General features: G+C 37.2%; 1 long non-coding RNA gene across 1 annotated transcript; it reads left to right on the forward strand.

Annotated features, from left to right (window-relative positions):
• Positions 1 to 27,067: 27,067 nt before the first annotated feature.
• LOC118762810 lies at positions 27,068 to 54,568 on the forward strand. Its single transcript, XR_004998558.1, has 4 exons — positions 27,068 to 27,175; positions 30,656 to 30,659; positions 36,245 to 36,256; positions 54,558 to 54,568. It is a non-coding gene; the product is annotated as an uncharacterized LOC118762810 (long non-coding RNA).
• Positions 54,569 to 57,500: the final 2,932 nt, after the last annotated feature.

Here is a 57,500-nt window from a genome sequence, read left to right on the forward strand (position 1 = left end):
TGCTGCTGCGAGTTAATTGTAGGTTTACATTTTATTACTTTGTTATTACCAGTGATTGTTAACACCTTGTTTTCTGTGTCGCTTCGACACATTGCCTGCTTTTGAGCAGGGTTGTTTTTATGCAAAATCCCTGAATTATTTTATTTCTCCTTTTTTGTGTAATATTATTTTTACACAACACAACAATGGATATCGAAAACAATGAAAACGCCCACCAAAAGGAAAGCCAAAACAACGTTTTAAAAAGTTTATACATGTTCCCCTCCCTCCCAAACCACGAAAGGAGAGAGAAGCAAAACACAACAGTAATGAACACTGAAAACCCACCAACCAAAACACAAGGCAACGACAAAATCAACTTCGTTTCCGTTGCCGGTGTCAACACGGAAAAAATAAAAGTCTATTGACAAAAGAAGGCACTAACATCAAATTAAACCCCCCCCCCCCATCCAGAGGGGTTAATACTATCCACCCAAAAGAAAATATTTATTTGAAGACAAAAAAAAATAATTGAATTGGCTTCCAAAGAAGCTATAGAAAAATGCTTCCATCCCATCTGGCAAAAAATCAAATTCATAGCAAGAGGAAAACGCTACAGTACAGTCGAGGTGAGGTTCGCCTCCGAGGAATAAACAAAAATACACCCAACAACACCCTTAAATTCGGCAGAACTGCTGTTACTGCCGCCTTCTCTCGGAAAGCGAACATCGCGAATCAGGATAGGTGAGATCCTACCAGAAATAGATGTAGTGTGGCTGGTGGCAGCCGTTTTGCTAAACATGGAGAATAGAATCAATATCCTCCAGCTACCAAGCTACACCAACAGAACTGGTGGGGCCAGGGCCTAGAACTTTATATACAGGCCACTCCAAAAGACCTTGAAGACAGACCAGACCAGGTAATTTTACCCGACGAAACCGCACTAAGAGTAATGGTGGCGGGGAGAAAACTTTGATGTTATAAATGGGCAAAAGGGTCATATAAGATCCGATTGCCCACAAGACCAACAACAAACGGTGCTCCCTCCACCCAACACCCTCACAGAAATCGAGACCCCAGATGAAGACAAAGACGCCAGCCAACACAACGCCGAAAAAATCCACAACCGAAACCCCAAGAGAGGAAATGAAAGAGACGCACAAGAGAGTGAAGCCAACCATAATGAATGGACAGTAACAAAAAAAAAAAGACGCAGAAGTAAAAATACAGCCCCCACATACATTAACATCATGACACCTTTACACCCACTATACACTAACCCCAAACACCCAACCCAGTACCTGCAAACAGTCATTAATATCATAGCAATTAACACAAACAACACCACTTTAGTCGAACTCGCACGCAGCAACCCACACCCCTATCAAACCCGAACATACCCGACAACATTTCATTCATTAATATAGATATCTCATACGTAGACCTAAAAACAACTACCCAAACAACATTGGATCCCTACAAAAATCTTTTACTAGACATCTATATTCTAAACTCAAGAGGAGTACCTCACAAGCTCAACAGAAGAGGAGGGTTTACCACGACCCCTCCTCAACGAATAAATATCGTAAGTAAATTAATTCATTGTTTTCGCACGAGCTCGGCAGCATAAATGTACGTTGCCTGGGATCAAACCGGAAGCAAAGTCGCTTCCTAAATGATCTCAAGTCACAGAACTATGCCACACAAGCAGGACAACCCAATAATTTCTGCTACTACACTACCCCTAACATCTGGCCGCCTAACTACCCAGACTGCAACCCCCTTGATTATCATGTGTAGGGCGCAGTTGAGTGAGGGACCAAAAGAACTCCTTGTAACACCAAGATGAACCGAAGGCAAGGATTATGGCAGCATTCACCCACTTAAGCAAGGAGACTGCCCAGAAGAGTTGCAAGCGATTCGAAGTAATCTAGAGGCCGTGGTTGACGATATGTTTATGTAATTTGGTAAATATATCTGTTAAAATGAGATATTAATGTTATTTTCATTTTTGCGTAATTTAGAAGCGAACTATCTTCAATTCAAGTTTTGATTGGGTAATCACTCATAGCCCATTATTTCAAAACAGTCTGTTGTTTAAATGTTTATTACTCATGTATATTGAGAAAAAGGTGAATTTTCTCTTGTGCAAGCATCTCAAAGCTTGTTCCTGTCTAGAATTTATTATATTACCCTTAGATGTAAAAATTTGGTAAAATTCCTCTAAACTATAGTCACATTTATTAATTCCAGGTCTGTATGGTTTTGCAGTGCTAATTAATTCTCAATTGATAGTATAGTCTTTATCTTTGATAAACCAGATTAATTTACTTCGACTTGTTTGGGATCTTTTATTTTTATCACTGAATGTATATATATTACCACTGGATATAATTATAGATTTCACTGGTCTGTTCCGTTGATAAAAAATCGTTCCAAATACACCATGACGTTTGAACCCTTTTGAACTTTTTTGAACTTTCTGTTTTTTCATATTCCTTACGTTGCTCCTTTGCCTCTCTTTCTCTCTTTTTCCTTTCCTTTTCATCTCTTCTTTTCTTCTTTTCTTTTTCTCTCTTTTTCTTTTCCTCACACCTTTTGAATTTTCTTCTCACGCCTTTTGAATTTTTTGAACTTTTGCACTCCGTATGTCATTACGTTGTCTTTCTGTCTCCTTTTCTTCTCTTTTTTCAAGCATGCCCGATTACAAATTTTTCCTCCTCCACCTTCACCACCGCCTAAAGAAGCACCTTCCCACACTTCCTTTCCGCTGCTTTTAACCTTCTATTAATCTTTCCCTACTAATTAAAAAAAAAAAAAACACTGTTCTCTAGCCACGTTTCGTTTCTCAGTCACTGCTTTCACTACCACCTCGTCCCCAAAGATTTCTGCCTCTATTTGAATCCACAATTTTCTAAAATTCTCTCTCTGTTTACTTCATCGTGTTCCTTTCTGTTGAAGATCGTAGGTTCGAAACGTAAAAGACTTTCTCACTCTCCCGAGCGTCAAGCTAATACACATGCTTGTTGTTTATACATCTGTCTTCGTCTTTTGTTTTTCTGTAAATTTCAACTATACACACACACACATACATGCCTGCATATATATTTGCGCGCGCGCGGCGCATGAATATATATATATATATATATATATATATATATATATATATATATATATATATATATATATATAATATATATATATATATATATATATATGCACATATATATATATATACGGAGTCGGGTACTTGTCAGTTTGAAGACTGCTGGTCTAAAGAGAACACTGTTTTCAAACAAATGCATCAAGTGAATGATTGATACCACCACGTACAACACAGAAGAAAACGTCTGTGCCATAGAGAAGAAATATTGTCTTTGCTTTCAACATACCAAAAATGATGAAGGCAGTGTATAGCATTTTGGTAGGGCTTATTGCCAATGTCAGTGAGAGCTATTTTTCAGAAGAGTTAATATCAATTACTTGAAATTCTATCTGACACCAATTTAATTTCCATCACAGATCGTACGCTTTCGTACGTGCGCGCGCATGTTCATACGTAAGATTATACACACACATGCAATAACATATCAGACATGGGCGTGGCCACACTGTTAATTCTAGTCAATCATTTCTAGTAAATAACTACTTCATTTACAATACAACAGGATGTTTTTTCACAGAGCTTCAGTATGTTAACACATCTTTCTTCTAATACTTTCTAATGCTTTGGAATAAATAGACACTCTAGAATGTCTACTGGATGTCGTATGTCCTTTTGTATCCTTTCCATTTTCTTGCCGTATAAATTAAGGGTAAACCACTTTTTACCCCCGCCCATATATGACACACTCAATTGCGAGATTGGCACGCAATAACCAGCACTTGCGTATGAATAATTGGGTACACTACCAGCAGCATATTGGATAGGCATTATCCCTTAGTTGGTTATATATATATAACTCTCTCATATATATATATATATATATATTATATATATATATATATATATATATATATATATATATATAATATATATATATATATATATATATATATAATATATATATATATGAGTGTAGGACAAAAGCCCCACAGATAAAGACCCTTGGACAAAAGCCCCACGGTTATATTTTTCCGCTATTTTGGGGGGTTTTTTTTTCACCTTTTACTTGTTTCAGTCATTAGATTGGCCATGCTGAGGCACCGTCTTGAATAATTTTTAGTTGAACGTATCGACGCGAGAATTAAAAAAATATTTTTACTTGTTGCTGCAGTTATCAGACTGCGGCCATGCTGGGGCACCGCCTAGAAGAATTTTTAGTCGCAGAAAAATCAGCATTTTAATGTTTAAAATTAAAGTCTTTTGTTTTCTTCTCTCAGCACTTACAAATTAATGAGAATGAGCTGACCTTTTGAACTTTCTCCGGCCGTTCAAGTCCTAACAGGATTCTAGCGCCGAAGGCTACTCATTCAAACGTACTTCTTATCGTTTTTATGTTTTTATGCATTTCTTGAAGTAAATGCCTTTCCTCTTGTTAGAATTCAGACAATATGTACATTGAATAGTAAAGAATCTTGTTTTCTTTTATTCTATTCTGCTTATTTATTGTCGATTGAATATATTTTGTTTACTTAAAAATTGGAAGTTTGGAAAATGAAAGTTTTTTTCTACAACCGCAATTTCCGTTTTTGTTTACGTGAAATTATAATTTTTTTGTTTTTTTTTTAAGATTTGGCTTTTATTTGTAGCATGGGGGAAATACCTTGTAGGCTTAACTTCATGTGCTGGTTGAAAATCACCTAACAATAGATTCTAGGGTCGATACATTCGACTAAATAAATAAAAATAGTTTTAGAAAATAAAAAAGCAGATTTGAAGAATAACCGAAAAATATAACTGTGGGGCTCTTCCGAGGAGCCTTTGTCTCGATCCCATATATATATATATACTCTTTTAACTCTCTCTCTCTCTCTCTCTCTTTTTTTTTTTTTTTACTTGTTTCAGTCATTTGACTGCGGCCATGCTGGAGCACTGCCTTTAATCGAGCAACTTGACTCCGGGACTTATTCTTTTGTAAGCCCAGTACTTGTTCTATCGGTCTCTTTTGCCGAACCGCTAAGTAACAGGGGCATAAATACACCAGCATCGGTTGTCAAGCAATGCTAGGGGGACGAACACAGACACACAAACACACACACGTATATATACGTATATATATATATATTGTTGTTATTATTATTATTATTATCATTATTGTTTTTTCGTATTTTTGTATTTTTATTCGTGTAACATCGTCTGTTTTCCGTCCTTGTTTTGTATACATTCGAGGCTTTCTTCCAAGGAATCTAATGCGTTTGGCTTAGATTTTCCTTTGGGGCTGGCCAGGTCGGAGCAATCTCAAGATTAATCAGCCGAAATTGCGAAGATGATCCGGTTCTTGACTGAAGATTGAAGGCTTCGAATGTTCCGTCCGTGTTTTTTGTATCGTCTTCTAAATGTTTCACGTTTTTGTCCCAGTTTGTATTTTTTTACATTTACATATATATATATATATATATATTATATATATATATATATATATATATATATATATATATATATATATATATACATATATATGACGGGCTTCTTTCAGTTTCCGTCTACCAAATCTACTCACAAGGCTTTGGTCGGCCCGAGGCTATTGTAGAAGACACTTGCCCAAGGTGCCACGCAGTGGGACTGAACCCGGAACCATGTGGTTGGTAAACAAGCTACTTACCAGACAGTCACTATACACACACACACACACACACACACACACACACACACACACACACACACACACATATATATATATATATATATATATATATATATATATATATATATATATACGATAATGGCTGTCCACTCGTGACCGAAGAAGCCCATCACTGACCATTTCCTTTACAAAATGTCAGCAATACCTGTGTATTAAGGTTATTGCACCAAGGTCGTCTTCACTCGGGTTCGTGTCCGCGGTTTCCACAGTTACCGTAGTGACCTCCTACTCGACCGGGCATCTGAAAGTCGCCCCACTAGCGATCATGCAACTTGAAATTCTCTGCGCAATAGGGTTTGCCCAACACCTCACAGATCCTCGCCGCCTTATTGACATGATCCAGAGACAAGCCAGTGCATGATATCCAATTCCAATATAGGTCGCATGCTCATACATACATACATACATACTTACATACATACATACATTCGAAGGTTGCTGAGAAGTTCCTGGTTTTGGGTAAAAGAAAACACAGGAAGGTCAGTTGATTATGATTTTATTCAACACATTCCCCTCTCAGATTCACACACTTATTGCAGCGGTTCTTCAGTATTTTTAAGCCTCGTAAAAGAACTTGGAAAGTTGAGCCTCCAACCACGCCTTTGCGACACCCTTAATGCCAGGAACTTTCCAGTACTCCCTCGTATATAATACGTACGCGCGCAAGTAAAACTGCAGAGCAAAACAAGGTGAAAAAATAGCGCTCGAGTACCAGAGGCAGAGTTATATACTATTTTATTAAAGCTGAGAATTCTTCACAAACTGTTACTCCGAGTTTCACGTGACCGTTCTTCAGACAATTGTGATCACAACTGTCGGATGAACAGTCACGTGAAGCTAAAAACAAAAAAAAAATAAAGGACTGAGACAAGTGGGGGAATAACAAACAAGGTGTATTAGTTTGACGCTCAGGAAAAATGGAAAAAGTCTTTGACATTTCGAGCCTATGCTCTTCTACAGAAAGGAATGAGTAGAAAAACAGCTGGAGAGAGAAAAAAAAACATGTCTGAGTTAACGTTTGCATACATTGAGTTGACCGGAAGAAAGGAATTGGTCGGAAACGAGGGTGGCAAGGAGGACAACAGCAACCTTGCCACCCTCATTTCCGACCAATTCCTTTCTTCCGGTCAACTCAATGTATGCAAACGTTAATTCAGACATGTTTTTTTTTTCTCTCTCCAGCTGTTTTCTCCTCATTCCTTTCTGTAGAAGAGCATAGGCTCGAAATGTCAAGTGTGCTTACGTAAGTATGTGTGTGTACATGAGGATAATGTGTGCTTGTGCATGCGCATGTGAACAAGCATATGTGTGACTATGAAGATTATGTGAATGTGTGTATGTGCATGTGTTGGAGCGTACATGTGTGTATGTATGTGAGTAAACAAGTATATGCGCGTGTATGGAGTGATGTGTTTGTGTGAGCTCTGTGTATTTATGCGTGCGCGTGTGTCGACGTATGTATATATGTAGAAGTGTGAGCCAGTCTCTTACGTATGTCTTTAGGAGGCTATCAGATGTATGTGCAAATGCATATGTGTAGCAGCCACTGTGCGTGCGTATATTTTGTGCAAGTATCGTGTGTGCGTGTATGTTCTTGTGTTGCTTTTAGGTGGATGTGTGTAAAAGGTAGTCGAGCATAAGTGTGTGTATGCGTGTGTGCATATGACATTGTTTGCGTGTGTATTATATGTGTATGCGCGAATATTGTCTGTGTTTGTGTCAGTATGTATGTGAGCGAATGTACGTGTCCCTGTTATCAGCTGGTATATGTATATGGCAGTGCTTTTCAAACTTTTTGCTGGAGCGGAACCCCAAGGAAGCATTCCACTGGCTCGAGGAACCCCTGTGCAATAATTTAATAGTCTTATGCACTCATATCTGCACTGGAGAATTAAAAATTACTGCCGATTTTAGCAGTTTTGTAACTTCTTGCGGAACCCCTGGACTGTACTGGCGGAACCCTGGTTTAAAACCACTGGTATATGGGGTTGTTGATAAATTGTGTGTGCGTGTGTATTTTGTGTTTGTGCATATGTGTGTGAGAGCACTTTTATGTATGTATGAAGCTATCTGATGTGTCAGGGGGCGAATGGATTCTATCTATGTAGCAGCTCGTCGAATGGATTCTATCTATAGCAAAAAAAAAAAATATACACCATGGCCACACTCTTTGTTACACTGTTCCGACCGAAAAATTACGTTAACGTTACAAGTGTTTGTCAACTACTCGGCTGCTTAGATGTCTTGCAAACAACTTGCACATGCAAGTGCTACCAGTTAAAAGCTCCGTATACCGGAAGCTAGCAAGTGTATGGGGTCATCAGGAGAGAATGCGCGCCGTTTCGGGGCCTACCTCTCGACGGCATCAATGCGCACCGGCCCCCCTCACTGATATGAGGCCCCGCTTGCTAGATCAGCTGGTTATGAAGAACTCAATATACTTCTAGCCATCGCTCATCGTCTCTTTTTAACCAAATCCAGTGGCTAGCCTTCTCCACTGTAGATTGGATATCAGTCATGGTGGTATTGACTTTACGATGAGTTAGGCCTAGCGATAACAACAGTCGTCTCACGCTGTGTCCAACAAACCCTCTACATCCGACTTCGATAGGAAAATGTTTGTGAACTACTCGGCTGCTTATAAGTTAAGTGTCGTTCATTTAAAAACTCATTATCGAAGCCGAGAGACGTAGATCCATTTAGTTTATGTGTGTGTAATGGGTTCAAAGTTTGGCTCAAGTCTAGCAATTTTAGAGGCTAAAGTAAGTCGATAGGATGAACCCAGTGCTTAACAACAGGCACTTATATTGCAGAGTTGCGCTGATTGATCTTTATGGTCGTTGTGGTCTTTGGTGTAAGATTATAATAGATTAGGTTGGCTCGCAAGTATTTTATAGTATATTTATTTAAGGAAAGGCTGAACTTTATATATATATATATATATATATATATATATATATATATATATATATATATATATATGTATATATATATATATATATCATATATATTATATATATATATATACTATATATATATATACACACACACACACACACCACACCACACACACACACATATATATAAGGAGAATCCACGAAAAAAAAACAAAAGACTAAGACAGGTGGTGTAGAAAGCAAACAGATGTATTAGTATAACGCTCGGGAATTGAAAAAGTATTTTACGTTTCGAGCCTATGCTCTTCCACAGAAAGGAACACAGAAAAAACAAGGAGAGAAAAAAATGTGTGTAGTGGCTACCACACACACACACACATATATATATATAATATATATATATATATATATATATATATATATATATATATGAGATTCAGTTGTTGAATCAGGTACTGAAGTTGAAGCACCAAGTCAGTCCGGTATTATCCGCACTGCTCGAAGGTGAATAAAATCAAAATAAGCAATAGTCGTACTGCATCTCTACTTGACATCCTGATGCTTATTTTGATTATATATATAGGAAGGAAAATGTATACAATATTATGAGAATCTACCGGTTTCTCATTTCGCTAATCATAACATTGAAATTGGTGAAAATATTGCAATTGCATATTTTCTTAAGAAGTATATCTAGTTCAAATTTACAGAAAACAAAAGACAAAGATAGGTGAGAGAACAACAAGCAGGTGTATTCGGGAAGAATGGAAAAGTCTTTGACGTTTCGAGAAAGAAATGAGAGGGGAAAAAAATGGATAGAAACGAAAAAGCGGACAGGTCCGGTACGCACATTAGTGGCAGGTTGAAAAAAGGAGAATAAGTTGTCCCTTCCGTCTGTAGACTGGGGTAGCACTTTGGGCAAATGCTAGCAACCCCTTTGCTAGGGAGACGGTGTGGGCGTTAACTAGCAAGTAAGCTGCTATTGCGGGGCAGCCTCATCGTCGATTATGCTCGGTGCATTCTTGTACACCACTTGCAGTCTGGTGGTGGTGGTGGTGGTAGGGGACGGTGCCAACTGCCTTACCGTCCAAGACAAATTGTTCTTGAACAGAACAGTCAACGTCGACCTAAGAAGGACAGCCGACGAGTGTGTGTGTGTAAGGATTTTTAGATACTGGTAAAGTGACGTAGGATATAGGGATCAACTTTAATAGTGCCTAAATGTTACAAGCATTAATGGCTTACTGCAAAGTCAGGAACGAGTTGGCCTTAAATGGAAATCGAGACGTGGATTTATAGATTGAATCCTGTCACTCGGATGATACTTCAAAGTTGTTTATATGGGGTAACTTTGCATTAAGGAGTGGAACATACAATTTCTTGCAATCCAGGCCGCCGCATGGTCCTAGCAGACAAAATGGAAAAGGCGTTGCCCCGAAGGATGGCGAGGGCAATGCACTGGAACAGCTACTGTGACTTATGGGGGTTCGAGTTTATACGATATCTTCTTACATTTTTGGCTTGTTTGTGATGAGAAGTGAAATAACGTATTTTTAACTGTGTTTACTCAGCCATTAGTTATCTTGGAGCAAAAGACAGAGTTGTGAGCCCGCCGAATCTTGAGGAAGCTCTGCCTCAGTTTGCTGGTCTGTAACGGGAAGTGGGTTATGTACTCCCTGGTTGCTCTCAACTGCTGCTCTTATATCTTCGCGGGGGATGCTTATCACAAGAGAAAAGTGCGAAAATTTCAAGAACATTTGGAGATGATGTTCAGACTTTGTGGCGGGATCTCCCGCAAGTTGATTGGTAGATAAACAGAACATGCACGTGATAATTACATGTTTCAATTGGGATTCACTCATAGCAGTAATCTGATAACTTTTGTGAATGGGTTTCCGAATACACTTGTTTTGGTTAACATGTAGTTTCTCGACGTAAAAAGTGAAAGTAAATTGTTAAAAAGATTGAAGTAAATCGTGATAGAAACCAGAAGCAGCCACAATCTTTTACCAACCACATGCACATCAGTTGAATTATAATTGCTAGAGTCAAATGGCTCTTCTCAAAAAAGGAACTGGCTCGTATAGTCCAAGTGAATTCACAGGAACACTACCACAGCTTTCAGTCGGTTTTTTCTCTACAGAAATCGTGCAGGATTATTGCATTGTTCACATGTAGCTATGTTGGTTATCATGCGTCGATATGCAAACCACCAAATTGCCTTTTCAGTGGTGCTTGAAAAGCGAAGTTGACCTCAGCTGAATTTGAACTCAGAATGTAAAGAACCCGAAGAAAGCATATTGTCCTCTGTGCTAAAGACTCTGTCAACTCGCCGCCTTTGTATATTAAATAGAAGTGAGGCAGCTGCTATGAAATACTTAACAGGAATCTAGTGAGAGAAATGTACTTAAGAGCCTTTTGGTGAAAAAGGATAGTCAATAAAGTAGATTGACTAACGATGGATATGGATATGTTGCTCATGAAATATAAACAATAGTCCCTGTGATTGATCTAAGCCTTACTCTCTCTCTCTCCTCTCTCACTCACTCCCTCCTTCCCATATCACATCAACACATCCGCCTCTTGTTTACATTTTAAAAAAAATAGTTTGATCATCTGCATATTTGTTTCTTACAAAGAGGTATGTGGTTCACTTATCACTTAACTTCTTTGCAATGAATTTAGATGGAGAGTAGTATAGAAAGTATCTACTTGACCATGTCATATTTGGCCTTTGATATCAGGCATTTAATATATATTTAATATAAAGACAGCAAACCGGCAGACTCATTAGTATGCCAGGATAAATTCGTAGCGGCATTTCGTCCGTCTTCACGTTCTGAGTTCAAATTCCGCTAAGGTCGACTTCGCACTGCATCCTTTCGGGGTCTACAAAATATGTACCAGTTGAGTACTTTGGTCGATCTAATCGACCGACCCGCCTCCGAAACTGCTGGCCTTGCGCCAAAATTTGAAACCAATATATATTTAATGTAAAGGCGGTGAGCTGGCAGAATCGTTAGCTCCCCGAACAAATGCTTAGCGGGATTTCGTCCGTCTTTCTGCTGAGGTCGACTTTGTGCTTCATCCTTTCGGGGTTGACAAAATATCTACCAGTTGAGTACTGTAGTCGATCTAATTGTCCTATCCTTATCCCCACCACACACACACGAAATTGCCAGAACTTGAAGCCAATATATATTTAATACATGTTGATGCTAATTTATTAAGCGTATCGTCCATTGTCAAATAGGAAAACTGTTCTAGATACTTTCCATTATTGACAGCTAATTTTTTTTATTTGTTAAAAGATTAGAAAATAAAGTATTACACTAATGAGACAAGGTGTTCATTGGCGGACTTTCTTTCGGAGTAGCTATCACTATCTCATTGAGAAAATTACCAGAAAAATTTACCGGAAAAGGGCATGGAATTGGATGGTAAAAGTGTTAAAAAAACCAAAAACAACCCCCCCCCCCCAAAAAAAAACAGAATGAAATAAAGACTCAATTCATGGCCCTTTTTCGGCACGAGATTCACTGATCAACTGTTACAGTCGTCTCACAAGTGTAATGGGGTGTTTGGGGCTTTTTCTTTTTACTAATCCGTTAGTAAATAGAAAATTGGCTGTCGATAATAAGAAAGTACCGTGTCATGTAATGATTTAGTTACATGTTAAAAATAAAGGGGTTTTTTTTTGACAGGTTATTGAATAACGCAAGATTTAACCAAATGAAACCAATAATTTTAAAGCTATTCTCCTGGTGCATTAGATCTGGTGTTAACATAGTCGTAGAGATGCATCAAATGGCAAATTGTTGATACACTAGCCTTAAGTTTGAAATATAAATCCACCACTACTAAACCGAACGGAAAAGGAGCTTGATGTGCTAGAAATAGTAACTAGATCTCCTTCATATGATACTTATTGACTTTGAAAAAAAAACGGGAAGATACATTAGAAAGCTCTTGACATAGAAAAAGACAGGATGGTCGTAGCTGAACGTCATTGATAACAGACTAGGTCTTTATCGTCGCTACGCTGCCGGTAAAAATATTTGCTAATCATGCATGTACCTTCATAAACAGTTCAAAGTGAAAGTCTGTATCGCGTTGTCTATAAATTAAAAGACAGAGAAACGCACACATACACATACACAAACAATAAAAAAGAATAACTATGTATCTATATATATAGTTTTTTTTAAAGTGTGTTGTTTTGACAGACTTGCGCTTAAAATTCCCGCGTTTTAAATCAAAACTTGTTAGTTATTATGGTGGCAACACTATCTATCTATCTATCTATCTATCTATCTATCTATCTATCTATCTAGCTAGCTAGCTAGCTACTGAGTGCGCACGTGTGATAGCTAGTTAGCTAGCTAGCTAACTAGCTATCACACGCGCGCACTCACTCTCTCACTGTTTCTCTCTCAACAACAAATTTTTCCCTCCCTTCTAAAAATACGCTGTGACATATAATTTGATTCCTTCCCTTCTTCCCCCCTCTAATAGATGTTGTGCAGAACAGAAAGACAAAAATTCGCTTCTCTTTTATAATATAAGATTTGCTCGAGTAAGAATGACCTGAAGCCAGGGTGGTACTAACGATGAAACATAGTAAAAATGTGGTTAAGGGATCAACGGAAGGGGACATCACAATTTTTTTTTTCCAAATCCAGATTTACCATGGTGCAAATGGTAAATTAAAGCAATTTTAAAAAGATCAGTTAAGTGTTGAAAAATGTGCATTTCCCCTATTATTTAAGTTATTTGTAAATAATTTGTTTTACATTGATTTTTGCTATTTAGTGTTAAATAAACAAGACTTCAAAAGCATGAAGTATCTAATGTACTGTAAAAACAAAAACAAAGAAATGCAAAAAAAAACCTGTATTTCTAAAACAACACCCCAGCCAATCGGTTTTGCTGCCGTTGTAGTACTGCCTATAGATGACCTTGAACTTCAATAGCCACATAACACCAGGTCAGTTGGCCATCGATTTGCACGTACTAGAATGAATGTATATTTAGTGTATTTGGTGATTTTTTTGAAGTTGAACAATGAAGGATTTGGAAGAGTAAAGTGTTCGAGCTGGCAGAATCGCGAGCACATCGAGCAAAGGCTTAGCGGCATTTCGTCCATCTTTACGTTCTGAGTTCAAATTCCACCGCGGTCGACTCTGCCTTTCATTCTTTCGGGGTTGATAAAATTAGTACCAGTTGAGCACTGGGGTCGATGTAATTGACTTACGCCTTCCCCCGAACTTACTGGCCTTCAGCAAAAAAGTCAAATTAAAGAAAACGTTTTTGAAGTCTGATATTGGCACCTTCAGATCTGTCAATGTCTTAAAAGGAGTGAAGCAAAGATATGTTCTTTCAGTTTTACTCTTCTGTATTGTAATCGCCGCAATACTTTCTATAAGTGAAAATGATTGCCCGTCTGGATTCTGAATCGGCGAACACTTCCTCTCTAATCACAACTATGCTGATGATGTTTCTGCAATAAACGAATCTTGTTTGGACTATCTTGCTAAACATGCTGCAGGGGCTGGACTTTTTATCAACATAACAAAAACAGAGTGCGTGACAACAGACAAATCCCTTGCAAGTGCTTGCTAAACTGTCCACGAAGTTTCCGAAGAAGTAGGCATGTGTAAAACTTCGTGTCACATGATTTTAAAAGCAAACTGGGCGGAGGTAAAGAATATGCATACCATCCGTTTTCGGCATAACCCTAACCCTAATCCCAAAACTAACCCGAAACCCTAACCCTAACCCTAAACACCGGGTGTATGTATTCTTTACCTTCGCTGAAAACTGAAGATGCATCGTGTTACTACAAAATGTGTACCGTGTCAACTCACTCAAACAGACTCAATCAGTTTGGAGGTGGTTCATCGTTCGAATGTTGATGAGAACTGTCTGAAAAGTTATAATATATGATGAAACGTGGGTGTACGGCAATGTTATCAAAACAAAAAGGTTGTTGTCGCAGTGAGTGGAATTGTCATCACCGCACCCTGCCGCTCAAATGTGAAGACGATATTGCTCATTTTTTAAAATTGGAAGCGTGTCTTTCATCATGAGTTTATTCCATGTGATCAAACGATTGATAGAGAGTCTGACTTGGATCGACAACATCTCACGCATCACTTCTTACCCGTAATTTTTGGCTCTTGCGGCTGTCTTTTTTCTTTTAACTCCCCCCCCCTCAGCCCCGGAGTTGAAATCAATTCTGGAAAATCTCCAATTTTAAAGGATAGAAAAAAGAATATGCAATGAGAGCAGTACACTGTTGAAAATACATTCCATGATGCGTTCCAGAACTGGAAGAAAAAAATAAGAAGAGAAAAAAGCGTTGGAACGGTGCATTAAGAATGAAGGGAAGCATTTTGAAATAGTTAAGTCTTAACTATTTCAAGTAAAATTGCAAGTAAAGCAATGGATTTTTATTTATTTATTCTTTTACACTCATGTTTCTTTTTGGACAAGTCTTGCAGCTGTGGGAGTCTGGTCTGGAAGAATACTGAATCTTTAATCTATTTCACATACAACACTCGATCCTGCCTTGTATAACTGACAAGGTAACAATATATAATCCTTTCTACAATAGGTACATGACCTGAAATTTTGTGGGAGGGAGTCTAGTCGATTAAATCGTCCCCAGTGCTTGACTGGTACTTAATTTATTGATACTGAAAGGATGAGGGGCAAAGTCGACCTCGGCGGAATTTTGAAATCAGAACATAAGCATTTTGTCTGACGCGGTAAAGATTCTGTCAGCTCACCCCCTTAAGAAATCTGTATATAATAATGTTTTGATGTCTTGTTAGTAGAAGAATGGCAAGATCGAGAGGGCGCCATTACTGGGTTATATCAGGGCACCAACCAGTTAGCCTTAACCCAGTACTACCTGCTAAGCAATAGCAACAATTACAACCACCTCGAGCCAACGAAGGAGCATCTATAGAGTTTCTGAACCTACTAGAAATACAAGTAAAATATCCTTCAAATAACACGCTACTGTCTTTAAAAAAGTATTTAGTCCTAGATGCACTATGCCCGAATAAAATACAATCTGCTCGCTGTTTGTATACCTTTGATCTGGAACCAAACAACTATAATTCTCTCCAAACTACTAACAACACCATAACATCTCTCAGCCTTCTATTATCACCAAAACCTCCTCCAAATACGAACATTACAACAGACAGAACTCCACACAATTAGTTGACATGAAACACCAGATGGTTTGGGGTTATGTTGTGCTGTGCAGTAGGAAAGTGTCGGGTTACATTGTGTTGGTTAGTCGAAAGGGTAGGTGTAGAATCTCTGCACCCTCCTTTTCAATTGTGTTTGGAAGTGAAAAAGCGCAGTGTTCGAAATGTCTGTCAATCAGGAATAAGAACAGGAGAAAATGAGGGTAATAGCTAAAAAACATTATGAGGAGAGGCTCAACCTGTACGCCAGTCCGGTGCCCTGGGAGCCATTGTGAGAATCGTGACTATCTGCTGAACTTCTTCCTAAAGAAAGAGAAAAAAAAAAGAATTTTGAGACGAAATCCATGTCCGGTGAAGGAAAGCAGATTTGCTCTGGTTGATCAAATTTGGGCTTGCAATCAGATGCAGGCAGATCTAACAGAACATCAACCATACCAGTCTGACAGTGGAACCTGTCCATCTCCTCTCACTTTGTAATTAAAGTTACTACAACCACTTCTATTGCTTGATGCTGTTCGTACTAAAGATGGAGTAGGGCTTGTTCTTCAGGTTATATTAGCAATGGTAGGAACAGAGCAACAGGGAGATGGTGGTGCTGCAAACGATGGTACTAATACTGTTAATTACTAGCAGCACCATACGGCGTTGAGATAAATATATAACTTACGCTAAAAATATGCTTACTAAAATCACACACCTTTAAGTTAGCTTGCATATATAATTATTCTAACACTGTGAGTAATGCTTCTATGAATTAATTGCAAATTAATTACGTCATGTTACAATGACTGCACTGTTATGCAAATTAGGGCAGACCAAATTAGTTTAAGCTGTGTTTGTATATGCTATAAATAGTTATAAGCTACTATTCTCTCTTTGTGGTTCAGAAAATGAATGACCGATTTCTGACAAAGTGTAAAATGCTGAAACTAGTCATCTCTGTTTCTTGATTCTCTTCGCTATAGTAGGACGATGGATTAGCAGAATCGTAAGAAGTCAGACAAAAAAGGCCTTGTAGTATTTCTTCCTGCCTTTTATATACTCAGTTCAAATGCCACCGAAGTTAGGTTTGCCTTTTATCTTTTCGGGGTCGATAAAAATAAAATATAGGCACACCACTATCTAGACACTGATGATGTTGAACTTCTAACCCGCACTAAGTTACGAGCAGGAACCTCAAATTTCTGCGATCTCCAGACCAGCTTACCTTGTACAGATATTAATTAACTTGTATCATTTATACTAATGTAGATGTACTTATATTTCCTTTAACTAGTTAAGTTAATTAACACACACACTAGTTCAATTCCACTCATTAATTAAATATCCGATTTTTCGGTCAAAGCTCTTTCGTTGCTTTTTCGCAATCTCCTCAGTGACTTCAACACACGAATTCACATAAAGAAATTTGAAAAGTAGATATATAAAAAAAAAACGAAGTATTTAAATTAATTTGATATTTTAATTTAAAATGTGTTGATCAAGGTGATCACTCTTTGATTCCGAAAAATCAGTAATCCAGAAAGCTTTAGAACCAAACATTCCGGAAAATTGATGCTGTACATGTACCAGTAAAATTCTAATCAATTTAACCGATTGTCGATCTGTGCCATGGTAAAGCAGAGCCCAAATCCCAGCCCAACAGAAGGAATCTGACAACAAAAGTAGAGACAAACTGATCAGAGAAAACTACCGTTACAGCTATCTGTATATAACACACAGTAACGCACAGACAATGCTACACAACACGCATAACATCCTATCATTCACTCACACACAACACACAATCGCTTTGAAAACGGCGGACACCATTAAAGGGATAATACAAAAGAAAATACATGTAATTTAACTACAGTATCTACTTTTCAACAGTGAAGATAAAAGTAAATGTTTACAAAAAGCAAACAAAAAAAAAACACCCACCCCAAAGCTTAGCTTTCGTCTGTAGCTAATACCGTTGTTACTTTTGCTGCTGTTCCTACCACGACGGTGACTGCTGATATTACTTCTACTACTACAACTGCTGCTGCTATGTTACTATTACTATTAATACTATGTGTGTTTCTATCACTACTCTATTCAAAATATTTTGTTTTATGTATTGTCACATTCACACTATCACCAACACACACTAGTACATTAACTCGTGCATACACGTATACACACATAGACACATGCATAAACAAGTAGATTTTGCTTTTGCAACACTCCCTTATGAATATATTAAAACACAACAAATATACAAAATACGTATAAATGTAGTTCTACGTATACGAAAAAATGGTATACTTATTACAAATAAATAGAATATATAATGATAAATGATATATAATGATAAATGATACATACATACGTACATACATAGAGATAGATAGAGAGATAGATAGATAGATAGATAGATAGATAGATAGATAGATAGATAGATAGATAGATATAGGTATTTGTAAATACATACTCATATATATCTATGTATTTATACATGCACATCTCTCTCTCGTTGCTCACACGTGACCATCGTCCATCTTTCTTTTCCCCACGTGACCATCTCTCTTCCTCACGCGGCCATCTCTCTTTTCTTCACGTGACCATCTTTCTTTTCTTGCACGACGTCCCAAGGACTGGACATCTCTGTCTCTCTTTCTCTCTCTCTCTCTCTTGCCTTTTCTCTTTACGAAGAAAATATTTCCCTTAGCGTTCACTATTTTCCCCTCGTTCTGGTCTAACGACTCTCCATGTTTGTTTTTGTTCGGTTTCCTTATACGTCTCTACTATCCTGTTTTTGTTCCTAAATTTGACCCTCCATAAATCCAAAATTTTACTTTGGAAGTTATGGGAGCAACTGTCTTCGAAGACTCATATTGTCGTCGAATGCCCGAAATGAGGAGTAGATAGACAGCCGACAACTGATGAAGGATCGTTCTTTGTGTTACTTGTCCTAGTTTCCATTTTCTCTCGTTGTTTGTGTATTCAACTCGTTTGTTTTCGTACTTCATGTTGTTCACCGAATGTTAACCGAATACTACGTTATTAGCTTCAAAGAGTCTCTCATATAGGTACTTGGTGCATAAAAGGATACACATAGATTGTAGAAGACGAAATTCGTCTGTCATGGGTGCCTGAACTCCCATACAACGTGAGTTCATTCTACTGAAAATCATCAGCGGAAAGCGTCCGGTCACTGCATGCCAGTCAAATCTTGCTGCTACGACATATAGAATATCAGCATTTTGTCAGTCATAAATGTCGATATCTATCTATCTATCTATCTATCTATCTATCTATCTATCTATCTATCTATCTATCTATCTATCTATCTATATATATATATATATATATATATATATATTATATAGTATGTACTTTTTTGTGTTATATATATGTTAGTATGTACACACACACACACACATACATACATACATACATACATAATACAGACATACATACACACACACACCACCACACACATATATTATATATATATATATATATATTGTATATATATATATATATATATACGCGAGAAAGAAGCAACAAGAATGGATAGGTTTTTTAGTACGATCGTTTCATACAAGGACAGGTTTTTATTAAAAGTTGCAAAGATTACAGCATATAAACGAGTCCCGTACTCATCAGCTAAAATACATGTGAGATCTCTAGACATCCTAGTGTTTGAGCTATACTCATGAAGTAATGTAGATAATTAACATAAACAGATTTCTAAAGTTCATTAAAGTTCTTTAAAGATGATGTACAGTCTTATCACAGAATTTTAAAAAAGTTTTGATAGCATCACAGAGAAGGTGACCTAATCCATATGAATTTCCATAGATATGATGAGGGATTATATACTCACAGAAGACAAATTTATCCATTGTTAATTACAACGAGGTGGGTCTCAATTCCTGCTTATTAGCTAATAAGCAGGAATTGAGACCCACTCGGTTGTAATTAACAATGGATAAATTTGTCTTCTGTGAGTATATAATCCCTCATCATATCTATGGAAATTCATATGGATTAGGTCCCTTCTCTGTGATGCTATCAAAACTTTTTTAAAATTCTGTGATAAGACTGTACATCATCTTTAAAGAACTTTAATGAACTTTAGAAATCTGTTATGTTAATTATCTACATTACTTCATGAGTATAGCCTCAAACACTAGGATGTCTAGAGATCTCACATGTATTTTAGCTGATGAGTACGGGACTCGTTTATATGCTGTAATCTTTGCAACTTTTAATAAAACCTGTCCTTGTATGAAACGATCGTACTAAAAACCTATCCATTCTTGTTGCTTCTTTCTCGCTTATAATCACCCCACATTACTGTATTGTTAAATCAGTATAGTTTTTTTTTTGGTGCATCTAAGTTAGGTACCATATTCAAGTAAATTCATTTAAATTAACTTGAATCTTTATTGCTCTTTATATATATATATATATATATATATATATATATATATATATATATATATATATATATATATATAATATCAGGCATTAAGAATGAAATGTCCGATTTTCTTATACACCAAGTCACCAGGGTTTAACAGTCGTGAACTCTAATGTTTTATCCTGACAGTTGTTTGTTTTACATCATCACATTTCGAAATGCAATTCATGGTGTCTGATTATATTGTGAGTTTTCTCTTGTAAATCAATTTTTGTGAGACGCGGGCGCTGATGAAAAAGGTCACCCCCACCTGGTAGACGCCCAGGAAGAAAACTCCAGTGAGAAACCTGCCCGGGAAGTAAACCCAAGTGCGGGTCCTCCTACCAGCACCAAAAGCCATGGACATGGAGATAGAACCAAAAAAGGAGGAAAAACTAAAACTAAAACTCAGGGAAAACCAAAAAACGAAACAGCCAAGGATAGAAGCAAACCTAACTATCCATATACCAAAAAGGATGGAAACAAGCAACGCACACGGGTGTGTAGGTTCTACCTGAGAGGTGCCTGCTGGCATGGAGAGGAAGGTGCAGGCTGCCGTTTTGCACATCCGGGACTCTGCCGCAGTAACCAACCACCGAAAGGAAAAGGGATGGACCACGCACCACCTGCCCCAAAGCGGAGGTACGCAGATGTGGTGCGTGCCACAAACCGCCAACGTGTTGTTGAAAGGGCAGCTGCTGAACAAGAATCTTTTTTGTGCATGGCACAAAAGATTGTACAGCAGCTAACCTGGCTCCATCAAACTCAAGCTCGCAGATGGGACTACCCACAGTTCACAAGACCACCACAGCAAATAGACCCAAGGTGGACACCACCGGCAACAGCATACACCTCACCTCGATACTCCTACTGAACATCAGAGGACTACTAACACACAGTAACAGGACAAAAGTCCCGTTCTTGAGAGACTTTGTTGCATGCAATCAAGCCTTATGCATAGCACTTACGGAAACACACCTGAAACCGGACATAACGGATGCGGAAGTACACATACCACAGTATGTTGTACTACGGACCGACAGAAAAGAAAGGAGTCATGGAGGAGTTGCTATGTACATCCGTGAGGACCTCACACCCCAGGTCCTTTTGTCATACTCAAACTCGGTGTGTGACACACTAATTGTACATGTAAGGCAACTTGGTGTAGTTGTGTGTGCTACATATCGCCCTCCAGATGCCCCGAGCCATATGGGCAAGTTTGAAGACTGCCTTATAAAAATAGAAGAAGTTCTAGTCACACTAGAACAGCACATAAGTGTACTTCTCATGGGAGACTTCAACCTGCCCAATGTCAGATGGCCCGAGGGCCTTTCTCTCCCAGGAATGACACGATGTGAACGGGGACAGGCGAGGTCCCTCCTGAACCTCATCAACACCCTGTACATGGAGCAAGTAATACTCCAACCAACCAGGGCAGGTAACACACTGGATCTCTGCTTCACAAATAATAGGATCTCATCCATAATGTGAAAGTGACACCGACACTACTCTCGGATCACAACATGGTAGAGCTGACCATGTACGGGCCAAAGGAAAGCATGGACATGCAGCCTACAAGAAACTCTCAGAATCTTTCCAGCTTGAACTTCAATAAGGCAAACTGGAAACAAATTGAGAAAGATATCCTCAAACAAAACTGTCCTGAATGTCTCTCCTCGCCGGACATCGACATGAAACTTCAACAATTCATGTCTGTAATGCAAGCCATATGCTACAAATGTGTCCCAGATAGAAAGGCCACTATACACAAGAACAAAATCCCCAGAGAGAGGAAAATTCTAATGAGACGGCGCATAAAAATCTCAAATCGCCTAAACAAACAAATTGAAAGCAGTGAAAAGTCCCGCCTGAAAATGAAACTGTTGGAAATTGAAAACTGTCTGCAACTCTCCCATGAAAAGGAAAGAGCAGACAAATAAGCCTGGGCTATAGACAACATAAAATCTAAACCCAGAGCTTTCTACAGGTATGCCAAAGAAACAGCTACGGTGCACTGTAGGATAGGGTCACTCCTTGAAAGGGATGGCACACTCACAGGAAATCCAATGAGGGTAAGTGAAATACTAAATGAGCAATTCAAGAGTGTTTTCACTCCACCCCTTGGGCATTTCCAAATCAGCAATCCAACTGACTTCTTTACCACTGCAGATATGGGGTCAGAGGCGGCGATGATTGATTATATCAATATAAAGGAAGACGATGTAATAAAGGCTATAGATGAGATGGAAACAAACTCAGCTACTGGCCCCGATGGATTCCCAGCAATCCTTCTAAAAGTATGTAAGAGGGTCCTAGCAAAGCCACTGCGGTCTCTCTTTCAGAGCTTCCTTGCAACTGGCAAACTTCCAAGAAAACTGAAGGAAGGTAAAATATGCCCTATTCATAAAGGAGGTAGCAGAGCGGAGGCCAAGAACTACAGACCTATCTCCCTAACCTCACACATCAGCAAGGTCATGGAACGAATAGTCAGAAGGAAACTAATCACCTTCCTTGAAGAAAATGATTTGCTGCCTGACACCCAACATGGTTTCCGACCAGGAAGAAGCTGCTTAACTCAGCTCCTACAACACTATGACTGGGTGCTGAAACAACTGCTCAACCACTCAAATGTGGAAGCCATATATCTCGACTTTGCAAAGGCCTTTGATAAAGTCGATCATGGAATGATATGTCACAAACTGCGTGATCTTGGTATAGTTGGAAAATTGGGAGAATGACTTCATGACTTTCTGAAGAATAGAAGTCAGGTGTTAACAGCCAATGGGGCCACTTCCATTAACACGCAAATAGTGAGCGGTGTTCCGCAGGGCACTGTTTTGGGACCACTACTGTTCATAATGGCCCTCTCAGACATGCCCTCAGCCACGCAGAGAGCCACGATCACAAGTTATGCAGATGATACAAAAGTCTCACAGGCAATACAGAACCCTGAAGACACTAAGCACCTGCAATGTGAGCTGGACGAAATATACAAGTGGGCTGAAAAGAATAGCATGCAGTTCAATGCTGAAAAGTTTCAAGCTTTACACTATCAGCATGCAAAACTGAATGCAATACCCAATGAATACACTGGACCCGGAGGGATTGCAATCCCAGAGGCACAATCAGTGCGTGACCTGGGTATTCACATGAGTGATGACGCGACCTTTCATGTACATGTTGCTAAACTGGCAATGAAATGTAGACGGCTGCCTGGCTGGATTCTTAGAACCTTTAGAACAAGAGAACAAGAAACCATGATGGTCCTCTGGAAGACACTTGTCCGAAGCCACTTTGACTATTGCTCTCAGCTATGGTCACCATCCAGTGTCAAGTTGATCACAGAACTTGAGGCGATCCAACGAAGCTACACGAAGAAGATAGCCTCTGTGCAGCATTTGAGCTACTGGGAAAGACTCAAGAGATTAAAGCTCTATTCCCTGGAGCGTAGGCGAGAAAGATATGCCATAATGTATACCTGGAAGATCCTGGAAGGACTTGTCCCAAACTTTGGCATCGAGAGTCACACAAATGCCAGAACCGGGCGCCACTGCGTAGTACCAAGGACTCCAAATTTGCCATCAAGATGTAGGACAAGATATTGTGATAGCCTGGGCTTCAGAGGCCCACAGCTCTTCAATATCCTCCCAAAGAACCTGAGGGACCTGCATGGTGTAGATGCGGATGTCTTTAAAGTAGGACTGGACCTCTTCCTGTCAGGTGTCCCGGATGAACCAACTTCACGGCAGGAGGTGCAGATGAGGGCAGCTGCATCGAACTCTCTCATGCATCAGATGGCGTTTGCTAAAAAGCATCCGTGAGGTAAAATCGTGTAGCAAACCAAATGGCGGTGCCCCAGCATGGCCACAGCTCATTAGCTGAAACTGGAAAAATCAAAATCAAATCAAAAAATCAACCCATGCTTAGATAAAAAAAAAATTCGTGTTGTTTATGAATATAAGTTCCGTAGTGGAACCAATGCATATCAGACGGTTCGAAACATCAATGAGATATTTGGTGAAGATGTGGTGAATGAGCGTACTGTACGTCGATGGTTTGAGAAGTTGCGGTCTGGTGACTTTACTCTTAAAAATCAGATAGAACTGAAACCAAGGTGGATAATGATGAGCTGGAAACTGGAGTGGAAGCGGATACACCTCAAACTACGCGTGAGTTTGCAGCAAGGTTGGATGTTTCGATTCCAACTATATTGGACCATCTGAAACAAATCGGCAAGGTAAAGAAGCTGGACAAGTGGGTACCACACAAACTGAACGATCATCAAATGACACGTCGTCTTGAAACTTGCTGTTCTTTGCTGTCATGGCATAAAACAAACCATTTTTACATCGTATTGTTACGCGTCATGAAAAATGGATTCTTTTCAACAATAGCAATCATTCTACACGGTAGTTGGATAGAGACGAAGTGCCAAAACACACCCCAAAAAAGAATATTCACCAAAAAATGATAATTGTGTCTGTTTGGTGGTCTAGCGCTGGTGTCTTCCACTACAGTTTCATGATACCTGGTAAGTCAATTACAGCAGATGCATACATCAACTAATTGGATGAAATGATGAGTGAACTTGCAATTAAACAACCGAGATTGGTCAATAGAGACAGGCCAATTCTCTTGCAAGATAGTGCTCAATTACATGTTGCACAAAGAACGCTACTCAAGTTACAAGAACTGAACTTGGAAGTATCCTGTCATCCACTATATTCACCAGACCTTGCATCAACTGATTATCACGTTTTCCGGGCATTAGACAACTTTTGGCAAGGAAAAAACTTCAAATGTAAAGAAGATGTAAAAACAGCCTTTCGTGATTTTATCACCTCTTGCTCTCCAGAATTCTTCGCTGCTGGCATAAATAAGCTACCGATAAAATGGCGAAATTGTGTTGATAATTTAGGTGTACACTTTGATTAACTGCATTGCTTTTTGTTGAGATAAAGTAAAATAAACTTATAGTTCAAAATCGGACATTTTCATCCTAATGACATACGTGTGTGTATATATTATATATATATATTATATATATATATATATATATATATATATATATATATATATATATAATATATATATATATATATATATATATATATATATATATATATACACACATACATACATACATACATACACACACACACACACACACACACACACAAACACACACACACACAGTGATACCTCGCAGCACGAGTTTAATTCATTCCATGACCGAGCTCGTTTTACGATTTACTCGTTTTACTAATCAATTTTCCCCATTGACATTAACTAAAATATAATTATTCCGCTCCAGCCCCTCCAAAACCATCCAAAATAATTTTTTAAAACAGGAAAGTTGTACTTACTAGTAAAGTGACAATTATAAAAAATAGAATGCAAAGAAATATGTAAACTGGTTTTATTAACTGAATTACCTTAAAGATGGGACAGTTTGTGCGCGAGGAAGACGATTGAGCGAAGAGGAGGATTACTATTTGGAAGGATAATCGCCTTCTATTGGGACTTCATGAAGAACAATTTCTGTCCTTTTCTCTCTCACTTCGCTTAATTTAGGCTTTTTGGACACACTTTCTCCACTTTTTACACTTCAGATCGCTTCATTAGAAATATATCAAGAGAAGTCTGCTTTTTCCTGCCTTTCAAAATGTTACGAAAAGGCGCCAGGGCAGTGTCATTAAATAAAGCAGCTGCACGACTTGTAGCTACTTTCTCGGGATGATATTTTTCAGAAAGAAACTGCCACTTTGCCAACACTGCCTTTATGTCACTTTCAGAGATAGCATTCCTGCTACACTGCCCTCTGCTATACTGCCAGGCCACACCGATGATTTTCAGGCAGTTTACAATGTTGTAGTGCTCCTTTCAAAACTCACGAAGGGTTAGATTTGTATTTCGGTGACTTCAAAGCATCGACGAAACAGGTGTTTGGTGTACACTTTCTTAAAATTAGAGATCAGCTGTTGGCCCATGGGCTGCAAGATAAGGGTGGTGTTACGTGAAAGGTAAATAACTTTTGTAAATTAAAATTTGTCCAGGATATCATTTTCGAGGTGCATAGGCGAGGATGAGGAGGGCCTTGAGAAGAAGATTGTTCTCCAGAAGATACTTTTTCATTGCTGGTCCCAAAGACAAGATTGGCCCACTCGGAGAAGAATTGCCTGGTGAGCCAGGCTTTAACGTTCGCCCTCCACATGACATGCAGCTTCTCCTTAAGGATTTTGCGTGGCTTGAACGCTCGTGAGTTTTCGGAATGATAGACAAGGAGCGGCCACAAAAGGGCGTGAGTTAGCCTATCTTTCATAGGCTTGTGGCCTGGTATTTTCTTCTCTGCAGTTGTGTAGGTCCTTCTGGGCATTTTAAAAAATAGGCCAGTTTCGTCACAGTTTAATACCTGTTGTGCGTTGTAACTTTCGGCTACGATGAGCTGACGGAATTCAGGCACGAAATTTTCAGCTGCCTTCTTGTCAGGAGTCGCTGCTTCTCCATACCTGGATACGCTATGAACACCAATCCTCTTCTTGAAATTATCAAACCAGCCGCGAATGGTCTTAAATGCGTCTGTTGATGTCTTCTCCGTCGATGTTCTCGGGTTATGCTTCAAGAAATCCCCATATAGCGCTCGTGCTTTCTCGCAAATGATGGTTTCCGTAATCGTATTCCCTGCGAGTTGCTTGGACAGTTGCTTAGAGAGCCTGGAGACACTTTTTGCTGTTGTAACTGCCTTGATCTCGTCCTTTTTCTTCAGGATGGTGTAGATTGTTGACGTGCTTCAATCGTATTGACGTGCCATGTCCACTACACGCACTCCTCTCTCTTGTTTATCAATGAGTTTCTTCTTCAATTCTAACGTAATCAGCTTTTTCTCCTTCTCAGCACTGTCCTTTGCACTAACATGGCTAACACGACTAACTATTTTAAAATAATAGCAAAAGATGCACAAAACTAAACGACAACACTGGGAAAAACACAAGAGGGAAGCTGCAACAATGAGATAAACACGTGAACTGAGTGAGCGGAGACTGTGCTTGTTGAGAGAGCGTGTGCGAGCTCAGCACCGACTAGCGGGCGCTTGTATGAAACTCATTCGTTTTGTGAATTTCCGCTCGTACTTCAAAACAAAAATTCACACGAGCCCCGGTTCGTACAACAAATCACACGTACAATGGTGCACTCGTACTGCGAGGTTCTACTGTGTGTGTGTATATATATATATATATATATATATATATATATATATATATATATATATATATTATATATATATATATATATATATATATATATAGGCGCAGGAGTGGCTGTGTGGTAAGTAGCTTGCTAACCGGGTTCAGTCCCACTGCGTGGCATCTTGGGCAAGTGTCTTCTGCTATAGCCCCAGGCCGACCAATGCCTTGTGAGTGGATTTGGCAGACGGAAACTGAAAGAAGCCTGTCGTATATATGTATATATATATGTATGTGTGTGTGTGTGTGTTTGTGTGTCTGTGTCTTGACAACCGATGCTGGTGTGTTTACGTCCCCAAAACTTAACGGTTCGGCAAAAGAGACCGATAGAATAAGTACTAGGCTTACAAACAATAAGCCCTGGGGTCGATTTGCTCGACTAAAGGCGGTGCTCCAGCATGGCCGCAGTCAAATGACTGAAACAAGTAAAAGAGTAAATGGTAAAGAGTATATCAGTGGCGACTCCGGCACTAGGGCTCTTCGGGCTTAGCCCGAGTATAAATGTAGTAAAGTGAACGTGTGTATTTGCAAGCTGCTTTAATTTCAGCCAACACTTACTTCAAGTACATGATTGCAGCCAATAACTCGGGTTCTTTTTATTGAGTCTGGTCGCAGTTCATTTATTTTCGTTCAGCGTCTGGCGGTCGTCTTAGAAGTGTCCTGTGTCAAAAAATATCGTTCGTAGCAGACGTTCTCTCGACATCGTTCACACGCGTTTGACTCGGGCTCAGAAGTTATCTCTCCCTATATAAACGGCAGTTTGTCTGTGCGTTTTCTGTGTGTCTGTTTTCTCGTACCCTCACCCTGACCACGGCTTTCAACCGATTCTGATGAAACTTGACACACACATAGCCCAATGTCATAATTCAAAACTAACGCAGCGAAAATTTTGAAAAGTTCCCCCAGTTCTGAAAAAAATCGATAAATTCGACATGGGGTCGAGAATCAGAAACCCAAACCACAGACCGTCTAGGGGACGCAACTCCACCTTTTTTAACTCTCAAAAAAAATTTACCATCATTTTTTTTCCATTTTTTTCTATTTTTTGGCTATAACTCTCTAAAAATGCTTTATAGTTATTTCCCTTACAAACCTGAGCAACGCCGGGCGATACTGCTAGTATATAATAAAAGGAGATGAAATGGACAATAGCACTTCAATCCGTGCTGCATGTTTCCACAGCATGATGTAATAGCAGCCGGATGCCCAAAGTGGTGTCCGGCTTTTTGTAAATCATGAATAAAATACTATGCCATTGAAACATATGTACCATGGATTGAACTGCTACTGTCCATACATTCTTTTTATTAAATTTCTTTACCGCATAATATACTGACTAATTTTACTACTAAGATTGGAATTGTGGAGTACCCAATAAAATTAAATAATCGTTCCTAATCTTAGATAGATAGATAGAAAGAAAGAAAGAAAGAAAGAAAGAAAGAAAGAAAGAAAGAAAGATAGATAGATAGATAGATAGATAGATAGATAGATAGATAGATAGATAGATAGATAGATAGATAGATAGATAGGCGCAAGCATGGCTGTGTGGGAAGAAGTTTGTTTCCGAGTCACATGGTCCCCACCGTATGGCACCCTGGGCTAGTGCCTTCTACTATAGCAGAAAAACCAGCATTCTAAAATTAAAATTTAAAGTTTTTTTTCTTCTCTCTGCACTTACTCACCTTTTCAACTTTGTCCGGCCGTTCAAAGTGCAACAGAATTATGGCGCCGAAGTCTAGTCGTTTAAACGTATTTCTTATCGTTTCTATTTTTCTATACATTTCTTGAAGTAAATGCTTTTCCTTTGGTTAGAATTCTAACAATATGTACATTGTGAAGTAGAGTCTTGTGTTTTTTTTATTCTATTCTACTTATTTATTGTTGATTGAATTTATTTTTGTTTACCTAAAAATTAGATTGTTGGAAAATAAAAGTTTTTTTTACAATCGCAATTTCCGTTTTTGTTAACGTGAAATTATAAAAAAAATTCAAGAGATTTCGCTGTTATTTCTAACATGTGGGAAGACTTTTAGGCTTAACTTCATGCGCTGGTTGAAAAATCACCTAAAAAAATTCTAGGGTCAATACATTCGACTAAAAACTCTTCAAGGCGGTGCCCCATCATGGCCACAGTCTGGTGGTTTGACAAGAACAAAGAAAAAACCCCAAATATATCACAGAGGTGGTTTTGACCAGGCTTTAAAAATTTCTAGATTTCATACATTCGACTAAAAATTCTTCAAGGCAGTACCCCAGCATAGCCACAGTCTAATCACTAAAACAAGTAAAAGGAGAAGAAAAAAAAACGAAAAAATAACCGAAAAATATAACTGAAAGTGTTTTGTCCACTTCTATAGGGGTTTTGTCCGAGGGGCTTTTGTCCTAGGGGGGATTTTGTCTTACACTCAATGTCACAACATAGCCCAACATAGCCCACGAGTAACATCTATCAACATTTTTCTGCGCCAGATGGAATGAAATAGAAATTTATCCTGCCTCCTTTTCTGAGAGATTAATAAATTCTCAACATTCCGGTTGAAAGTTCGTTTATTTGTTTAAAGCTGAAAACTTTGATAAAAAAAAGTAAGTTTGAAGGTGGAACTGGTTAGGGAAGATAGATTTTGCAAAGATAATCCTAAATATTATTTTCTCTGTGTATAGTATTTGCTGGGCGCTACCTCTTTTCATGTTAGATATCGACTTTCTGGGGCTTGCAAGTTCGTATGTCATGTATCGCATCTCCGTCAGAGAGATTTTGCTACGAATGAGACAGGTTATAGCTCTCGAAACTAGATGTTAATTTATAGTTATTTTACAGTTAATTTACTGAGTGATTTACTGTGAATCACAGCGTAATTTACTGTTAAGTTACTGTGAGTGAATTCAAATTTGTTCATTGGTAAGATCCAATAATATCTTATCCAGGAGGTCTTTTATAATTGTTCTGTTTGCAATAAAAGAAATTGCTATGGAAAATGATGTCTTAGAAATCGAGCTATAAGAAGAATATTTATTTGGCGAGGTCTGGTGGAGGATGGCTGCATCCATTGCCTTTGTAGGTCTACCTGAGGCCAGTGAGATCAGTATGGTTAACGTTACTTCTGAAGATAATAAATAAATGATTTACGAAATTTTAAAATTACGTCAAAATTTTCAAATTTGGTATATTGAAATGATTTTCCACCTTAAATCCGATTTTGTTATTTATTTGTTCCAGAAAATAAAATGTTACTGGGGTTTAAAGTTTAAACAATTTTACCTAACCAGAAAACAGGATTTTGGAAGCTGGCATTTTCTGCATGATAGCTGTCTATCACAAAAATGAAAGGAAAATCATTACGAGGTGGAATTTTCATTAAACAAACAAAAGCAAAGCATTACGACGATCAAACTTGCAAGAACTTCTGAAGTTTTAATGAATAAAGCCATGGGAACCGGTCGAACAAACATGTAAATAATTTAAAAAGGAAAAAGATAGTCAAGGAAGTTTTTTTGCGAAAAATTGCCCAAATCTGTCCTGCTCAAGAGGTCTATCTGTCGGGGAAGGCATGGTCTGATATGGAATAAATAAATATTTATATAAGACATTCTACTGTAAAAATTGCCCTACAACGGCGGGCTATCCATCTATGAAAGAAAATCTATTGTGTTATTGTTTCATTACGTTGGTAAAGTTTTAATAAATCTTAAACGGTGATTTGAAAACAAATGTAAAAACACTTGTTAGTTTTACATCTGTAGTTGAACATATTATAACAGCTTACGATAGTTAATTCACTAAAGCGTGTGCGTTAAGTGATAGGTAAAAATTACAGAACAAAGTATTAAAATTTACTGTTCTCTTCAGTAAACACATTCTCTCTTTCCTGCTCTGTTCTCACTTCTCTCTCTCTCTTTCACACACACACACACACACACACACACACACACACACACACACACACACACACACACACACACACACACACACACACACACGAGTGAGTCGACAAACGAAAGAAGTGCACTGAACACATTTATTGGTAGTTACATGTATGGATCAAAATAGTTTGATTCAAATTCATTGTACTCCGAGAGTTTCAAGCGTGATGCTAATCTTGAGCCATGTTGAGTTTGAATGAAAGAAGGTGATGGTTATTACCGTAAGGTGGGATGGGATTGGTCGAGGAAGGTCACGTGATGTCGTGGTTTCATGTTGGTATAACCGTTTATCAGTGACGACAGTTAGTTGGAAAACACCGCATGGTGACCAGAAAATCGACGACGTGATGAACAGGAAATCGACCGCGTGGTGGACAGGAAACTGGTCAGGTTGTTGGAGGGAGGTAAGCTGAAATGGCTGAAGATTAGCATCACGCTTGAAACTCGGAGTACCAACGAATTTGAATCAAACTATTTTGATCCATATATATATATATATATATATATATATATATATATATATATATATATATATATATGTATGTGTGTGTGTGTGTGTTGTGTGTGTGTGTGTGTGTGTGTGTGTGTGTGTGCGTGTGTATGGAACTAAATTGAGGACTCGGTGTACTCGAGAGCTTGTAGATAATTTACTATGTTTTCTATCAATTTGTCCGGATTTTGTTGATTGTGATTATTTCTTCGGTACCTTCCAGTAAGTAACTGACTAGTGGTGCACCCTATAGGAATACTAATAAATTATATCGCCATTTCGTCATCCAAATAAGCAGTATTGTTTAATGATATCGGTCAATCTGCAACTAAGATCTCAGTAGCAACATTAGTTATGCACGTCATGCATATAATAAATGAAGGTGAATAGACAATGGAAGTTCAATACATGCTACAGGTGTAATATACTAATTGCGGACATATTACCATGCTATTGGAACTTTTGTAGCATGTATTGAATTGTCAGTCCGTTCATTTTCATTTATTTTATGTGCGTATGTGTAAACGTGAAGGCGCATGGCTCAGTGGTTAGAGCGTCGAGCTTACAATCGTGAGATTGTGAGTTCGATTCCCGGACCGGGCTGCATGTTGTGTTCTTGAGCAAGGCACTTTATTTCACGTTGCTCCAGTTAACTCACCTGTAGAAATGAGTTGCGACATCACTGGTGCCAAACTGTATCGGCCTTTGCCTTTCCCTTGGTAACATCAGTGGTGTGGAGAGTGGAGGTTGGTATGCATGGGCGACTGCTGGTTTTCCATAAACAACCTTGTCCGGATTACACACAAGTACATGTCATACCTTAGCGCTTGTCATATAAATTTATTGCTGAATATTTTTTGTGGTTAAAATTAAAATAAGAATTATTACAAAAAGTTTTGGATGTTTAAAGCCGATTGAAGTTATTTTATTTTTTAATGCTTGTGGGTGGGGAAGAGCAGTTTAAATCTAAATACGTTTTTAATTCTTACATCTAAATACAAGTTAAAAATAAATGGTGACAGAGTTCACGAACCATGCGATTTTCCTAAAGTGCTTATAGTTCTGCTTCATGAATAGATAGTGTCTTGGTGGCTATTAACAGTTAATTTCAAAGCTGGAAAGCTAGCTACAAGTATATAAATATTTGACAAATATAGAAATGTATTGTTAGTTAAGCAAAAGGTTAAACACCAAATATATATTTACACGTTTAACAAAGTAGGGAGAGAATAGATTTCAGGGTGAATAGAGCTGAGAGGCCAGTAATATTTTCTTTTCTTTCTTTCTTTTTTTTTCTATTTTTTTAAACATATTTTTAATTACATTCTTCAATCTAAATTTGAAATAATTCAAAAAGAGAAAACAAAGTTAAAAAATAGGCGACATCGATCCATTTTGTCACCCTTCTCCTGCCTATGATTTCGTATGATACGAAGTAAATCTCTATATATAAAGCTGAAGTTGTCTGTGTATGGCGGGTTTGGTAGCTTTCAAATAACACTATCTCCTCCGAAACCCTGTGGCGCATGTTGACCAAAATTGAGATTATGTTAGAAGAAGGCTTGCTCTTCCTTCCATAGAAGAAAACATTCAAATCGGAGCATGTTAACACCAAAAATTGTTTACATCAAAAAGGTGCTTTTTTCTATGAAAAACCCTATTTTTTACGATTTTTTGACTGCTGTGTCGCCATTTTTCGGTGTATTTCAACCAGAAAAATGTTCACTTAAAGAGAATAACAAGCTACAAAATGCAAAATTTGTACTTTTCGAAAATTCCACTTCTAAAGGATCAAAAAGAAAACAAACCCGAGCAACGATGGGCTATACTGCTAGTAGAATTAAAAGGTAACATTAGCATTAGTTTCTAGATTTAGAAATATCACTTCTACTACGTTTTACAGATGAAGATAATTAAAGACACAGATAGGAAATTAATCATTTTGACAAATACAAAAGGAAAAAAATAAAACATTCATATTTTACAGTAGAACAAGGTCATACAATTTGAAAGTGGGGAAAAGGTGAACTTGTGTAAAACGGTCGCAGTTAACAGGTATCATTTTATCGACAACAGATGAAAATAATGTAAAGGTGATCCTCGAATGTTTTGGACTAAGAACGTACCGCAAGGTATTTTGTCCAGTTGTCTACCATCGATTGTACTATGCGTTGCCGTTTGAGACCCAAGGAAGAAAGGGAGGAAGGAAAGAAAGAAGGAAGGAAGGTAAGAAGAAAGAAAAAAGAAAGAAAGAGAGAAAGGGAGAAAGGAAGGAAAACAGAAAGAAAGAAAGAAAGCAGGAAAGGTTGGAAGAAAGAAAGGAAGGAGGAAGGAAGGAAAGTAGAAAGAAAGAAAGAAATGCGGAAGGAAGGAAAGAAAGGCGGGGAGACAGGCAACTAGGAAAGTAGGAAGGAAAGGAAGAAGAAAAGGAGGAAAGAAGAAAAGAAAAGAAAATGTATCGCTTTGTGTACTATGGTTTATTCGTTCAGTTGATTTATTGTGATTACGAAACTTTTTGGCAGTGCTGTTTCGGCGCCGCCTATTTTGGCATTGCTGATTCAATGATGACTTATATGACATCAAACGTTTTAATGTTTCTCTCATTCTTTTCTTTTGTCTCTCTCTCTTTCTTTCTGTGTTTTTGTGTGTGAGCACATTTCTATGTGTATATGTATATTTCTGCGTGTGCATGCGCGCGCGCGTATGTGTGTGTGTGTGTGTTTACCTCCAGTGCCAAAAAGTACTGTCGGCAAAGCTGACTGAATGTCCAGTCAGCGTCCAAACAGCCGCGCCCGATCGTCTCGTTTTGACTTAGTCCAAACCTCGTCATATTACACGATTGACATTTTTCAAACTTTTTGTTTAAATATTCCAACTGGTTACACTAAAAGTACAGGACTTCACCAACGAGTGAAACACACGAGAGATAAGTACAGGACAAAATAGCAAAAAATAGCAAAAAATACACAAGCACGAAATAGGGAATAGTAAAACAGTCGACAACTGAAGAGGAGTTATCTTCTTTTGGTGCTTTGTCTTGTACTTATTTCTCGCTGGGTTGCGTATTTTTCATTCGTTGGTGATGTCCTGTACTTAGTGTGTGTGTGTGTGTGTATACATACACACATTATATATATGTATGTGTGTGTGTATGTGTGTGTGTATGTATGTATGTATGCATGTATATAAGTATGTATGTATGTATGCATGTATGTATGTGTGTGTGTGTTTGTGTCTGTGTTTGTTCCGAAATTACCGCTTCACAACCGGTCTTGGTGTGTTTATATCCCCATAACTCAGTGGTTCGGCAAAAAGACCTATAAAATAAGTACTAGGCTTTAAAAAAGTCCTTCAAGGCGGTGCTCCAGCATGGCAGCAGTCAAATGACTGAATAAATAAAGATAAAAAGAATAAAGAATACATATATATGAATATATATGCTTTATCTGATAACCCCTGAAAGAGAAGGACTCTAGAGAGATGCATATTTAGCATTGCATACTTTACGAATCTCCTGTGTTGTTTTTTTGTTTATAACCCCCATAACTTAGTAGTTCGACAAAACAGTCTGGTAGTAGTACCCGACTTAAAAATATAGGTACAGGGGTCGATTTGGTCGAATAATCCAACAAAACTGAAATAATTAAAAGAGTAAAAGAATGAAAATACAAAAATGATTTTCCTTTAAGTGTATGACTAAATTTCATTATTATTGTTGTTGTTGTTGTTGTTGTTCTTCTTCTTCTTCTTCTTCTTCTTCTTCTTCTTCTTCTTCTTATTATTATTATTATTATTATTATTATTATTATTATTATTATTATTATTATTGAATACATAAATCTCCCTCTCTGCAAGAATTGATGAACCTGGCTGTGTTTAAACTTTAATTTCAGCTTTTTTCTGGAAAAAGTCATACTTCCTTTGATTTTATAGTAAACATGAAATATATAAATACATATATAGAGATAATGATGCATATAAACAAATGAAACAGCTTGGGCTAGATACATGAAATATACATCATACATACATACATACATACATACATACATACATACATACATACATACCGTATATACTCGAATAATAGTCGATCTCATGTAAAAGTCGACCTCCTATTTTTGGCCAAGAAATTGGGAATTTTCCATAGACCCCGTATAAAAGTCGACCCTAGTATTTCACGAACAACAGGTCAAAATTATCCTGTTACAAAATTGTGTGACTACCTTACTGTACCCTGCTCTATAGGTGGAATACTTGGTGGTTATAATGAAATGCTTGGTGATTATAATAAAACACCATTTAATAGCAAGCACTACACATGTTGATGGGTGCTACATCACCATTACTAAATTGTATGCACAGGATATGTTGCATGCCTGCATATATCTTCAAGCACAATTTATACATGCGTCATGTACTGACGCAGGAGTGGCTGTGTGGTAAGTAGCTTGCTAACTAACCACATGGTTCCGGGTTCAGTCCCACTGCGTGGCATCTTGGGCAAGTGTCTTCTGCTATAGCCTCGGGCCGACCAATGCCTTGTGAGTGGATTTGGTAGACGGAAACTGAAAGAAGCCTGTCGTATATATGTATATATATATATATATATATATGTGTGTGTGTGTGGGTTTGTGTGTCTGTGTTTGTCCCCCTAGCATTGCTTGACAACCGATGCTGGTGTGTTTGCGTCCCCGTCACTTAGCGGTTCGGCAAAAGAGACCGATAGAATAAGTACTGGGCTTACAAAAGAATAAGTCCCGGGGTCGAGTTGCTCGATTAAAGGCGGTGCTCCAGCATGGCCGCAGTCAAATGACTGAAACAAGTAAAAGTAAAAGTAAAGTAAAGTAAGTACTCGTTGTTTACATGATGAGAAACGTGTTTCACAGGCAGCTCTATTGGCGAACACGGGCAAACGCCACTGTCTGAATTCATATAAAGGCATGACTTTGGTAAGCCTAAAAACGTTCAATTAATCGCTAGATCAGTGGTTCCCATGCGACCTTCATGTTTTCCTCATCTTCAAATACAATAAACACATGCGTCATATGCTCGTCTATTTACTTTACCGACAGCACTATCGGCGAACAACAGCAAACACCACTGTATGAATTCGTTCTGAGGTATGACTTCGTTAAGCCTAAAAATATCTAATTCCCAAACTTTTTTTTTTTTTTTACCGCGGAATCTTTCGACATTATTTTTTTAAAACGTGAAATTCCTGATAACTTTCAGGGAACCCAGGGTTTTGCAGAACATGAAAATAGTGCAATGTTTAGATATCAGCTGTATGCACCATATTACGGTAAATAGTGTTATGCCGGTACCGGGTAGTTATGTTACCGGCGATACTCTTCTATACTATAATAAGAGCCGCGTCCGTCTGTCTGTCCGAAGCCATCAGTAATTAGATAGAGGAAAAGAGAAAGTGAATGAAATAGAAAGAGAGTGAAAGAAAGAATGAATGAATGAAAGAAAGAGATACTGAGGAAGGGCATCAGTCCGTCACAACATATGGATCATTTCACTTTGACCGGCAGATTTTTAAAATAATTTCTGTGTAACTAAAAAATATTAAACTTCGTATACTGGTAGAATGTGTTTATAAAACATCTTTTTCTCTTGGCTTTCTTGAGAAAATTCTGTAGTTTGTAACATATTTGTTGTTTAATTTCTTGCATTTCGGCAATTTCAACCAATCAACGACGTCTATTGAGGTGAATTCAATTTCTGCCGTAACATTTTCTGGCGGTGTCATATGAAAATGTCCCTGTTTTTTTATGAGATAAAAGATACCCTGTGGCCATAAACTGAGGGGTCACTCGTAAACAGAGCTGGATAACAAAACCGTTCCCTCTTTAGTGTCCACCCATAATTATGACCCTAGTATCAATCGATTGCATTTCAATCTGTTTTGGGGTTAGGGTGAGAGTTAGGGTTAGGGATAGGGTTACGGTTAGGGTTAGGGTATCTTTTTTTCTTCAGAAATGTAAATAAACCCAATCTGTTTCTTAAACGAATATATATGTAACAGGGATATTTTCATATGACGCCGCCAGAAAATGTTACGGCAGAAATTGAATTCACCTCACTAGACGTCATTGATTGGTTGAAATTGCCGAAATGCAAGAACTTAAACAACAAATATGTTACAAACTACAGAATTTTCTCAAGAAAGCCAAGAGAAAAAGATGTTTTATCAACACATTCTACCAGTATACGAAGTTTAAAATTTTTTAGTTACATAGAAATTATTTTAAAAATCTGCCGGTCAAAGTGAAAAGATCCCAATATATCAATAACGAGAAAAACCAATAGTAGACTTAGAGAGAGAGGGGGAGGTAGAGAAATAGAGTTGAGAAATAGAGTTGAGAGAGAGAAAGAAAGAGAGACAGAGACACAAAGAGAGAGAGAGAGAGAGAGAGAGAGAACATGCGTATGTAAAAGGAATGTATGTGATTGTGTATGGAATTGTAAGTGAATACTGAACGCTGATGTGTGTGTGTGTGTGTGTGTGTGTGTGTGTGTGAGTGTGTGTGTGTGTGTGCGTGCGTGTCTGTGTGCGTGTAAAAGGGAAGTATATGAATGCTTGTATGTATGAAACAGCGTTTGTCGTCAAAATGAAGCTGAATTTTTTTCCTTCTACTTTCACTGTTTTGGAATTTTATTTCATATCATAAATTGTAACTGAAACATAATCCATCGTTTTGAATGAAATGTTTGCTTTGATAATGATAAAAGGAGAAAATATCATACGTAGAAGAAGAAAAAAAAAAAACGATATTTCTTTTCTTCCTTCAAGTTTGTTTAAGTTCTTGCCGATTGATATTATAATAACAACCGCGTCCGTCCGTTCGTCTGTCCGTCTGTCTGAAGCCATCAGTAATTAGATAGAGGGAAAAAAGGTGAAGGAAATAGATAGAGAGTGAAAGAAAGAAAGAATGAAAGAAAGAGATATTGAGGAAGAGCGTCAGTCCGTCACAACATAACAATAACGAAGGAAGGGGTGATAAAGAGAGAGAGAGAGAGAGAGAGAGGAGAGAGAGAGAGAGGAGAGAGAGAGAGAGGAGAGAGAGAGAGAGAGAGAGAGAGAGAGAGAGAGAGAGGAGAGAGAGAGAGAGAGAGAGAGAACATGCGTATGTAAAAGGAATGTATGTGATTGTGTATGGAATTGTAAGTGAATACTGAACGCTGATGTGTGTGTGTGTGTGTGTGTGTGTGTGTGTGTGAGTGTGTGTGTGTGTGCGTGCGTGTCTGTGTGCGTGTAAAAGGGAAGTATATGAATGCTTGTATGTATGAAACAGCGTTTGTCGTCAAAATGAAGCTGAATTTTTTTCCTTCTACTTTCACTGTTTTGGAATTTTATTTCATATCATAAATTGTAACTGAAACATAATCCATCGTTTTGAATGAAATGTTTGCTTTGATAATGATAAAAGGAGAAAATATCATACGTAGAAGAAGAAAAAAAAAAAACGATATTTCTTTTCTTCCTTCAAGTTTGTTTTAAGTTCTTGCCGATTGATATTATAATAACAACCGCGTCCGTCCGTTCGTCTGTCCGTCTGTCCGTCTGTCTGAAGCCATCAGTAATTAGATAGAGGGAAAAAAGGTGAAGGAAATAGATAGAGAGTGAAAGAAAGAAAGAAAGAATGAAAGAAAGAGATATTGAGGAAGAGCGTCAGTCCGTCACAACATAACAATAACGAAGGAAGGGGTGATAAAGAGAGAGAGAGAGAGAGAGCGAGAGAGAAGGAGGTAGAGAAGTAGAGTTGAGAAGGGGAGGAAGAGAAATAAAGAGAGACAGAGACAGACACAAAGAGAGTGAGAGAGATAGGTAGAGAGAGAACATATGCGTATGTAAAAGGAATGTATGTGATTGTGAGTGTGTGTGTACTATGGAAGTGTAAGAGAATACTGAACGCTGGTGTGTGTGTGTGTGTATGTGTGTGCATGCGCGCGCGTAAAAGGAAGTATATAAATGATTTTTTGTATGAAACAGTGTTTGTCGTCAAAATGAAACTGAATTTTTTTCCTTCTTCTTTCACTGTTTTTAACCTCACGCTGTGTAAATAAGATACCAATATTGTTATCATGATACACTCGCCTATCTCACTATTATGTTTTTATTTTCATACTATTCTATTTAATTAATAAATATTTAATTAAGATTTGTCCATGGAAGAGGAACGGTCCAATTATAGAAGAACTGCAAAATGTTTGAGTCAGCAATTAGGAAGATTGAGGCAAACTTAAGAACAGAAAGAAGACAAACTTAAAAGGAACATAGAAAGACAGCTTCAGCTCCGTTTAGCGCAGTCACACGAGCGAAGAAAGCAAATTTTAGAACAAGATGCTGCTCAGCACAGAAATGCAAGACAACAACTGTCGCAAGAACAACGTGAACAGATTTTAGAACAAAATGCAATACAACACAGACGTCGGCAAATCAATAATAGGCTGGCTCTTAATATAGCTCGACAATATGATATAGATGGACTTCTACAGGTTCCCGTTGACGTTGCTCGTCATAGCTGCGGCCTATTGGAAGTGCGTTTTGGTGTATGTTGTGGATCTTTTCGGTTTGAACGGCAGTTTTTTCTAGCGGTGTTATATGAAATTGTCACCCATAATTATGACCCTAATATCGATCTATTGCATTTCAATCTGTTTTGGGATTATGGTTAGTTAGGGTTAGGGGTGGGGGGAAGGGTATCTTTTTTCTTCAGAAATGTAAATAAACCCAATCTGTTTCTTAAATGAGGGACATATTCATACAGCACAGGATGTATTCACCTCAATAGACGTCATTGATTGGTTGAAATTGCAGAAATTGAAGAAAAAATCAACAAATATCTTACAAACTATAGAATTTTCTCAATAAAGCCAAGAGAAAAAGATGTTTTATAAACACATTCTACCAGTATACGAAGTTTAAAAGTGTTTAGTTACGTGGAAATTATTTTAAAAAATCTGCCGTTCAAACCGAAAAGATCCTATGTTGTAAATCAGGAATGATAAAAATCGAAAGTATCCCTGAGTTACCGAACGAACTTGCTGATCTCTTTCTTTCTAATACTCCTGAAACTAAATATTTCAAATGTAATATTCGAAGGTTCAACAGCGCAATGGCAATGTGTTCTATGAAAGTAGATGATACTGACAAGAATTACAAATTACAGAATGCATGGACTTCTTTATAGAGTTATTGGAGCTCCTAGAAACCAAATAGGAACAGTCCCGTCTAGCTTACAAACGTATTTCTATATTCATGAAGAACAGATAAGAAGACGAACAGAAAGAATGCCTCTTAACAATGCAAACCAAGCCTTCGATGTAAATATATTTCGAAAAATTCATTCTGCTATCATATCTGCTGGAAATACTTACAATCTTTTCTATCCGTGCAGGAGCAAATTAACGCTGGAAATACTCCTGCTGCTGTGTCAGTTGGCTTACATGCGGATAAAAAAACCTCATGGAGAACACTCCAGGAGATATAATCTACCAACTTCTAATGAGCTTGCTATTCTTACACCAAATAATCTTGATGAGGAAACGAATTGTTCAAAACGAATGGTCGTAACAAAACTCAGAGCAGAGAATAACCAAAAATCTTTACAAATATTAAGTGACTCGCATCGATCATACGACCCAATGATGTATCCGTGTTTTTTTCCCTTCTGGCCTAGATGGGTGGCACCTTGGATTAATGAATGAAAATGGTAACCGTCAAATTTCAATAGCTCAATTTTATTGTTATCGCATCATGAAAAGAACAGTATCTACAAGTATATTGCAATTAGGTCAGCGTTTGTTTCAGCAATGTTGTGTAGATCAATTTGCCAAAGTACAATCCACCCGTCTACGATATATTCGTAACAATCAAGCAAACTTAGAAGTTGATTTATATAATGGCTTACAAGATGCTATACTTGCAAGTCGTACTGATCGTACAGGCCGTAGATATATATTGCCAACTTCATTTACAGGAAGTCCGCGATATATGGCAAAACATTACCAGGATGAAATGGATATAGTTAGAAAGTTTGGCAAACCTACTTTATTTCTGATTTTTACATGCAACCCAAAATGACATGAAATAGTTAACGAGCTTTCTGTGGGCCAGACGGTGGTTGACCCACCAGATATTACTGCAAGACTATTTAAACTAAAGTAACAGCAACTATTTCCTTGGGAAACTTATTGCTCGTGTGAACATAGTGGAATTTCAAAAAAGAGGATTACCTCAGTGCCATTTCTTATTCATAATACAAAATCATCACAACACATGGCAAGAAATTGATAAAATTTGAACTTCCTAATCCCGAAAACCCATTAATGTCACACCTTTATTCCTTGGTGAAGAAACACATGATACATGAACCCCGTGGAAAAAAATAATTTAAGTTTTCCCTGCATAGTGAATGGTGTTTGCATTAAAAGATATCTAAAAGGTTACAGATCACAAACCTTTATTGGAAATGATTCTTATCCACAATATCGTCGCCAAAAACCCTCGAGATGGTGGCTTCACAACTTCCATACGTATTGGAAATAGAGAAATTGTTGTTGATAACCGTTATGTAGTTCATTATAATGCTTGGTTGTTGCAGAAGTACGAGGCGCATATTAATCTTGAATGGTGTGCATCTATTAAAGCTGTGAAATATCTTTACAAGTACATTTTCAAAGGTGTTGACTATGCAACAGTTTCTTTACATAGACAAGATGGCGTGCGTCTTAATGTTGGCAACGAAAATCAAATGGATGAAATTTCGAATTACGAAAATTGCCGCTATATTGGAGCGTCAGAGACTTGCTGGAGATTATTTGAGTTTCCAATTCAGCAAAGGCAGCCTGCTGTTGAATGCTTGCCGACATACTTGCCAGATCAACAGATGATTGTGTTTAATCCGAATCATGCTCAAGAATCTTTAGCAAAAAATAGATCGACCAAATTGACAGCATATTTCAAGATGAAGGAAGAAGATCCCTTAGCAAAAGATATTCTCTATTGTGACTTTCCACAGCATTATACTTGGTGTAACAATGATAAAAGCTGGAGGTGAAGAGTTAGACAAGATGATGATATTCCAGAAGCTATTGGTAGAGTGTACGCAGTACATCCATCGCAAGGGGAGCTATTTTATCTTAGACTATAAAGCGGAATCGACAAGCTTTGAAAATTTAATTTGCGAAAATTTTAAGCAAGCATGTCAAATGATGAATCTATTAGAAAATGATCAAGAATGGGAACTTTGTCTAAATGAGGAAAGAACAATATGTTCAGCGAATGATTTACGAAATTTGTTTGTCAGTATTCTTCAGTATTGCTTTCCATCCAGACAACTAGAATTATACAACATGTTTTGCAAAGATTTTTGCTGAGGTTACTTCCATCAGATGAGACAACACAATTTTTCTCATGAAGCAGCTTTGGATATTGCCCTGAATGATATGCTGTGTGAATTGGATCATCGCATGGGTCAGTATGACCGTAGTACAATATTTTTTAGATTGCCTGCTGCTATTCATGATCTCCGAATGAATGTTCTACTTCATGAAGATGAGAAGGATCCAAATGCAGAAGAATTTTTCAATGCTAACATCCATACGCTAAATAATGACCAGAGAATCATTTTTGAAAATATTCAACAGAAAATTGATAGAAATGAAGGTGGTTTGATATTTATTGATGCACGCGGGGGTACTGGCAAAACTTTTCTTCTCAATATATTACTGTCTTATGTGTGCAAAAATAACCAACTAGCTTTTGCGACAGCGTCATCAGGCATTGCTGCGACACTATTGAAGCTAGGTCGCACTACTCACTCTCGATTCAAGCTCCCCATACCGGTAAACTATAATTCAACATGCAAAATATCTCCTCTTGATGTCACTGGTCGTTTGCTTCATGATGCACGCTTGATTGTTTGGGACGAGGCACCCATGTGTCATCGTTATCTATTTGAATCGCTGAATCGAACACTGAAGGATGTAATGAACAATGACTTGATCTTTGGCGGCAAATTGATAATTTTAGGTTGTGATTTTCGTCAAATTCTTCCAGTGCTTCGAAGAGCACGAAGGTCTTCTCTAATTGGAGTATGTTTGAAAAAATCCGTAAATGCGAAGTACTTCATCTCACCACTCATATGCGAGTGCGAAAACTGTCTCAGCAATAATGATACCACCTCTCAAGCTCGACTGGCATATCATTCTGTTTGGTTATTGCAAGTTGGTGATGGAAGAATCCCCAATGTTCAAAGATAATTATACGATGATGTAATAGAGATTCATCAGCAATTTCGAGTCAACAGCAAGGAGGATTTGAACAACCATGTCTATGAAAATTTAGAGGTTAATTTTAACAATGCCCAATGGTTATCATCACAAGCAATATTAACAACAAAGAATGAAGAAGTTGACAATCTAAATAAACACACCAGAAATTTCCAGGTGAGACATATACTCTGAGGAGTATTGATTCCGTTGCAGAAGATCAACTATCTGGACTCTATCCTCCTAAATTTCTGAATTCTCTTAATATAAGTAGTATGCCACTTCATATTATCAAATTAAAAACGGGTGTTCCTATAATGTTGCTAAGAAACTTAGATCAGAGAAATGAGCATTGCAATGGTATACGTTATAGACGGTTATCGGTGTCAGATAATATGATCACTGCAAGTAAAATAACTGATGTTGATGCAGGATGCACACTTTTGATTCCCTGCATTATTCTGCAACCATCTGTTACCGATTTGCCCTTTATTTTGAAAAGACTCCCATTTCCAGTGAGGCCTGCTTTTGCGATGTCTATAAACAAAAGTCAAGGACAAAGCCTTTCTAAGTGTGGTGTCTACATGCCCGCGCCCGTATTTACTCATGGCCAGATATATGTCGCTCTTAGTAGAATTGGGGATCCAGTGAATCTTAAAATATTCGCTGATCAAAAAGAATTTACTAAATCAGGAACAAGTAGACGTCATAATGAAAATGTAAGAAGACTTACGCGTAATGTTGTCTACACGGAAATATAGTGTTAATATTGATATGCTGCCTATGTAAAAAGTACAGATTTACTGGATACAAATAAAAGAGAATGTGTAAATATTTATAAGAGTCATGCGTTCTTGTTTACGGGTTTTGTTATTTACTAGTACGTGTGCTTTGATGCATAGAATTGGTAATATTACTGTAAGTCATTGTGTCTTTGTTTTTATTCCCTTAGAGACCAGTTGGGCTCCTGTTGTTGATATGGTACTTCGGATTCTAGTTTGAATTTCAGCCCCTCAAAAGTAGTATCTATGTAATAGTCGACCCCATAAATTTGACCTTAAAAAATGGTCTAAAAAATTCGACTTTTACACGAGTATATACGGCACACACACACACACACACACACACACACACACACATACATGCATACATACATACATACATACATACATACATACATACATACATACATACATACATACATACATACATACATACATACATGTAAATAGAGAGAACACAAAAACTGAAAATATTCAGACGATGACCATTCATTTATAAATGTATCACAGGTTAAACAGCTGTTTCTGGGGGCTCAGATTTACATCGTTAGATGCATATCTCTCCACCCTGAAGATGGAGGCCGAATTTACCTAATTTTTGTATGCCTCCACTACTAGTTGCATATTTTTTACTTTTTGTGAACTACATCTGCAGCATTATGAAGTAATTCCGATCTCCCAGAAAGATCTGTCCTATCTGTAGTACCATACGTTTTCCCCATAATTTTTTTTTTTTGGTGTATGTGTCTTTGTACTTTATGTAAATCTACTCTGTTAATATATAAATATCTGTATATTTATACATAAATGTTCATTGTCTGAATATCTTTAGTCTTTGTCTCTCTTTCTATATATATATATATATATCTTATATATCGTGCCTAAGCTGTTTTATTTGTTTAGTTGCATCATTGTCTCCATATCTACTCACCTGGATTCCTCTTATAGCCACTCTTTAACCTGCGGATTTAGTCCTCAGCGAAGATTTCGGCGAGCTACTGAGTGTTTTCTATACTGAGCATCTTTGGATCTCATTTGCTGAGTCTCTCTCTCTCTCTCTCTCTCTCTCTCTCTCCCTCTCACTCTTTCTGTATATGTATAGGTGACCAAAATTCCATGAGTCAGAAAATAAGTCATTCATATATTAAGTTATTCTACTTGTTCCTGAGTCCCCATATGTTCTATCCTTGTGTTACATAACTCGAATGGAGAAAGATATAAATATGTAGGAAGAGAAGAAGGAGAAGGGGAGACAAAGAGAGAAGTGGAAATAGTGGAATGGAAAAAGATATATATATATATATATATATATATATAGGGAGAGAGATTGGGGGGGGGGGTAGAATGGAAAACAAAGAGAGAAACAGAAATAATTGAAGCAATGAAAAATAGAAAGAGAAAATACATGAGACAGTTATCTCAAAGTCTACCTGATGTCTTCACGATGCACTGCGTGATTCACCGACAAGGTCTTGTGGCACGAAAGACCTGCACTTGCAACCACTTATTGATCACTGTATTTTGTGATTTCTATTTCATGTAAAGCTGTGCATGGTTTTTTAGAGGTCATAAATTACATACGGAAACTAACTTTCTGGGCAGCATACAACTGGCACTTGCTCTCAGTATGTTTGCATATTTTGTTCTTTATTTATAAATTTTTGTATTAAAATGTTGCTTCCCTTTTTTCCTAACGCCTTACTGTCTTGCCACGGGATAATATGGTGATGTATCAAAGCGAGTTAACTACGAAGTGGAAAGCTCCGTTTACCGAAACACCATCGCTGTGCATGCGTGCAGCACTTTGCTAAACGTTGCCGCTAAAGGTTCTTTTGCGAAACAGAGAGGCGACAAGATCTGTTTCTGCTGTGACTCGAAGAGAGAGGAACTGCGACTGAAGTGTGAATAATGTTGAACCATCAGAAGATCTTGGAAACCTTTGTATATATCTATATATATATATATTATGTATACATACATATATATATATATATATATATATATATAATATATATATATATATATATATTATATATATATATATATTATATATATATGTATACATACATATATTATATATATATATATATATATGCATACATACATATGTATACATACATATATATATATATATATATATATATATATCTATATATATATATATATATATATATATATATATATATATATATATATATATATATATGTATGTATATATATATATATACATACATCGTTAAGGTTGTTCTGTTAAGAACGTATAAGAGTACAAATAGAACTCGTTCACCCTTAGAATTCCCAAATAGCCGGTAGTATTCTTATGGTATGCTACCAATTCTAGCCTTAGGTATTCCTCGTGTGTGAAAATAAAAAGTAAAAAGTAAAAGAGTGAAAAGAAAGTGTAAGTACGATTTGGCAGCTTTTTAATCAAGTTTCAAAGAAGAAGCCATGGATGTTGTAGCATGGAAATCTAGATTTACTTACGGAGACAGCAACAGAGTATCGCCTGAGGAGATACATATAGATCTTCTTATACAAGTAAATCGTTACATAATTTAATTTAACTTTAAATCCTTTATATACGAGGATCTGTATGTATCAAAACATTTGTAGCGATTAAAAAGCTGCCTAACCGTACTTACTCTTCCATTTGACTCTTACTTTTTACTTTTTATATAAATGTGTGTGTGTGTGTGTGCATATTATACATATATATATATATATAATATATATATATATATATATATATAATATATATATATATAAATATATGCATATATACATACATATATGTACATACCTACACATATATGTATATATACATGCATATATGGGTACAGGACATAAAAAAAACGTTGAACACAATGAGAAACGAAAACATAGAAAACGAACTTTTTTCGAACAACGAAAAAAACAGAGAAACGACACATGCAACATAAAGAATATTCCCTTCTTCAGTTGTCCCTATTTCATCTACTCCGCGTTACGAAGGCAAGGACAATACACGACTTCATTGAAACAGTCCTTCACGCAAAGCAAATTAAATCAAATTTGGGATTTTTTGCGGAGGGTGAAAGTGGTAACAAGAACAGGACAGTGAGAACAAAGCAGTAAAAACAAAAGGTGAGAGCTGTTAAGCCAAGACGATAGAAAAATTATTATGAATGCTAGGAAGACGAGCTTATGAGAAGAGACAGGTATAAGCACGTGTTGTCTTTAGGAAGGAAATGAGCAGAAAGATAGATTTTCTTTCGTTACGTGTAAGCGACGAGAGAATTAAGGAGGAAGAGTGAGAGAGAGGGATTCACATATATCTTTTGTTTTATCTCTTACTTCATTCAGACTCTGGACATGCTGGGGTACCGCCTTGAAGAATTTTATTCGAATGCGTTGACCCTAGTACTTAAATTTTTAAGCCTAGTACATTGCCGAACCATTAGACTACGGGGTTGCATACTCACACACAAACACCGATTATAAAGCGGTCGTGGTGGACAATCACACACACACATACACATGATGAGCTTTCATTTTCTGTCTACAAATTCCACTCACAAGGCTTTGGTTGGCTCGAGGATATCGCAGGAGTCACCTGCCTAAGATATCATGCAGTGGGTCTGAACGCGGAACTGTGTAGTTGGGAAGTAAACTTGCGCCTGTATGTATGTATGTATGTATGTATGTATGTATGTATGTATGTATGTATGTATGTATGTATGTATATACATATATAGGAAATTATGCAGATAAGTAAATGAAATATATTAAATATAGCAGTTTGGGTATGAAATACAAAATATGTATATATGTATATATGTATGTGTGTGGGTGGGTGTGTGTGTGTGTGTGTGTGTGTGTGTGTGTGTGTGTGTGTGTGTGTGTGTATGTGTGTGTGTGTGCGCGTGTGTGTGTTCATGCAAAACGAGAGAAACCAGAGCGGAGACTTTCAAACGATGAGTATTTGAGTATAAATATATAGACATTTATATTAATAGATCCAGGAGCTATTAATATAAACTTCTGTATTTAATATATTTCATTTGTTTATCCGCATAATTCCTTCCATATTTGCTCAAGATAATCCCTCTTATAACCATTCTTTACCCTGCGGAATTGATCCCCTGTAAAGACATCGGAGTGTTTTCTATACTGAGAATCCCTGGATCTCATCTGCTGACTATATATATTCTTTTATCCTTCTACTTGTTTCAGTCATTTGATTGTGGCCATGCTGGAGCACCGCCTTGAAGGGTTTTTTCAGTCGAAGAAATCCACCCCAGGACTTATCTTTTCTAACCATAATCTCTTCTGCCGAACAGGTAAGTTACGTTGTTGTAAACAGCCTAACATCGGTTGTCAAGCGATGGTGGGGGAAAAACACAGATACAAAGACATACACACACACATAACTGTGTGTGTATGTATATATATATATATATATATATATATATTATATATATATATATATATATATATAATATATATATATATATACATATACGCATATAAAATCCCGCGTGTGCGCACGCACACACGCTCTCTCTCTTTCACACACACACACACAGAGAAAATAATGTAAACATGAAAGCAAACAATTATGTCGACACAGGATAACCTTTTTTGAAGGGAAATCTGAGTAAAGACAAGCAGGTCTTAACCGACCTGTTTTTTATTCCAGATATATTCCTTATCGCAGTATGAAAATCATATGTTTTTTTTAATACGGTAAAGTAGCTTTTGAGGAAGATTTGACTGCAAGTTCTGGTAGGTCGAGCGACAGCATATAGGTTTTGTCGTTGGCTCGGAAAGCAAGCTGTATTTGACCTGGCTGATTACACTAAGAAGTTCCTTTCTGGTTCCAATATCCATTGAAAAGTGAGTCTGTCGTTTTTCACCGTGTGACTCAACGATTCAATGAGAATGAATTAAATCCATGTACGCTTCGGTACACGTATGAACAGATACTTTTCATGCTTAGAACCAACTTTCTCTGCTTGTTAGAACTGATTAACAGCCGAACGTAAAATGGGGCAGCCATCAGAACAGTTAGCTAAGGAAAAACCATCGGGAAATATGTTTTCAAGTTAATATCATTTTAAAACGTGTTAAAGTGCTATTTGCCTTGTTTAGTTTTTCATGCGGAAATCTAATATTTTTCTCGAAGGAGTGTTGGAGTGCTTATAAATCATTACTTTCACCCTCCTTCTTTGTGTGTGCGTGCGTGCGCGCGGAGTGTACAGTCAAGTAGCTCCTCTCTCTTGATATCTTACTTGCTCTTGCATAGTCGTAAGATTTCGCCTGAGAAATCTTTCACTTGTATTATTATTATTATTATAATATTTGTATTACGTTGACGTAATTTTTTTTTTTTTTTTGCTTTTTCTTATGATTACGATACAAAACTTGTTTATTCCGATATGGTGTGAACATTTTAATAATACAAAAATAGAGAGTGATTTGTTATTCTACGAGTAATTGTATATATGAGAGTAAATTAATTCTTTCATATAAAAATATTGGCAGAGTCAGATTGTCGGGCGACATCATAGCGGTTACCGACCTATGATTCAGTGAGTACTGGATTGAGAAATAGAAAGGAATTACTGAAATAGTTCGATATTCGTGACATCAAAGAAACATGAGGAAAAATTCTTGATATCAATCATATCGAATATTTTTGGGAGAAAATATTCGGCAAAAGCATAAAACAGCAACATTAGGAGAAAGCCTGCTGATACATCTTGAATGAAATGGCAGAAAAAATAGCTGAATCAACTGATAAAAATCCGATCAATAAATATATTGTTTAAAGCTAAGCTTCCCTCACTCTTATACTTGCAATTCTCTCCCTTATCTTTCTCCTTCATCCCCATTTTCTGCGATTTACCAGCCATCTTATTTATAGCATACGTTCTTTGTTTTTCCAATTAATATGCATTTTATGAAAACACAGCTATCTAATTTGGGATCAATATTCTCTCTGTAAGCTCCTGTCGAGTCGAGTGGTTTCGATTCAGAGAAGAAAGCATTTCATGCCACTGACGCGTTTGAAAATATTATGAATAACAAAACATCTGATCATCACATTCCTCTCTTCTAAATACATAGAAGTTACAGCATCAGTAATATAAACAGTAGAATATGGACAAGCAACTTAATAGTTACACGTTCGAGGTATGAAACCGAACTTAAAACTAAACAGAAAGAAACAACACCAACAAAACTATTGCTTTCCTAGAATTTAATTTAACTTCGTCAATATATTCCCTTCTCCTAACGATATACTATATCCAAAGTTTTCCCCCAGTTAGGAGTGCAACTTACGCAGTGAATTTTCTTCCCTGTCTTCTTATCGTCTGGAATCGGTGACATTTCAGGCGGATTTTGACTTCGGAAACAAACAAAATCTGCTGATCCCTATTCTGAAAACCGAAATAGTTAAAGCACTAGAAACGTTTCGTGCGTTGCCAAAACGTAATGGATAAGGTGTAGTGCTTGAGAAGGTATATTATCGCCAGGCAGCATCTAGGTTTTATTTGTTCATGCCTCAATCAAGTGCCTTCGTTTGTATTGCTTTTCTCCAACGGCTAAGGAGGTCCAAGTAAAAACTTTCAATTGACCGTCTGATTAGGTCGAACAAACTCGTGATGAAAGACGCGCTTACAATGAAAATCGATCGTTACATTATATTTGAGCGACACACACGTGCATTTTGAGGTTGTGACGATGATAATCTTAGCCCACTGCGATAATGGCCGTTTTGTTTCGACATCGTAACTGCACATCCACATTTCATCGCTTCCTATGACACTTTTTAGAAAGATTTAATCTTCTTTGGAACAATGAAACAGCTCCTAATTGACTCATTTTCATTTCTCGTTTTGTTCATCTCTCAGCAGATACGGGAAAAATTTTCAGAAAGCAAAATCATATGGTACAAAACTACTGATGCCTCACCACTCACTCTTTAGAAACTTCGCCAGACGATGGCTTTTCACGGATTGCAGCTGTAACGTGCATTTTCGTGATGTGATGGTCAACCGTTCTTGTAAAGTATCGTCCAGATTTGGGACCGTCTTTGCTGATTGTTCTTACTCATTTGCAATGCTGGTATAACGATGGTTTGCCAATTTATATGGTGATTATTCTTCCGAGTAGGATTCGGAATTTATGTCAGTTGATCGCCAATTTATAACGGTGTGATTGATCGCCTACTTTATAACCGGCGTGAATATTGAGAAGAAATGATGAGTGGCATTTTATAATAGTGGAAATTTATCTGTAACAATTAGATGATTTTATCTATTTATCACGTGTTCGACTTGAAATTATAATTAAATATAAATATTTCTTGAGTAGGAATCTATAGTGATAAATCCGTCACTTATACCTTAATCATAAATATTTATCACCATACATAAATCCAAGCTCAGACTACATAAACGTTGTAGTGAGTTATACACACTAAGACGCTGAACGTGCATGTATGTTGAAGATAATAAAGGTCACTCTATTTCACCGCTATAGTAACAATTTCATAGTTACGAAAATAAATTTCATGAACAGGTTGAAGAAAATGAAGAAAAAGAAATTATTTACTAAATTAGTTTGTTTACGTACATTTAATATTTACAGTACATTTTTATAAGTCAAAAGAAGACTATCGTAGGGAGATACGACATAAAATTTATATTAACTAATTCTTCCATAACTAAGCTACAAGAGTTTTAAACAACAATTCAAAATAGCCTTGTTGAATTAGATAACAAACTTGACATGGCAATGGCCAATATCCCAAGAAAGTGAGTGTCGTGGAATCAAGTGACAACCAACGAACACTGGTTTATTTCCCCAAAATCAGGGCTTTTATAACTGCTTATATCTGAATTCTAAGAACTGTATTTCGTGAAGGATTTCTTTTTGACGAAAGTTAGAATTCAAATATGAGCAGTAATTGTAACCAATGGGAAACTAATAATTATACCTATTCGGCCAACATGACCATGATGTCATATTACCGCCGATAAAGGGTTTATTAAGACTTGCTACACTGGTAACTCTCGTGTCATTGTGTTCACCTCAAAACAATCCTTTCCACAGGCCTGTTGTAAGATAAGAAAAGTTCCGATCAAATTTTTACCCGGTTTGAAGGAGAATTTTACATAGAGATTTTGCACTTCACCATCGTTCATTTTTTACTTTGCGACAAAACGTCAAATGCACGAAATATACGTCGACTCTAGCACAAGTAGTTCGGTGACAAATATACGTGACGTGATGTAATAGTTATTTAATGTCAAGGTAGCCATGCGCGTCACCGCACTCAGGAGCATATTGCATCCGCTAGTTGGCATGCTGTTTTAAGAAGTCAGATTATTTATGGATAGACATCGTGTGTTATGTGTGTGTGTGTTTACATTCACACATATACATACATATATATATACACACACACACAATCTCATCAAAGGCAAATCATTGTGTTTTGGTTCAATATGTTACTAGATTGTTGGGAATCAGCCGTTCTTTCCTCTGCTTCATATTGACGTGAAGACACCAGTTTTCATTGCCGCTGACGATGAAAAGAAATCTCTACTATTGTCTGCGAATAGTTTGGTGTCGCTCGAGCAGTCTGGCGGTGATAAAAGAATGCAGAAGTTTGTCTCTTTTTTTCTGAAGGTGTGGCACCTGTGCACCGAGTTCTTAGGCCTTACCCATCGAGTGAAGGTGGCGGGCGAAGGTATCATTAAAGCATCCCACCTGCTGAGCCAAATCGCTAGTAGATGAGTTCGTGGATGAGTTTGTTCAATCGATTCTCTTGAAACTGAACAGGTCAGCCAGAACACGGAGAGTCTGGAGAGTCGAATTTCCCCTCTTTGAAGTGTGGAAACCATTTCTGTGCAGTTCTTTCGGTAATAGCACCTTCCCCGTGTACAGCACAAATGTCTCGAGCAGCTTTGGAACCAGTATTGGAACCTTAACTGAAAGTGTGAAGAAGCAGGTGTCCAAAATACTCATTCTTTTTTACACCTGGCACTGCGTCGTCATATGTCTGGAAAGAAGTTAAGTTTATTCAAATTTTAAAAACGATATGTATGTATGTATGCATACATGAGTGTATGTGTGTATGCGCGCGCGCGTGTGTGTGTGTACGTATTTGCAGGCTTGATCAAATGAGTTTAGTTTTCTATTCTTGACGGCAACAACTATTTTATGGCGAAAGAAGCAATATAGTGGAATAGGCTACATGGTTTCAGGTGGAAAGGGGCATCTTCAGCCACGTCTGAGAGAGAGAGAAAGAGAGAGAGAAAACAGACAAATAGAGAGAGAGGGGGAGGAGAGAGAGGAGAGACAGGCAGAGACAGAGAAAGAACGTGTTTTCTGGTAAAAGTCTAGGAATGTGTAAAAGTACCTGCTATTGTTTCTATTGAGTTTTATTCTTTCTATTACAGTTTGTTAAAGATATTAAACTGCATCCATTGGTGAGTCCCTAGCTCAGGAGTTATGGGAAGTGTGGAGTTTACCTTTAATCTGCATTACTCCCCGATCCGCTCTGTCACGATGTGTCAAGGGCCCTGGTTACGTGTCAAAAAGCAGAAAATGTGAATTAGGTGTTTCCGAGAAAATATGTATTGAGTGTTTTGCTTTTAAACTGCCAGACTTAATCAGCCAAAAACTCGGAAGGGCCAGGCCCACATACAAGTGTAATACAGGCCCAAGCAGTATGTAGACATGTCTTGATATTACGTAAATCAGCCCCCCCCCCAGCTTAACTGCTTGACTAACACTTTAATTTAACAACCGTCATATGATGAAAGGTAAAAATTGACTTGAACGTGATTCGAACTCAGGATATAAAAAGCTGTAACTAAATACCATTGAGCATTTTGCCCGACGCTCTGATAATTCTGCCAATCTATTAATCAGACCTATGGTCGCAAGTGTTCCAGCTGTAGCCAATCCGTCTTTTTGAATATCAAGAACTACATTGTTCAAAGCACCTGCCTTAATTGAAGACGGAATCGTGCTGTAAGTCTGGTACTTGATGACAGATGGATGTAGAGTGATGTTGTGGAAAATAACTGTAAATTTGATTTTAATGTAAGGTTAAGGCAAAGCGGTGAGCTGGCAGAATCGTCAGCACACCAGCCAAAATGCATCATTTCGTCCGTCTTTACATTCTAGGTTCATATTCCGCCGAGCTCGACTTCGCCTTTCATTCTATCGGGGCCGATTAAATAAGTACCAGTTGAACACTGGGGTCGATGCAATCAGCTTACTCCCTCCTCCGAACTTGCTAGCCTTGAGCCAAAATTTGGAACTAATATAAAGTTTATGTCAAATTCTTTGAACGTTTTTATAAAGATGTTCCGTAGCTTATCTGTGTTATGCCTATTCGCGTTTCAGAAGACTATGATACGACAAAGCTTTCTATGGACTTTATCATAGATGCTGAATCACTATTGTTTTATTACTATTGTCACTGGTGTATTCATGATCCAAAACAAAAGCAGTTACTATATTTAACTTATTTATTTTTTAAAATTATTTTTCCAGTTGTTTAATACAAAATATAGTAATCTGTCTCTTTGTCTTTCTTCGTGTTGTTTCTAGAATGCAACATAAATTCTGTAGTTTTTAGCCATCTATCGGCAAACTTATAACCTAATGGTTTTTGACGTGGAACTTTCTTTTTAGAAATAGTCGTTTTCAGATCAGGCTGTCAATCATAAAAAAGTATGGAGTCTGAAAGCTATAAATAATCGTAGTGCGAGGAAAGAAATCAAAAGCACAAAGATCGTTTCGGCTGTTTTTATTTCGTGAAATAACAGACAACTCGAATTTTATTTTCTTTTTCTCCTTCTGTTTCCTTTTCTGAATTTTTGCTTCGTGTTTGTTTGTTTTTATGATATTTTTTTAATTGTTATTATTCTATGAACAAATTCCATCAAAATATTATATATACATGTTGTAGAGTTGTAAGAATTTTGTTCAAGCAAATACAATAAATAAATAATAAAATTAAATGAACAAAATAAATGAATAAATAATTAGAAAATGAATAAACTTTAAGGGAAATATGTAATACTGACTTTCTCGTTTCCTCCACAAACTTTCAAGCCCCGCATGGACCTACTTTCGCAGCGACAAAATATGTAAGATGTGAGTCAGTATATTTATTTTATTTATCCATCCATCTGTCCATCCGTCCAACCGTCCATCTGTCCATTCATTCATTCATTCATAACTAACGTTGTGTTCAGTTTTGGATTTAGGCAAACTATAAACAAGCTATAGTTTAGGCCTTCACAATCCGCAAGGTCATCGAAATAAGGAAAAGGGATATATATTTTTAAGTATTGTACGACTTTCTGGTGGAAGTTTTAACAAGATGTCACTAAGCCTTATATATATATATATATATACAAATTGAGATAGGGGTTGTATATGCAACCCTCCATGGGATAACATATATCCAATATACTGCTAGTGAAGTACCCAACAAGGTTAATACATAAATGTTAAGGATTGCGATGCAATCAATTCATTTACTGTATTATATGGGCAAAGGTAAAATGTTTTACCACAAATTCATAATACAAAATAAGAAAATGGAGAAATACATCTAAATCAAATATCAATTACCAGATAATACTCAATCACATACTTTATTAAACCACCACATAAGAAACTATAGGGTTAAACATAAAAAAGTAGAGCAAAACAGTGTACATAAAGGAGTATACATAAAAAAAGTGTACATAAAAGAGTAATGTTATACAATAAGTAGAATATATATAAGAGAATATAAATATAAGTAAATATGAATATAAATATAGATTACATCTTACAGCTGTTTCGGCCATGTAGATAAATATGTCTCATTTTACTCACATTAGCCTTTTATGGTAGGTCAATGTGTAGTTATAAATGAGACATTTACAAAAATATCATAAGGCCTCTTCGGAGATTATGTGATATAAATCAGTCTATATATATACCCATATGGGTGCGGGTATATACCCACAATACATCATATACATATACATATGAGTGCATATACTCACACTCCTATACATATAAATACATACATATACATAATGATATAAATAATATAAATTAGTAAACATATGTTCTATACTCAATGTTACAATTTTTCAACCTAATATTGTGATAATAAACATACACATATTAATACTGTGATAATAAACATACACATATTAATACCTAAATGCAGATATACAGAGTCAATAGTACATTATATTAATTCCTACTAATTTCTAAAGTGTCATTAAAGTTAGCATCATTATCATTGTCAATACTATTAATGCTACCAATATCATCATTCATATTATTATTAATAACGCTAATATTAGAAAAGACAATTTATATATTCCATTATTAGCAATATAGTCACAATAGTACTACAATACCAT

The sequence above is a fragment of the Octopus sinensis genome, linkage group LG3 (genome assembly GCF_006345805.1).
Source record: "Octopus sinensis linkage group LG3, ASM634580v1, whole genome shotgun sequence".
NCBI classification, from domain to species: Eukaryota; Metazoa; Mollusca; class Cephalopoda; order Octopoda; family Octopodidae; genus Octopus; species Octopus sinensis.